Raw genomic sequence first — 70789 nt, forward strand, 5'->3', positions numbered from 1 at the left:
GCATTGAGTATACCATAATTTGGGACAACTGTCACCAGCACCCGTCTCCAGAAACTTTTCAGCTCCCCGAACTGAAACTCACCCCATTATCAGTCCCTGCCCCCCACCCCACTCCGTGGCCATCACTCTGTTATGCACTGTCTCTGTGAGCTTAGCTCCTAGATGTATCTTCCTAAAAGTGAAAGTGTCCAAATTTTTTTTTGAGATTGGTTCCTTTCACTCAGAAAGATTCCCATATTCCTTTTCTTCTTAAAGCTGGAACATGTTCATACACATTTTTATATGCATCACATTCTACAGTTTGTTCAGTAGCTCATTTGCTGTTGGCTTGAATCGCTCCCACTTCTGGCTGTTAAGATTAATGCTGCTGCGACTATGGGTGGATAAGTTCTGCTCTGGGGCATGTGCCCAGAGTGGGAAGGGCTCCCCGGCACGGTCCTTTTATATGTAACTTTTTAGATGTGCCATCCTGCTCTCCATGGTGGCTGTGTCATTTTATATCCCTGCCATTATCAAATATCCAGTCCAACTTCTCCTCATCTGTTCCAACACATTATTTTCTAGATCCTTTTCTTCCTCATAGTAATGCTTGTGGAGTGTGTGTGTGTGTGTGTGTGTGTGTGTGTGTGTGTGTGTGTTTGCATCTCTGTACTGCAGAGGCATTGGGCACTCTTTCGTACCTTCACTGACCACCTGTGTATACTCTTTGGCGAGCTGTCTGTTCAGATCCTTTGCCTGTTTGTTTGGGGATTGCTTTCTCACCATGAGACACTCTCCCCTCCACCCACACTCTGAGCAAACAGCCTCCCGGAACACCCATGACTCTGCAGTCACCATCATGAGGAGCACATGCTGGGGACCCGAGCACTCTTAGGAAACTCACCTCTGGAGAAACACCACTAATAACTGGGTATGGATGGGGATGAGTCTGGGAGTTGTCGCTGAAGATTTTAAGAAGGTGACTGTCTGCTTGTTTGTCCCATTATTATTATTTTATATATTTTCAGTATTTCTGGCATCATTCTTCCAACATGAGCATGGTGCTTGACGCAGTCACACGTGACATAGGATGCATAGGATGTTTCTATCAACAGTGAGCCACATATATTCCAGTGGTTCCCTCAGATCGTATCTCCCGTGACGTAGCCTTCTAAGTTTGTGCAAGCAACCCCTGTGTTTATACATGATGAAATCCCCTGCATTTATCACAGCATCTTGGCTGTTGAGAGATGTGCAAGTATACTTCATGTAGTCCAAATCCATCCCTTTGGTACAAGCAAAGGATGATAAAGGCGCTTGCTCACAGGCTGCCTATGCTCTTGGTTGCTGAGAACATCATCCTCAGGGACAGGGAAAGCTGAGGAGGTTCAGGGCACTCCCACCAGTTAAGCTAGCATCCTGCACTGTGGACCTTACATCTTATTTGTCTTCTAGCCCTGAGTTAATCAGGAGAGGCAGGTTGCTATTGAAGCTCATCGACCTTACGCATTGGGAGAAGATTGCTCAGAGACGGAGAGGGAGAACTTGCAGAGCTGAGATTTGAAGCCGTCGGAAGCATGAGCCCTCCTGCAACAGGGGCCCTGCTCCAGGCTGTTGGAACCACACTGAGCACAGGGTTGACATTCACAGTTATTCACTCCATCTTCCGTTCCTAGGCCCCTCCCTCTCCACCAGACATTCTCCCTTGATCTATGGGCATGTTGAATTCTCTGTCCGTAAAGACCCTCATGTGTTGTGAACACACCCTGTATGAGACTGTGATGGCAAATAGTCCCTGATGTTTGCACGTCTTCCAGACCCACAGAAATCCAGAACTGAGTGAACTCTCATGCAGATGGTGGGCTCGGCACCATGACGATGTCTCACAGTAGGGCCTTGGATGTGACCATCAGGACACCCCAATGAGGCCTGAGTTTGGATGCCCAGCACACATGCAGCAGTAGGGTTAGCAGCATGTGCTGAAATACCTGTGGTTGCTGGGGAGGCAGTGTCTTGGGAACACACTCGGGCCTTGCTGACCAGCTAGTCTATCCAGTCAGTGAGCTCCGGTTCATTCTTTAAAAAATGAGGTGAAGGGCCAGCTACATGGCTCAGCAGGTAAAGGTGTTTGCTGCCAAGCCTGACAACCTCAGTTGGATCCTGGGAACCTCGTGGTAGAATAGAAAGACTGACTCTGGAAAGTTGTCCTCTGACCTCCTTGTATGTGTCCAGACAAACGAATAACATTTAAAAATAAATAATAGGGTGAAGAGTTATTGATGAAGACGCTTGACACTGTCATCTGACCCCATGTGCATGCACACACATGTGCACGTGCACACACAAACTCGTAATACACATAAGCCACGTGCACACACCGCACCCGCTGAGCGTCCCCTCGGCCCCTGCCTCCTCTCCTGCCTACTTCTTCCCACACTGAGGTGCCGTGGCTAAGGGTCTCCCCACACCCCAAGAGCCTGACCGTTTTCTCCATCCTTCCCCAGCCCCTCCTCCCCTTTTTCCCTCATCCCTTACTGCTGCCACTCACTGTAGCCTCTTTATAAAAATTAATCGTCTTAATTTAATGTATTATAATTGTGTACATGTATGTGTGATGGGAGACATGCATATGCCAAGGTGTGTGTAGGGGCCAGAGGGTAACTTTGCAGAGTCGACTCTCTCCTTTACGTGGGAGGAGAGAGAGAGAGAGAGAGAGAGAGAGAGAGAGAGAGAGAGAGAGAGAGAGAGAGAGGTCAAACCCTAAGCATCTCTTTTTTTGCCTTTCCTTTGGTAGGAAGATGAGCACGAAGGCAGGTTGTTCAGGAGCAACCATGACTTGAGGATTAGCTGATGACATTTCCAGTGCAGCAAAACCACCATTACACATTTCATTGGAAACACCATGTGATTCAGCTTTGCCACATTGGCTTCCCTGGTGATAGTGCTCCAGCAAGCCTGCTTCAGCAGCCCACTCGCTGCTCTACACACTCCATCACGGAGCTTCACCAATTGGCTATGCAGCCTACCTACCGATGCTCCAGCCTGCCTACCGATGCTCCAGCCTGCCTACCGATGCTCCAGCCTGCCTATCAATGCTCCAGCCTGCCTACCGATGCTCCAGCCTGCCTACCGATGCTCCAGCCTGCCTACCGATGCTCCAGCCTGCCTACCGATGCTCCAGCCTGCCTACCGATGCTCCAGCCTGCCTATCAATGCTCCAGCCTGCCTACCGATGCTCCAGCCTGCCTATCAATGCTCCAGCCTGCCTACCGATGCTCCAGCCTGCCTACCGATGCTCCAGCCTGCCTACCGATGCTCCAGGCCTTCGTCATCTGCCTGAGCTGCTACTGCCATTTTTATCGTGTTTCCCCATTCCATGTCCTTTAGTGACTCACACTCCACACTGTCACCCAAGCTTCTTCCACATCGGCCTTTCTTCTCCTTGGCATCAGCGACTTCTCAGACCACGTAGCTCTGTCCGGGGGCTGTCCTATACATTGCAGGCCATTTAGCAGTATCTCTTCTCCCATGCCCCATTGCCGGACGTCCCGTGGAAGCCACCATGGCACGCTGATGTGATGGCACACCCCCTGCTGAATGCTGCTGCGTCTTGCAGGATGCACCACACTTGGTTAGACTCTTCCTGTCATGGATGGCAGCTCTGCTTTTGACATGACCCTGCTCTGGGGACTGCTATTCTGTTTCTCACACACAGGATATGTTGATCATTCACAACTCTGTGCCTTTACAAATGCCCTTGCTTCTTCTCACAATGCCCAAAAGCCTCCTCATTCTGCCAAGAGCAGTTCACGTGTCAGTTCTGTGGGAAACCCTAGTTCCATGACCCTGGAAAGCTCCATGGTTCTGTGTCTTACTCTTGATAGTTGAGGTGTTTGAGTTCTCTTAGAATGAATTCACTCCTGTGTGTTAACACCTCGTCTAAGGCCTGGCACTGTTGTTGAATGAACGCTGATGCTTAGAATGGTGAGGTGAGGTGAGGTGTGTATCCAGCGGTTCAGGAGAGACAAGGGCTTTGAATGGGTGAACCTGCTCATGGGTCCTTCACATGAAAGCAGCCTCCAGGTGAGAGCTGGCATGATGATATGCTCCATAAATGGGACAGAGCCCATGGATGGGGATTCCTGGAAGGCAGGTTTCAGCTTAATAGACAGCAGGATAGAAATACAACTTTATTTTGACAGTGTATGACAGTTGTCCTAGTTACCTGGTTGATGGCAATACAATAGTCAAGTGTATTCTAATAAAACATGAACCAACTGGACACGGTAGTGCACATCTTTAATCCTAGCTTGTTGGAAGTAGAGGCAGGTAGATCTCTGAGTTCCAGGACAGTCTAGTCTACACACTGAGTTCTGGGACAGCCAGGGCTACACAGAGAAAGCCTGTCTCAAACAAACAAAACATTGAACAACCTGCATATATGAATCTCTTTGAGAGTCACTGCTTTGGGGCTCAAACTAGACCACCCAGAATATCCAGGACCGTGCAGGGAGCTGAGAACCATAAACCACCCACGGGGCCTCAGAGGCCTTTGCTGCCTCAGAGATGGAGGAACCATGGCTGGTGGGGGGATGAGGGGACCTAGAAGGAGAGATGTGGATTGGCACTGAAGACTGTTCAAAGGGGGTACTCAGACTTAGTTCTGTCCTCTGGCTTCTGGGGGACCATGACTGACAATCAGTAAGATTGTTTCTCATAGGCTGAGGTGTATCTGAGGAACAATGTTGCTATACCATGTGGTTGTAATGTATAAAGAAACGACTGTTGCCTTGCTATAGTCATGTTGTCTAGAAATATATAGTCATGCTATAGAAAACAGCATGTAGTCATGTTGCCGAAAAGCTGAAAGAAGCAGCAGATCGATGCCTTGCAGGGTTAGCCGTGAGAGAGGTTATCACACTGTTTCCCTGGGAGGGGTCCTCCTCTGGCAATTAGGGCCTCAGTTATCCTTATCCCCAGTGTGGGGTTTCCTGGACAATTCTGATGCTTTTGGTCCCTATACACGGGTCCAAGCCCTTCCTTCTCCTTCCCAGTCTTCTGTCTTAAGGAAGTCAGACATCAGACCTCTGTTCTGAACAGTCTTGAACACAGTGGTACATTCATTGTCATTCTGTGGGAGCAAGACCACCCTGGCAAATGGCTTTACACATCTTGCCTTTTGTAATGAGCATTCTTCCCTCCAGCCTGGTCCCAGAGCTGCATCAACCCCAAATAACACACAGAGACTCTATTAGTTACAATGATGTCAGGCAATGTCCAGGGCTTCTCATTGGCTAGTTCCGTCTTAAGTATTAACCCATAACACCCCCCCCACACTTTCTATAAGGTCTTATTTTATTGAGGACACCAGCCTCATGTATCCTCTCTTCTCTCTTCCTGGGATCCCATGGCAACTCTCTACTCTTTACTACATTTCCCAGAATCCTCCTCAACTCCTAGTTCCACCTATCTTGCTTCCCTATTGGTCACCAGTGCTTTATTTATCAACCAATAAGACAAACATATACACAGAAGGCCTTCCCCCATCAGCCTCTGGTAGAACAAAGAAGGTTGTTCTGTTGCCCACAGCCTTGCCACCTGCTCTCTGTCTTCCTCACTTTGCCACTCTCCTGGGGGATTCATGGTACGATAATGCCATATGGTAGGGTGCTATGAGGGCTTTCCTCCACAGAGCAGAAGCTGAATGGCAGAGCCCCAGCTGCCCCCTCCACCCCCCCGTGTGTGTGTGTGTGTGTGTGTGTGTGTGTGTGTTTGTATGAGAGAGAGAGAGAAAGCACACTCTATAGCATACCATGGATACCGTGGCATGCATATGAAAGTCAGAGGACAACTTTTGGGAGTCAGTTCTCTCCTTCTGCCATATGGCAATTCTCCGCTAGCTGGTCTGAGAGCACCCAGGTGACTCTGCTGTCTCTAGTCCTGTCTTGAAGAAGGAGGGCTGAAACGACAGGCGTTCGTGAGGGTTTTTAAATGTGGCTTCTGTGGATCCATCTCAGGCTGTGAGGCTTGTGCGGCAGATACTTCTACCCGCTGAGCCATCTCAGCCGCCGTGCCCTTCTTAACCAAAATAGATCTACACAGGTCTGGACGAGGGGGTCAGACTTCCCTTGGGCTCTTCAGCAAACCTGGCCCTTCTGGTTCTCCCCACGGGACAGATAGAAAGAGTGCCCTGAGGCCACAGGGCCTTAGGGTGGTGAGTCAGGCTTTTCCTTTCAGAAGTAGTATGTCTCACTTGTGGGGGCTGACCGGGCGGCATGTGCTTTCTCATGCTCGAGGAAGCACAAGTGTAAGGGGATCTGTAGGGCATCCCGGGGTGGTCCTCCTGCATGCCCTGGTTAGTGTCCATCAGCCACGTGTTATCACGAGGGCCAGAAACTTGGCGCCCTCTCCCCACACCAGCATCCTACACACAGCTCTGCTTATACTTCTCTCCCTTTCCCTGGTGACTCCCCACTGCCTGCAAGGCCGTGCACTCCTCGGGGAGGCGTCCCAGGTATCCTCAACTCCATCACACATCTGGGCTTCAGACAAAGTGACATTCATTCAAGTGCCTTCCCTGCTCTGCCTTGATGGTTTCCCTCATCCACTCCACTGCGTTTCAGCACCATGTCTGCCAATGCTTCCAGTATTACCCCAAGGACTGTGCTGTCTGTCCCTCATTCCCACCCTGTCTGTCCCCAGTTCTCCCTCCACAGAGCCTGTCTAACTAGTGTGGTGTTGTTACCTGTCCAGGTCATGCCTATCTGAGTACTTTCACATGGCGAAGCCACGAATTTGGATTCTCGATCTGCCCCTTGATGTGTGTGTGACCTCTGGGAGTCAGCATGGACCTGGGACTTGTGTTGGACATAATTACATACTTTGCAGTGGAAAGCCATTGACAGGCCCGTAGTTCCCCCACCCCTCCCCATGGAAGGTGATATTTGGCAACGTCTAGGGACATGCCTTGTTGCCACCACTACACAGGTGATGCTACTGGCTCTTAGAAGGTAGAGGCCAGACTTGCAAAGCCCTGGGCAGCTCCACAGGGAACATCGCCTGGCCCTGAATGTCACTGTGGTTTGGTTGAAAAACAAGGTGTAGAGGAGGCAATATAGAAATTCAGAGCCGGTTCTTCAGGACACCCATCTTCCAGCCATGCTGCTTGGATGGCCATCCTTAAATGGACCCTTTGTTGACTACACCTCTGAGCCCAGAGCCTAGCAGTGACTGTGTGGAGGAACAGGACACACAGAATATCCTTAGTTTGGAAGGTCCATGGGCAGGAAGTTGATGCCCCTGGGTTCCAGATGTAGAGGCTCCAAGGTTGGGGGTGAGGAGGGAGGTGCTCTCCTGTGGACTAGCAGTGGGGGAGGAGGCTGAGGTTGGAGAGCTGGGGCTGGGGGTGTGGTGGCGGTGCTCTCTGCTCCGTGTTTATTAGCCGAGGTACTTTTGTTTCTGGCTGTGATTCATGGTACCATGGTGAGGCGTGATTCAGGCTGGAAGGCTTGACCACCCAGATGACTGTTTCAGTAATAACACTGCGCTTTTATATCCTCCTTTCATCGCAGGTCTCAAAGCGCCTTGCAAACATTAATTACGGCCCCTGGTGTTCCACCAGGAGCTGGGTGCAAACATCACTCTCGCCGCTTGGTGGAGAAGGTCAACAGTCTCTAGGCGGCTCCTGTTTTGTTTGAGAGCCAGTTAAGGAAAAGAAGCTGAAGTCTGGCCGCCCCCTCCCCAATTGTGACCACTCTATCTCCTTCCCAGAATCTCTTTCTCTGGGGCAATTTGAATAGAAACAGTGTCTTGGCTCCCTACTGGGGCAGGGCATCCATGGCTGTCACAGTTCAGGGCCAAGGCCATGCCCTACAAGCACCTCTGGGGCATCAGTCTAGGAGCAGAAGATGGCCCAAGAGGGACATGAAATGCTGCTTTTAGAAGAGACATGGTGGAGCCGGGCGTTGGTGGCGCATGCCTTTAATCCCAGCACTTGGGAGGCAGAGGCAGGTGGATCACTGTGAGTTCGAGGCCAGCCTGGTCTACAGAGTGAGTTCCAGGACAGCCTCCAAAGCCACAGAGAAACCCTGTCTCGAAAAACAAAAACAAACAAAAACAAAAACAAAAACAAAAACAAAAAAAGAGAGAGACATGGTGGAAGACATTATATTCTCTTCCTTGGAACTTAAAATAAAAATAAATGCCATTTCTAAAATGTTATCAATGGCTGAATTGAGCAGAGTATCTGAGTATTCCTTATATTGTTCTTGCATGTTTTCTGTAAAATAGGAGCTATCTCTATATAAAAAGTTTAAAATTAGGGGGTGGGGAGGAGGAAGAGAGGAGTGGACTCAAAGGCCACAGGAAAAAACGACTTTGACCAGCCCTGGGCTGGGGCCTGGGGCAAGTACATTCAGTCACTCAGAGTCTCACTGAAGTCGCAGAAAACCTCCCTTTTCAGAACCACGGCGGACACAGAACACCAATCGGAAGATGGGGAAGGGCGGGGTGGGGAAGGGGAGAGAAGAAACTTATTTTCAAATGCAGTCCAAGAATACCCCTTGAGCTTGAACGCAGCTCCCCATGATGCGCCCAGAGTCGGGCTGCCCCGCCCCGCTGGCCGACACTGCCCCCTGCGGTGACTCACGAGGGGGTGTTTAAATGATGGGGAGGACCCAGAAGGCTGGCACTCATGCTGCAGCCTTGAGCCTGCCGGATCCTCCTCCTCTCCTCGCCGGCTCCCTCTTGTTGACCCGGCAGCCGCGTGGAGCTGCTGGTAAGTGGGTGCCCGCCCTTCTCTCCCGGCCGCGCCCCACCTCCCGGTTGACCATAGCATCCCGGGAGAGACTCCAGAAGGGCAGGGCTGGCGCGTGCCTGGGATGATCTGAGGACCTGGACAGGTACAGGCTGCACAGGAGCTGGGCGAGCCTGCCTCCACTGCCCGGGTCCCAGGGTCTAGCTGTAAATCTTGATGCCATTTGCTTCCCTTGTCTTTATGGTCTGGGGAGTCAACTTGGGGAGATATTTGACCTGCAGGGAGTTAGTTGAAAGTTGACTGAAGCACGGGGTTTACATCCTCCAAGATGTCAGGTCCACAGACAGGAATTTTTCTTAGGTGCCAGCTGTTGGAACCTGTATAATTTCTTTTGCATCTACTGAGGTGGCCGCTTATAGGGGCCCTTGCACACGGATCTGTTCTGGATGGGTTTTCTGCCTGGGAGAAATCAGCCCTCTGTCATAGATTGACAGTGTTACCTGACAGACTCCAGCAGATGTGTTGCCCCTGTATAGGAGTGCCAATTTGGGATCCGGGTGGGCTTAGATGTCCAGGTTCTAGGTCTGTGTGTGGCTTAGATGATCCCATTCTGGTCACAGGAGTTTGGAAAGGGGTGGCTGGAGGTAGGTTTGTGATGAGAATCGGGTGCTGTGTATGTATGTAATTGTATGTATGTGTGTGTATGTATGTGTGCATGTGCATGTGTGTATGTGTATGTATGTGTGTATATGTGTGTATGTGAGTGTATGTGCGTGTATGTATGTGTATGGGTGTGTGTATGCATGTTTGTGTGTATGTATATGTATGTGTGTGTATACATGTGTATGTATGCATGTATGTATGTGTGTATATGTGTGTATGTAAGTGTATGTGTGTATGTGTGTGTATATATGTGTATGGGTGTGTGTATGCATGTTTGTATGTATGTGTATGTTTATATATGTGTGTGTGTATGTATGTATGTATGTGTGTGTGTATGTGAGTGTATGTGTGTGTATATATGTGTATGGGTGTGTGTATGCATGTTTGTATGTATGTGTATGTTTATATATGTGTGTGTGTGTATGTATGTATGTATGTATGTATGTGTGTATGTGAGTGTATGTGTGTGTATATATGTGTATGGGTGTGTGTATGCATGTTTGTATGTATGTGTATGTTTATATGTGTGTGTATGTATGTATGTATGTATGTGTGTATGTGAGTGTATGTGTGTGTATATATGTGTATGGGTGTGTGTATGCATGTTTGTATGTATGTGTATGTTTATATGTGTGTGTATGTATGCATGTATGTATGTATGTATGTATGTATGTATGTATGTATGTATGTATTTGGTGCTGAAGATCAAGCTCAGGGCCCCAAGTATGCTCAGCAAGCACTCTATGGCGTGGCTATAGCCACAGCTGACTTGGTTGGTGGGTTTTAATCCTGTCCTTACCCACATGCACAGGAATCAACTGTGGAAAAGCAGAGCCTTCTAGGCCTTCTAACCTTCTGGCCATTCTACCTTTAGGGCTGAACGCACTACCTCAAGGCAGAAAGTGACTCAAGGTGTCCAGTGTTGCCTGCCACCGCTGGCATCTCTCCTAGGGTATCTGCTGACACTGCCTATAGCAGGCAGCTCTCAGATGTGTGGGTGCCCCTGCCCTGTAACTTGGAAATCCACTAACTGGGTCTTCTTTCTTTCTGCATCGCCTGAACATCTGGAGTAAATTCAGGGCCAGACAGTCAAAGTTTCCTGTGGTCATGAGTCAGCTGTTGTTCTCATCAGTGACAGTGTCAGGGAAGGCATGTGCCAGGGTCGCGGCCAGGAAGTGCTCTGAGAACTTCCCAAGGCTGGGGGTGCTACCCAGATCAGCTGTGTAAGTGGAGGCAGGGAGGCGTGAGTGGGGGCAGATCCGCATGTGCAGAGATGAGAGCTGGGAAGGACGTTGCCCAGACTTTGTGCTGCCAGCGAACACAGGAAAACTGTCATTACAGATGACAATTTGCTTCCCCAGCTCCCGACCACAGCAGAACTGCTGAAGCTGCCCGTTCTAGTGCCTGCCTTGGCCGTGGGACACAGGACAGGCAGAAGTGGCTTCTGAGACGTTCAGAGGCTGCTTCAGATCTAAGGTCTGAGCGTCTTTGAGCTCTGTGACTTCTTATAAAAAGTGGCTACTTCCCAACTCTGGCCATTGTGCTGGCCAGTTTGTGCTCTCGAAGCTCTGGCCTGGCAAATTACAGACCTGCTCTGGCCTCTACAGGAAGCCAGGCTAGGCCAGGCCCAGGTTTGGGAGGGTCCCACAGAGGGCCTAGGAAGGAATTGCTTTTTCTTATTCATTCTCTTTTTTAAAAAACAAAACAAGGCAATGAACAATATTTTGGTTTTGAAGGGCCCTGGAGCATGAGACTGTGATTGTCTTGCTGTGGGATTCCAGGGTGCTTTGTGTCTGGCTAGAGTATTCCTAAATCATGGGTTGTGTGTGCTGAGATTACCAGACTCAATCTTCTGGTGCCCCCTTCCGAACCTTCTCTCCCCTCTTCCAGGTTACTCCGTTAACCCTTAACAACGCACCATCAGTGTAGCCTTAGAGCAGAAAGTCACTTGCAGAATGAGTTGGGAGAGGACTTGGGCTTGACTAATAATACTGAACAGTGGAGAGTGACTGTGCATAGGCCAATTAGGTTAGGGGGAGGGGCAAGGCGTCTCCTCCCTCTCCCCCAGCTCACAGAGGTGGGAGCCGACACAGACAAGGCCCTGTAGGAGCCTCATGATGAGGTCCAGAGGCTCACCGGGCTCTATATTGAGTCTTCAGTTGCCCGTGTGACCTTGGGTGAGTCCCTTGCTCTCTATGGACCTGTCAATTTCTCATCTACAAAACAGCCAAATGGTCTGACCAGATGACTTCAAAATGCTCTTGTGCCGGTGGTGTCCTGGTTCTCACAAACTATATCTGGAAGCAGCTTTGAGCCTCAATTAATATAAGCTTCAGATTCTAGGTTGGGGAGGAAAACCAGAAGGTGTGCCTAGATAGTAAAACATCCTTCAGTCTCTCCTATTCCCATTCTTTCTCTTCTTGGCAGTTAAATAGCACAGGCTGTGAGCATGGGTTCCCAGGTAGTCTAGACCACATTGTAGGTACTTCTGAGTGTGATCTGTGTGCACTGGAGTGGGAGTTCTTGTGTGTGTGTGACTCTAGGACTCAGCCCGGTCTAGAAGTTAGGAACACTGCGGGTGGAGTCCCCAGAAATCTGATTTTGCTCAACAACAACTAACAATAACTGCCCTTCACTTTTAAGGGGAACCCACTTTGTTCCCAGAAGCATTCCTAGTGTCTTGCACACATTAGGTCACTTCACAGTCACAGTAGTGATGGTAGGAGATCAGATCTAGCCAACAAGATTCTCAGGCCACTCTGTGTGTGTGTGTGTGTGTGAGAGAGAGAGAGACAGAGACAGAGACACACAGAGAGACAGACAGACAGAGAGAGAGACCCCAGGTGTGAATTCTATTCAGTTCCAGCCTCTCTGACTTCACATCTCTTAGACTGCGCCAAAGAGTGGCCAGACTGAAGACAGGGACCCTGGATGGGGATGCGGAGTGCAGGGCCAAACCTGGCTTCTCTCTTGCATTGTCTACGGTCCATCTCACTCCAAAAGAGGCCTTGATTAGGAAGCCATCTTTAAGGAGTGTCACAGGCATGAAGAGAGATCCTCTTTGTGGGCATCAATTGCCTTGGGTGCACTGGGAAGTGTGGGAGAGGCCCGTAAGGGTCTTCTCAGGTCTCAGGCTGTGTGAAGATACAGTGATTAACTTGTGGGGTGGCCCTGCTGGGGGAACTTTTGAAGCAAGCAGCTTGAGAGAGTAAGGCTTTTCAAGCCTTGGTGTATGAGTGGGCGTAGCCAGGCGGCTTTTCATGGGGAAGAGGGGATGGGAGAACGGTAAGTCTTCATTCCAGATTCCCTTTTGCCTTCAGCAGAAGCAACACTAGAGCTGTAAGGACTTGTGAAGCTTTTACAGAAGGGGAAACCGAGGCCTGCAGTATTTACCTAAACTCAGGTTGTTACTGTCAAGACTACTGTAGAAATAGGGGTCTCCCTGGCCCCCTTCAAAAGTCTCACTTTGTGGCATTGAAATAAGGAGTCTCTTTCCAGGGAACACTGTGTTTAGTGAACATGAACGATGTTACCAATCCAAGAAAGCCCAGCTCCCAACCAGCAAAGCCCAGGGCTTCAAGGCTAATTATGTATTCACTCGCTCATGAGTCACAGGGTGTTTCTGCAAACAGACCCGCAGCCGGCACCCTGTTCAATCGTTTCCACTCCTGGGGAGGGGCCGCGTCCATGTCCAGGTGAGCCATCTGTCCTTCTATCTATCTGCCCAGTCCTCTGACTACATGGATCTGACTGACGCCACACGGACCCCCTCCCCAGGGGCTGGCCGAAATGATTGAGGACGCGCTCGATGCCTGGAGGAGGAAGCTGTAATTAGGGTAGCTTTGAGGGCCTTTAACTGCCATTGTCATGGCTGCCAAGCAGTCCTGGGTAGCGTGGGCTATTAGTTGAAGCCAAGGGCCATTGCCTGCAGCACTGCCAACAGTTCAAGGTCTAGCTCCAGGCCGGTTTTGAGTGCTGCCTCTGTGCAGGGCACCTTTGTGGTGCTCTCTGCTGCTGGTCAGGAGCAGGCAGGTGGGGGGAGGGAAGGCACCAGCTGTCTGAACCACTGGAAAACTGGAAACAGCTGCACGAAGTACTGGGTGGGCTCCGCAGACAGAGAGGATTTATAAAAAGACATTGGGAATTCTTACAATACTTGTTGTGCTGAGTGTGGTCCATTTTAAACAACAGTGTCTGTTCCCACAGGGAATTATCTCTTTGGTTTTCCTCCCAGGCTACAAAGGGTCTCCCTCCCGCCTCCCCACGGGGATCTCAGAGTCTTCACAGGGCTGGCCTGATACCCCCACCTAGCTGGGGAGATGGTCCTCAAGGGAGATGCTTCCTACAGCTTGCAGAGCTTCCAGGTGATGGGCACATAATCCCTCTCCATTACTTGGGCTACGACATCACCCTTGGAGCTGGGCAAATGGATATTTATGAAAAATAAGTAGTTCAGACAGCACCAGGAGCAACTGGGCCTCAGCCAGGGGTGAGTCTCACACACATCTATCGGGGGAAGAACAGACACAAGCTCCGACTGCCCAGCCTCCTGGGAGATGTGGGTTTCTCACTTCCACTCTCCGGGACTCAACCTTTGAACCTGGAATCTTAGCCATGGGCTGGACAGCTGCTGTCTCCTCCACTGACCGCTTGCTCAGGGTAGGATTCTTCTCTCCATCTCAATCGGAAAGTTCTCAGCTATGCTTGAACGCGAAGGTCGCTGCCTCTGTGAGACTGTGCGCACTAAGTGTGGGCTCAACTCTGCTGTGCCACGCCCCTGGTGTTGGTCTCTGGAGTTGCATCGCATCTCTTTATGCCACGGCAGCTTTTCACACTCTGGGAAGGCTCGTGGATTCTCTGTCTACTTCCAGCTATTTATCCGCAGCGCCTTTGACGGATGCTCAGGTGGTCTAGTTCCTATGTCCTGTTACCATCCTCTAGACCATTCGTTCTCAACCTGTGGGCTGTGACCTCTTTGTGGGGCTCACATCCTGAATATCAGATATTGACATTGCCATTCATAATGGCAGCAAGGTTACAGTTATGAAGTAGCAACGACAATGATCTTATGGTTGGGGCTCACCACAACATGAGGAACTGTATTAAACAGTGGAGCATTAGGAAGGTTGAGAATCACTGCTCTAGGAGCTCTTTAAGAAACCAGTTTGTCATTGGCCTTGAAGTTCAGAGTGGAACTGAGCCGGCGTAATAGCAAGGTGCCTGTTCCGGGGGGCGTAGAGTAAGACCATCACCTCCTCCCTGCCGTGCTCCGTACTTCTCTAGAGACTGTCTAAGATCACGTTAGCTTTTTTTTTTTTAATTCCTCATGATGGGCAGTGTTTTTTTTTTAAGATTTATTTATTTATTACATATACAGTGCTCTGCCTACATGCCAGAAGAGGGCACCAGATTGAATTGTAGATGGTTGTGAGCCACCATGTGGTTGCTGGGAATTGAATTCAGGACACCTGGAAGAGCAGCCAGTGCTCTTAACCTCTGAGCCATCTCTCACGTTAGCTTTTGTACCAGCGTTGTTTCCTTGTTATTGCCAATATGATACCTCAGGTTTTGCAGACATGGAGCCATTTTTTCTGTGCTGTCTCCGTGTGCTTTGGTTTGTTGGGAGGCGGGTGCACTTGTGCCTTCAGGTACACACGTGGAGGCCAGAGGTCAACGTCACATGCCTTCCTCGATTGCATGCCAGAGATAAAGTCTTCCACTAAACCTGGAGCCTCTCCTTCCTGCTAGCTTGGCTGTCTAGCTGGCGAACTCCCAGGATCCATGTGTCTCCACCTACCCAGCTCTGGGTTGACAGAACTCTCTGTGCCCAGGCTTTTAAATTGTTTTTCTTGTTGCCTTACAAGCATGAGCCATCCAATGAGCATGAGTCACTATGCCTGGCTCTGGGTGTCCCCTGTTTAAGCAGTTTCCCTCTCTCTTTCTGAACCTGACTTGCTGTTGAAATGTGGTCCGCAGCCTTACCTTCCTCCTCGTCTTTTGCCACTGGACTCCAGTGGCCATGTTGTTCCTGTTCCTTCCCAGTAGCTACACACACTTTGGCAAGTCTTTCACGAAAGTAAAGCAGCCCAGTGCTAGAAAGGGCTGTGAATAAACGAAAAGTTGAAGTCTATGTAGGCGGGTCATACATAGGGTGTTTCTCAGCTGCTTTTTTTTTTTTGGCAGGGGGGAATAGAGGAGGGGTGTAGGAAGCCCAGGCCAGGGTGGGGAGCTAGCCTTAGGACCCCATCATCTCAGGCACCAAGAGAAGCTGCCAAGTGTCCCCCTTGCCCAGTGTGTGGCTTGACTGACATCCTGCCTTTACTCATCAGCTTCACCCCTTAGGGGAGGCACTTCATGCCACTCAAGTCCTCACCGGGAGCCTGGAGACTGGAGCCTTGGTTTCCCTGCTTCCTGCCTCCTCATAAAATCGTGAGAAGTGGCAACTCCTTAACCCTCAGGAGTTACAGGTTCCTTTCAACTGTGGACAGACATCCTGGGCACTCATGTCTACACACACAACTCCTTAGTCCCTTGACAAAGAATGCCAGACTATAGACACTCTGAGGGCTTCCTGCCTTTGGGGGCTGTGAGCGTATACTATAGGCAGCTGAGAACAAGGGTGAGCATTAGTCACAGCCATCCATAGGATGCCCTTTGAGTCTGTTCTCCCATCTAACCCACACAACAGCCCCAAGAGAAACTTAGCAGACGAGGAAGCTGAATTTCGAGGCCTGAGAACTCTCGTTCAAGGCCAAGCAGGACCTTAAATATCCACATAGGGAACCGTGCCCACTGCTCTGTGTTTAGCATTGTCATAGGTGACTTCAAGCCCCAAGCCTTCCATGTATTTGGCTCCTGTGCCTAAGGAGACATCTGGACCCACTTAGAGCCCCCAGATTTAAGTGTGTCTGTGTTTTCAGGGACTTACTGCAGGCCACCCAGTGTTTTTCTGTGGGAAGCAGGGCTCACACCAGAAGCCACACCCTAGGCATCAGCTGAGGCCCAGCCACCTCTTCCAGACAGGCAGCATGTGGTGTAGACAGTGGCTTCTTATCGGAAGAAGATGGCTTGGATTAAATCTAAATAAAGCACATGTGGACAGATTGCCAAAGGGCGAGGGTGGTGTTGGTGGTGATGGGCTGGTAGGGAGGGGCAGCAGAGAGGGCAGAAGGAACTAACTGAAGTTAGTGTTGCCTCCCTCTGCTGGCTCCCACTACCCATCCCTGTGACTCCAACATCCCAGACTCAGACCCTACTGATACAATGACTTATTTTCATTTCCTTTCTGGGCCTTCCAACAAGGCTGGGTCCTGCCAGCCTGTTCATGTGCTGAGAGCTACAGAAGTTATATGACACAGTCCTTCAGGGAACCTCACTGAGGAGGGGGCAGGGAGACTGTGAGAGCCACAGCTAGGGAAGAACCTGTTAGAGAGTCACCACAGCTGTGGCCGTCGGTCTAAGACCTGCACAAAATCAATCCAGTCCACACACCAGCATGGGATCGGGGAGGGAACGTAGGAGCCCCCACTCTTAGCTTGGGAGCTATTGAAACCTGATGGCTGCTGAGGGAACCATAGATGGTCAGTTCTGTTTAAGAGTGTGGCCCCTGGTAGGTAGACTATGTTCTAGTGGTCGGCCCCACACCCATGTGTATATGGGCAGCACAGATTGGAGTCAGTGGGTTATTTAAAAAAAAAAAAGGACATGAATTGGGATGAGGTGGGTAGAGGGATGGGAGTGGACCCAGGAGGAACTTAGAGGAGGAGTGGGGGGGGGTTGAATATAATTGAAATGCAATGTATGTATTTAGAGATACAGTTTCTATCTTAGCAACCTGAAGGACTGTAAGATAGCACCCTTAAAAAGCTTGTTAACTAGGGGAAGAGACAATTAAGCGCCACCTAAGCTTAGCTGGCTATGATAAGGCAGTAGAAGAGGGCTGCAGGGTTATTACCTGCACAAGGGGGTGACTAATTCCCACTGATGAGATCTAGAAAACTCTTAGTGATGGCTGGACTTGAACTTGAACAGAAGTGTAGGGAAGACTCCAGTGAGGCCCTTGCCCGGGCAAGGGTGCCGATGTAGGAAGCCCAGGGGCTCTCTGGCCGAAGCAGAGACTTTGAGTTCGGTGGGTGATGGTGGGGCTGGACGTCACTATGGAAACTGAAGACTGGTGGTTAGTGAGGTGACCGTGACTCACACAGCTTCTCTCTCCCCACACAGGCCATGCCACTGAAATACTATCTCCTTCTGCTGGTGGGCTGCCAGGCCTGGGCTGCAGGCTTGGCCTACTATGGCTGCCCTAGTGAGTGTACCTGTTCCCGGGCCTCCCAGGTAGAGTGCACAGGGGCACGAATTGTGGCAGTGCCCACTCCTCTGCCCTGGAACGCTATGAGCTTGCAGATCCTCAACACACACATCACTGAGATCACGGAGGCCCCGTTCCTCAACATCTCAGCACTCATCGCCCTGAGGATGGAGAAGAACGAACTGTCGAACATCATGCCGGGTGCCTTCCGAAACCTGGGGTCACTGCGCTATCTCAGCCTTGCCAACAACAAAATCCAGAGGCTGTCTCCTGGCCTCTTTCAGGGTCTAGACAATCTGGAATCCCTCCTTCTGTCCAATAACCAACTGGCTCAGATCCAGCCAGCCCAGTTCTCCCAGTTTAGTAATCTCAAGGAACTCCAGTTGCATGGCAACAATCTGGAATACATCCCTGAAGGTGCTTTTGACCACCTGGTAGGACTCACCAAGCTCAACCTGGGCAAGAACGGCTTCACCCGCCTGTCACCTAAGGTCTTCCAGCATCTCGGCAACCTCCAAGTGCTCCGTCTATATGAGAACAGGCTTTCGGACATCCCCATGGGCACTTTTGATGCTCTGGGCAACCTCCAGGAGCTGGCCCTCCAGGAGAACCAGATTGGCGCACTGTCCCCTGGCCTGTTCCACAATAACCGCAACCTCCAGAGGCTGTATCTGTCCAACAACCACATCTCGCAGCTGCCCCCTGGCATCTTCATGCAGCTGCCACAGCTTAACAGGCTCACACTCTTCGGCAATTCCCTGAAGGAGCTCTCCCCGGGGATCTTTGGGCCTATGCCCAACCTGCGGGAACTTTGGCTCTACAACAACCACATCACATCCATCCCTGACAACACCTTCATCAACCTGCCCCAGCTGCAGGTTCTGATTCTCAGTCACAACCAGCTCAACTCCATCGCCCCGGGAGCTTTCAACGGCTTGACGAATCTGCGAGAGCTGTCCCTCCATACCAATGCTCTACAGGACCTGGATGGAAATGTCTTCCGAGCGCTGGCCAACCTGCAGAACATCTCCCTCCAAAATAACCGCCTCCGACAGCTCCCCGGCAGCATCTTCGCCAATGTCAACGGCCTCACCACCATCCAGCTACAGAACAACAATCTGGAGAACTTGCCCTTGGGCATCTTTGATCACTTGGGGAACCTGTGTGAACTCCGTCTCTACGACAACCCCTGGAGGTGTGACTCAGGTATCCTCCCACTCCATAACTGGCTCGTTCTCAACAGAGCCAGGTTGGGGACAGACACTCTTCCAGTGTGTTCCAGCCCAGCCAACGTCCGAGGCCAGTCTCTTGTCATCATCAATATCAATCTCCCTGTGCCCAGTGGCCAGGCTCCTGAAGTATCTAGCTACCCGGAAGTGCCACGCTATGTAGACCCTGATCTAGCAGGGTCATCCAGCTATCCTGACACCACATCCGTTTCCTCTACTACAGAGATCACCACTGCCCTAGAAGACTACACCGATCTGACCACCATTGAAGCCACTGATGACCGCAATACATGGGGCATGACTGATGCCCAGACTGGACTGGCCATTGCTGCCATTGTGATCGGCATCATTGCTTTGGCCTGTTCCCTGGCTGCTTGCATCTGCTGCTGCTGCTGCAAGAAGAGGAGCCAGGCAGTCCTGATGCAGATGAAGGCTCCCAATGAGTGTTAGGGAAGCAGGCTCGAGCAGGGCTGGGGAAACACGAAACCAGAGGACCAGACAGAGTATGTGATCATTCAGCTTCCAAACCTGGGTCCACACAGCCAAGCTCTGATGGCCCAGGGGAAAACGCCCCCATCTTGTCCTGAGCCCCCAGGTCTTCTGTAGAGAAGCAGGCATTTCAGGACCTTCTGTGCCCAGAGAAATCTAATTGGTGATTAAACAAACAAACAAGCAAGCAACTCCAGAAGGTTCTAGGTCAGTGCCTAGGCATCCTTCAGAGGGGCCCTCTGCCAAATCCTCACTACTTCCAAGTACAAGCTCCCTTGCACTCAGCCCCTCCCAGCCTCTGTAGACTTCATGATGACAAGGCCTGCTCACATTATGAGATAGTTCTCTGCCGGGACAGCCCGTGCCTAGAAGTATTATATAAGTTGATTGCTTTTTTTTTTTTTTGCTTCTCTTTTTGTGCCAAGCTTGACTCTGTCCCCTCAAGTAAGAGGTCTCCCTTTGTTTTTCTGCTGCCAAAGTCAGACTTAGGTTCTCTCCGTGAGAAGGTTGGCAGCTCTTAGCTCACTGTGCTGGCTTGGAGGGTGCTGTGCAAGACAGAAAGACACCTATGCTGTCTGCTCCCCAGGCAGAGTTGTCATCAGTCTGTATCGCAACAAGTTCAGCCTTTGCGAGAAGAATGTTTAAAGTCACAAGATTTCCTTTGAAGATCTTAGCCCTTTATGGTATAAAATCATGCAAAACACGGAGATCAGCTCACTGATAATGACTGAAGGAAGAAACCTGCTGCCTCAGCCCTACACTTTCCCTTTCTGGTTTCCTATCGAAGGATGACATACATACAGAAAGTGGGAGTGTGATGGTGTATGGCCTAGTGAATTCTCACAATCTGAATAGATACCTGTGTGATCAGCATGACAGCAAGAAATGATACCACAGTGTCTCCATTCCACTTGCTCTGGAGGACTTCTGGGGATGCTGGGGACTTTCTAGCTTTCCATGGTCTTGGGAGGGAGCCCCCCTACCCCTCCATCGGCAGCCTTTGCAAAGGCCCGGCTGTGGGGAGTAAAAGAGACAGTCGGGACAAGAGGCAACCAAGCTGGCCAGACCAGAAGCATGCGAACAACAGTAGCCTGTGTAAGCATGCATCTTCCCTGCCAACAAGCCCCATGCTGCTCATCAGACTCCCTCTACCCATCCTCTTATGGGTATTATATGCCCAAATCTGTTTCTAATTTTTGTTCTTCATTTGGGGGAAGCAAAATAGCTCAGAGATGAGATCTTCCAATTGAATAACCAAGTGTAATGGAAACCAGGAATCCTTCTGCACTGTGGTCAAATTCTTCATTCACATTAGTTAGTCAGCTGGTAGCTAGACTGCAGGGTGTTCACAGGCAGCATATAGCAGGGCATGCTGGAAGGTCACACGAGGGCGTGGGTTCGCTCCAGAAAACCTTCTGTCTGGGTTCTGATCATGAGCTGAATCAGTTAGTTTAGAGTTTTCTCTTTGAGTGACAGTCGCAAAACATCTGCCTTGACTGCATTTCCTGCTACAATGCATCTATTTCCACACTTTAAACAGTTATGATCAAGGTGACATAGCTCTCTCCGGACAGCTGATACACCTGCACCGAAACAAAAGCAAATAAACGACCAAGCAGTGGTGCACACTCTGAATCCCAGCACTGCGGGGCAGAGACAGGCAGATCTCTGAGTTCAAGGCCAGCCTGGTCTACAGAGTGAGTTCCAGGACAGTCAGGGCTATGTAGAAAGAGCCTCCCTCAAAAACAAAACAGTGAAACAGAGAATGTCAGGTTTTTCTGTTAACAAGAGAAGGACTCCAGATGACCACAGGGATCAGGAAATGTATCTCTAACCTACAGTGGTTCTTATGGGGCAAATGAGAAACCCCTCCGAGTCTTGGCAACAGAGAGCTTACAGGAGTTCCAGACCTCCCCTCCAGTTCCCTGGCAGAATAATCCAGAAAGAATACTTGTGAGAACCGACACACTCTGCCCCAGGGAACCTGATGTCAGTCAAAAGGTATCATCTCCCCAAGGCATACCCTGGTACACATGGACCAAAGCTGTCCCCAACCCCAGAGTGAGTGTGATCGTGGTTCTGCCGACTGGGGCCTGCTGGTGGGTGAGGCAGGGCTGGGCCTGCTTTATTGCAGATGGAAGCTTGGCGTAGTACTGTGTTCCCAGAACCATTTGAAGCCCCCCCCCCCCCGTGAGCTATGTCCAGCCTCAATGGGCTAGGGACGGAGGAAAGTGGAGTCCACACTATCCGGTGTCCCCTGCCAGTTATAACCTGGAACTGCTGGCCACTTCTGACATTGGCAGTGACAGTCATTTGCCTTGCTGGCCCAAAGGCTGGCTTGGGGGCAGCTGTCTTCTCAAGGCCTGCCTAGGAGCTCACAGGCAGAGAGTTAAGTGCGCAGGTGCAGGTGACATGGCAGCCTTTCCCTTCCTCCCCACTACAGTGTCCAGATGGAACTGCTCCTTATTAATGGGGCTTTTGGTTTCTCCACGTTTTCTAGCCCTAGATGCAGGGAACACTGCATGGAGGGTCCTTTCCAACAAGATAATGCATTTTGCTCAATTCTTGGGGCTGGAATAAACTCTGTGGCCCCTAGAAACTTGTGACACAGTGTGGAGTTCAGCTCACTTTCCCTCTCTGTCACTGCTTCCTGGACACCATCTCCAGCGTTTGTGTGGAGGGGGGGGCTGATGCTGAAAGAGAGCTAAGAAGGCCACCTAGAGTCACCACACTAACGGATTTGTGCCTGGGTGCCCTTCAAGGCTCCACATGTATTCTCCTTCTAACCCTCTTGACTCCTTGTGAAATTAGTCCCACTAGCATCCTCTTGTGTTAGGGCCTTTTCTGCAGTGCCCAACAGACAATCTCTGTACAAAGCCTTCTGGGCTCCCTAGGGCTTTTATCACTAAGGAAACAGGCTGCCCACAAGCAGCTGGGATCTTGGGGCTTCTCACTGGCACCACACAGTTCCCACGGCCATCGTGATGGCAGAATGGAACTCTGGAATCCACTTCCAGTCTTGGGAAGGACATGGCAAGCAGGTTGATAACCCCAGTCAGGAGGAAAGCCTTGTGTGTATCCCAGACTTAGCCAGCCATAAGCTACTCCAAGGTTCAGCCCCAGGCCCCATGGTCAGAATCAGATCTGGCCATTGAATGACGATGATCTCAGGAAGGAAGCCACTAGTGTGGCCAAACAGAGAGCAGCAGGAAGTTTCTGGGTGAAGCACCACCCGGTCCCAGGACCCTTCCCCTAAGGAGAGAGGGTTATTGCCTCCCATTGCCTTTGCTCTGCTAGAACGCTTGCCTTACTAGGTGATCTTTGCAAATTGCCCCAGTTGCTAGCATAGCATTTAGAGATTTCTAGGCCCCTGGTGTTTTGTCTAATGTGAGCCCTGGTGGGCAGGGTTGGGGGGATCTGTCTTTTGCTAGATGCTACTTATGATAGATTTGGTGCACAGAATCAACAATAAACGTATATGTGGGACGAGTGTGTTTTCTGTGGACGTCTTGTGAGAGGTCTCAAACCTGTGGGCGCTGCCCTTGCTGCCTGGATGGGATGGATGGCTCCTCACAAAAACTTGATCCTGGGTGGAGAACAGGGCTTAGGGGCAAAATGCAGGAGCTGAGTAACAATCGCAAACAATATCCACTGTGGCTGGGGGAGCTTTAAGAATAGGCTTGGCCTGTTTGACAGATGAAGAAAGTAAATTCAATACAATGAATTTCCCAGGATCACCTTGTGGACTAGTGGCTGGCTGTCCTCCCCTAATCACCCAGAGTCCACTGGGACAGGCTTCTGGAATTCCAAATAATGGGGAGAGGGGGCCAAAGCTGTATGCTAACTTCCTGCAGGATCTCTGAAGCTCTTGATGCAAATATGCCTCCGTACCGCATATGCATATGTGCACATGTCTGCAGGCTGGACACATGAACACACATGGACAGACACACAGACACACACACAGACAGACAGACAGACAGACACACACATCCCGAGATGAAATCCCGTCATTGAAAAGCCAGACTTCAAACTCTGTTCTGACACCAGGTTCCTCTTGTTTGCTCTGACATGCTGACAAGTGAGACAGAGTGTGTTTCTAGAGGAGCCAAGGCCCCAAGAGCACAGGATAGGACAGCTGTCTCCCAGCCTGGGTGTGAGTCTCCCAAGACAAGCCAGTCCCATGCCCTGCCATTCCTCATAGCAAAGACCCTGCCTCCACCAGGCCGGATGCCACCCAGGGCAGACCTGGGTGCACCAGATTCTCTGGTTGTCTGCCTCTTAGAGACTCCTGTCAGTTGGGTATGGTGGTGCACACCTTTAATCCCAGTACTTGGGAGGCAGGGGCAGGTGAATCTGTGACTTCGAGGCCAGCCTGGTCTACAAAATGAGTTCCAGGACAGCCAGGGCTACACAGAGAAACCTTGTCTCGAAAAAACAAAGACACTTGTTTTCTTCTGTACTGAAAGAAAATGCTTCCTACTGGTTGGTCAGAACTTTGCACACACACACACACACACTCACACACACATACACCTTAACTCACACTCTCACCGGCTCAGTTCATACACTCACACACACATACACACACTCACACACACTCACATACACTCACACACTTACTCACACTCACTCACACATACACACTCGCACACACTCACACACTCACACACTCACACACACTCACACACACTCACTCACATACTCACACTAACACACACTCACACACACTCACACACTCACACACACTCACACACTCACACACACTCACTCACACGCTCACACTCACACACTCACTCACACACACTCATACACACACGCACACACTCACTCTCTCCCATGCTCACTTCACACCCACACACTCCTCCACTCACACAGTCACATACTTACTTCACACTACACACGCACTATGTATATTCTGTCTACCAGACTGTCATCTATCTAGACTGTGTGTGTGTGTGCGTGTGTGTGTGTGTGTGTGCGTGTGTGTGTGTGTGTGTGTGTGTGAAGAGACTGGTACACTCTAGGTTTTCTCTTAGTGGCAGTACTGAGTGCTGAGCAGGTCGTCTCTTAGCCCACGCCTCTCTTCAAAAGTGAATGAATGGCCCTCATCTCGTGCAGTGCAGCCTGGAGTCACTGGCTTTTGGTTTTGTTTTTGCTTTTTTGGAGACAGGGTTTCTTGTGTATCTCTGGTTGTCTTGGAACTTGCTTTATAGACCAGGTTGGCCTCAAACTCATAATCCACCTGCCTCTGCCTCTGAGTGCTGGGATTAAAGATGTGCTCCACTACCGTCCTGCTACTGGAGGCATGTTTAAGATGTGGTAGATATTTAGGGTCATAGAGAAGCCAAGACTGTAGTCTCAGTGGGATTTTAGCCCTATCAGGCATCTGGGTATGGGAACCATTCAGGGTCATTTTGTAATCTTCAGAGGTCTTGCCCAAGTGACCTTGGTGTCATTCCGGGAACAGTCAATCAATGAGGGGAGGAACCCTTCCTGGGACTTTGGTCAGCATCAAGATTGGATTCAGCTGAACACAGAGCATATGAAAAACTCCTGTGCTTCTGAGAAAAAAACAGGGCTTCTGGCCCCAGCTGCCCAGCCCCTCACGGTAGGCCTCCTGCTTCACTCCTGGGTCTGTGGGGTTGTGGGGACATCTGGCTTAGGGTCCTGGCTGGGACACTGAGAAGGGACTTTCTGCTCTTCCCCCAGAATGCCCCAGTAGCTGAGTCCCCTTCCCTGAAGGAGAAGCCCCCAGAGTGGATAAGCTAGCCTTGGCTGGGAAGGGGCATGGGAGGCATGCCAGGGAGATTCTAATAAGGGTGAGGAAGGCCTGTCCTGGCTCTCGGGAGACTGGCTGTGAGCCGGGGCAGGCAGCGTGGTCTCAGGTTCATGGTCCACCCTGGTTGGTGTCTGTTGTCTGGCATGATTAATGCTGTCCCCTTTTCATCCCCAGTGTCAGGCTTAGATGATGACGTTCACACTCGCTCTAGAACTAACCTGAATGTCTGCCATTTGCCAGGCACCATGCGGCGCTTTAAATGTACTGTCCAATCGAGGGGCTAATTTTAACCTGAAGGGTTAGGATTCTAATTAGGATGAGGAAATTAAGGCTTTGGTAAATGGGGAGGGGACCCTTTTGAGCCCACACAGCTGGTAAGTATAGTGTCTGAGTTTGAACACAGATCTGGCTAGGCTGAGAGCACCCAAGTGCTTCTCCACGCCATTAAGCAGATGAGGAGTGGTCCCGGAGAGCCACAAACGTTTCCATTCCTTCAGCCTGGTACTATTTCTGTGTCCAGCCCACTCAGGTGCCGGGATGCAGAGCTGGGAGTGAAAATACTCCAGGAGCCTGACCCCTGGGGGTTGAGTTGGAATACACATTTGCTAGAACACAGAGCAGAAGGACCCAGCACTTGGCAAAGGACACCGGTGACCTGCCAGGGGAAGGAGGAGCAGTCTGCGAAGGCTTGCTGGGAACTCTTGGCCTGGAAGGTTGGGTAGGACAGGAACAGGCAGTGATAGATAATGGTAGGCATTGACAATTTGCGAATCACCCAGGGGCTGGAAGTGTGGCAGAATGGGAAATCGACATACCCAGTCCATGCCTTCTTATGTCAAAGTGCAGCTCTCCCACAAAACCAACACAGCAAAGAGCCAAGCTTCCATGATCCTTTGCAATGCCAGCTCTGAGGGCTAGAGACCAGCAAGCCCCACTGTAGGGTACTGGCGCTGGCGTTTGTGTCTGGGGCCAAACCTGACACCTCCCAGGGGATGCTGGGGTCTGTGCCTAGTGCTTTACACAGTTACCCCCATTTTATAGAGTAGCCTTCCCGTCCCTCACTTTAAATCTGAGGCGTGTTTATTGTTTTTAAAATATTTAGAAATATGTTCCTATTTTTTAAGCAGAGCCAATGTAGATTTATTAAGGAAAAGTAAGAGAGAATTTCCAAGAGTGAGAGAAGATCCCAGGAAGATTCCCTAGAACATTTTTAATAGAAAATCTTTTATTTATTTTTTCTTTGTCAATTTCACACATGTAAACAATGCATCTTGATCATATCCACATCTAAGTCCCCTCACTCCCCCCAGGTATCCCTACACATCCACCACCCACCTTCATGTCCTTGACCTTGTTTTAAATAACCCACCGAGTCCCGTCAATATGCCTGCTGGAACACTGACAGCCTATTGGCTTGATCTGGTGCCAGTCTTGTGATGGTAACCGTAGTTGTAGTGGGTTCATGAGGGTCACATCCATGTCACGGCCAGAAGCCAGCGTTTCTTAGCACTTCTCCCCCTCCTTTGGCTCTTAAGTTCTTCCCACCCCCTCTTCGGCCTCTCGGGGGAGGGGTATCGATAGAGATGTCATGGGGGAAGGGTATCGATAGAGATGTTTGGGGGAGGGGTATCGATAGAGATGCCCCATGTCTGACTGAGCACTCAACAGTCATGCATTCTCAGCAGCTATGAGTCTCTGCTTCAGCTGTTGACCACTGCAAAGAGAAGCTTTTTCTGGCCAAGGCTAAGGGCAGCACTAAATGTGTGTGCGTGTGCTCTCCTTGATACTTTCTTTAAAGTAACTAAGACCATACTTCATAGAGTAGTATAAAAACCCTCATTTAATGCTGGGTGTGGTAGCACGAACCTTTAATCCCAGCACTTGGGAGGCAGAGGCAGGTGGATCTCTGTGAGTTCGAGGACAGCCTGGACTATAGTGCAAGTTCCAGGCTAGCCAGGGCTACACAGAGAAACCCTGTCTCAAAAAACAGCAATACAAATTCCTCATTTCTTGATATTCCATTAATCTTTTCCATGCTGCAGACCTTGTTTGGTCTTTACTGCCTGTCACTCATCTAACGAGTTAGCAACAGACATGGGAACTGGTCCTGAATCTATTCCTATGGCATCCTCGCCCAGTTACAGGGTCTTACTGTACAGTCCTTGCTGGGGGACACATATTTTTTAAGCAAAAGAAACTCACACTTCTATTTTTCACTTATAACTACTGAAAGTGTTTTCTATAATCTGTTGCTGTTTATATGCACATATGTGTATTAAAAGTTGAAGCATAGCCAGGCCTGGCCATACAGGTTGATAATCTCATTTACTCTGGGGCTAAAGCAGAGGATCTGGAGTTCAAGGCCTGGCTGGGTAACAGAGTGAATGCAACTTAGTAACACTGTGTCACAAAATAAAAATACAAACAGGTTTGGGGTGCAGCTGAGCAGTAGAGTGACTCACACTGTAAGGCCCTGGGTTTAATCCTCAGTACAGGGGAATAGCAATGTATTCTTTGGAGCTAGAGAGATTTCATTGACTCTGCAAACATTATGTCAATAAATGTGTCCCATCACTCTAAAGGTAGTATCACACAGCACCACCCACATTCCTTCACAATGGGCATTTAGACCTTTTAATTTTATAAACTTTATTATAAAAAGCCTTGCAAATAAATTAAAAATATCAAATACCAAAATTGACTAGACCATGGAGCAGAGCAACCCTTCTCACAGCCCTATTCCTAAGACTGTCCTTCTCATTGACAAGAAAGGCAGACTCTTAGAGCCTTGGCTTGGGTCCCCTTCCTAGCCCTCTCTCAAGAGAACACATCACTGGGCACTCCCACCTCCAGAGACAGTGGAGGTCTGCACCACAGGTCACAGCTGTGAAAGATGCCGGCTTTGCATCTTGGAAGACCAGTGATGGCCACAACTGTGCCCCATACTCCATACTCCAACAAATCGAGGAAGGGCATCTGGCCTTTCCTCCATTCTGAAATGTGGGTTATTCATCTGACTGTTTTGGATGACTGGGTGCAAACAGGTTTCATCTTCTCACACTGCTCTCGTGTTTGTATGTTCCTGTGTGCACCAAGCCAATCGATCTGTTGGCCACTACACAGCCAAGCCTCCCTCCCTCCTGGGCTAGGAAGGGGACCCAAGCCAAGGCTCTGAGAGCCTTCCTTTCTAGTCAGTGAGAAGGACAGACTTAGGAATAGGGCTGTGGGAGGGGTCGCTCTGCTTCTTGGTGAAGCAATCCCATGAGCCTATCAGGTTTTCCACAGCAATCCTCTGGTGACATCTGACCAGAGCTGAGCCTTGCTGAGCTCGGGAGAACCATGGCCACTCTCCGGCCGGATCACTCACAACAAACGCACTCTGGACTTGGGATTTCCTATATATTTTCTCATTTTATCTTTATGAGAAGCCCACATAAGAAATGGTATCACTGCTTTAATGATGAAGAAAGCGGGGCACAGAGAGGTTGCATGACCTAGCCAAAGTACACAAAGTACACAGTGAATAAGGGTTGGAGCCCTGACTGTCTGACTAGAGTCCTAACCCTTGGTCACTCTGAAGCAGGGCCAAGTCTAGGGCTGGGAATGGGTCATTTCCTCTCTGCCTTTCCCTCCCTGTAGACTGAGACAAGGAGGGTCTTGTCCTAAGCCCGAGAGGGCACTGTTCTGGCCACTGTCCTAAGGATACTCCCAAAGACTGAGAAGATGACAAAGCCCCTAAGAGCACATGCCCACATGTATAGCTGTCTTAAGCCATGCCTCGGGTACCGGGACCTGAGCTGGTATGGAGAGCTTCCTAGAGCCCTCTTTCCTAGACTGCCTCTGCCACAGAAGTACGTGTAGGCCCTTTGTCTGTGGAACACCTAAGGTAGCTGTGGGTAGCAGGTCTGCTCAGCCCTACAGGCTTCAAGTGGAAAGAGACGTGGACAGATAGAGGGTGGGATAGCTCTGGGCCTGTGACAATGAGGAGTGAGCCTTCCAGTCCCTGCCTTTTCTCTGTCTGATACAAAAACTGTGTGGGCTCAGTAAAGACCCTTAGAGACAGACGTGTCCTAATCTGACGCTGTAGTGTCTGAGTCACACACTATGGTAGTCCTGATTCCCCTGTACTGGGCTTGTCTAGGCTTCCCCAAGGAGCAGCTTGCATGGATGAGAACTCTGGGAGCTCTGAAATGTGGGTTATTCATCTGACTGAGGGAAACAGCCCCTCAGTCCCACCCCTGGCCCCATGTCCCCACAGCCCCACAGAGGCCAGACACTTCTCCAACACCTGAGTGGATCTGCTACACCAGCAATTCTATGACACCAGGCTGGGGGGGGGGTCTTAGTTTTCTTCAATGTCTGGATTATTTTTCCCCCTGGTTTATCAAGACAGGTTTTCTCTGTAGCTTTGGAGCCTGTCCTGGAACTCATTCTGTAGACCAGACTGGCCTCAAACTCACAGAGATATGTCTGACTCTGCCTCCCAAGTGCTGGGATTAAAGGTGTGTGCCACTGCCTAGCTAATGTCTGAGTTCTTGACAGTTGCCTTTCTCAGAATCTTTCAAGCCTCTGTTTTCTAATGACAGTGTATGGAGGAGGCCCCAGGCTAAAGGGGTGAGAGGAGCACTGAGCCAGCCTTGGTGGCTCAATGGGTGACACTTGTCCTCAGGAGGCTTTGGCTGTCCTTTTGTGGTTCTTCCAACCATGACTCCAGGTTTCCTCACGGCAATGCCAGGAGGCCTGTGGGCTGCTGAGGGACTCCTGTGGTCTGTGTGTCACTGTCTTAATTACTATTCTATTGTTGGGAAGAGACATAATAATCAAGGCAACTTCTAGACGGAAATACGTAGTTGGGGACTTGCTTACAGTTTCAGCGGGTGAGTCCTTGATCCCCACAGCAGAGAGCATGGCAGCAGAGGTATGCATGGTGCTGGAGCAGTAGCTGAGAGCACACATCTGTTCCACAAGCAGCAGACAGACAGAGAAACTGGGCTTGCTGTGGGCACCAGGGACACACCTCCTCCAACAAGGCCACACCTCCCAATCCTTCCTAAACAGTTCCATCAGTGGGAAACAGTCAAACATATGAGCCTTTGGCAGGGTGGGGGCATTCTCATTCAAACCTCCACAGTCACTGTCCCTGCAAAAAAGCCTTCAGGGCCCTCACATCCCAAGTTGTACAATTTTTTATTCTGAGGGACCTCTTTCTGGAAACTTCCTTTGAGTACCAGTGGCCAATGGTTTGGTCAGGGACGGTGATGGGCAACTGGATCCCCTTTGGCATGTTAACAATAGAGCTGGGTGTCTCATGAGATCTCTAGGCCATGCTTCTGGCCCACTGATAGCCAGGGTCTGGATGAATTCTGTCCAGGGAAGGGTAGCTGGCAGCCTCACGCCCTGTGGTGTTCCACTCAATAAACCCGATGGCATCTGCAGGAGCCAATCCTGGCTGCCAGCAGAGGGCAGCAGAGAAACAGCTGGAGGTTTTTCTCAATTTTTTAAAAAAATATTTATTTATTTATTATGAATGCAACACCCTGCCTCCATGTATGCCTGCACGCCAGAAGAGGGCACCAGATCTCATTATGGATGGCTGTGAGCACCATGTGGTTGTTGGGAATTGAACTTGGGGCCTCTGGAAGAGCAGTTGGGGCTTTTAACCTCTGAGCCATCTCTCCAGCCCCCTCAATTTTTTTTTGTAAAGTCAAATGTATTACAGCTACAAGATATTTTCTTATGACTATTTTTTTTTGCTCAGATATTTTTGTAATGATGGTGCCTTGCAACCTAACAGTTAGCATAGTTTCCTAATTACTCGCTCTTTCTGTGTCGCTGATCTAAACATGCTCATTCAGGGTTCACAATGACCATGATCTTGTCAGTACTGTCATTATCCCCATCCTGCATATAAGGAAGTCCAGGCATAGATAACAACACACCCAAGGTCACTCGACTAGAAAGTCATGAACCTGGGATTTGAACTCACAGGGCTTGAACCTGCGCAAGTTGTGTAAACAGGTGAGAAGACACCACTGTGGTTTGCAGAGTGCATGTCTCCCGATGGGCAGGGGATGCTGAGCCCCAGTGGTCTTGCCAGGTGGAAAGGTGAACCTACTGTTTCTAGATAATTCTGGACTCCCAGCTTCTATGCGTAACCTACAAGCCCACCAAGGGTTAAGCAAGATGCACCTGGAGGCTGCACCACTCATCTGTTAGTGAGCGCCGATGAGCTTCTTTGATAGTTTGTTTTCAGCCAGGCCCTCTCAGTGTAGCTCAAGTCGGCTGTGGACGTACTAGGCAGCCCAGGCCAGCCTAAAACCTCCAACTTAAAACTAAAACCCTTGTCCTAACTCTACCCCAGCCTCCAGAGTGATGTGATTGGTGCGCAACACTGGTGTGGACCACTGTTCTAGACTTTTTTGTTGTTGTTTCTTGATGAATACTTAGTAAATGAAGCTTGATTTCCCTGGGTTTCCTGTAAAACCTTTGTGTTTGGACCCTAAAACGTTCCTTGGTCCTGGGATGATGGGGAACAGTTAGGGCAGGGAGGGCAGCATTTGGTACAGTTCTGAGGAGCCCAGTCCCTGCACTGTGTCAACCTTAGCAGACCCAACTAAGAGGAGGGCGCAGGAACTCCTCTTTGCCATGCCCTAATGTATGCCAAGATCTGGAAATCAAGAAGGATTATGGGTTAGAAATTTCCAGCCTAGGGCTAATCTTGCCTATATTTTTCATATTATTCCACACCACTTATGCCCCTCTCCCTCACTTTTTTGACTGTTTCCATAATACTCTCCAATCTGGAAAGAACAAGGACCCTCCAGAAGACCCAGGTCTTGGTCCTGCCATGGCCACCAACTTGCAGGGTATCTAGATAAGCAATGTAGCTGCACCTTTGCTTCCAGGAAATAAGAACGAGGCCCTACCCTCTGCAAGGCTGCTGGGAGGTGGTACAAACAAGCTACTAACATCCCAAGCTGGGGCTGGGCCTCAGTGGTAAAGCTTTCTTAGCTTGTACGACCCTAGTGTCGTTCCTAGAAATGCATCACACAAGTAATTGCTGCCAAAGCCAAGGCCTCCTTGCTCACAGTCTGGTCTTGCCTTGAGGGTGGGGGAGGTCACTTTCCAGTGTTCTGGGCACGGCAGAGTGATGCCCTTATTAAAGGCACTCCTTTTGTTTTGTTTCCTGTCCTCCTTGGATTCAGACGATGTTCCCAGGAGTCTGGTTGTGCTGGGCCTCACTCCTGCTCCTGGCCAGACTCACTCAGCCTTGCCCTGTGGGTTGCGACTGCTTTGACAGGGAGATATTCTGCTCAGATCAACAGCTGGCCACCATCCCACTGGACATCCCCTCACACGCCACAGATGTTGTCTTTGTGGAGACTGCCTTCACCACAGTGGAGACCAGGGCTTTCAGTAGTAACAGCAACCTGACCAAGGTGGTCTTCCTCAACACTCTGGTCCGTCACCTGGAGCCTGATGCCTTTGGGGGACTGCCCAGGCTGGAGGACCTGGAGCTGACAGGTGGCTCCTTCTCCAACCTCACTGCTGACATCTTTTCTAACCTGAGCTCACTGGGGAAGCTCACCTTGGACTTTGACAGGCTGGTGGCTCTGCCTGAGGACCTCTTTCACCACATGAACAACCTGGAGTTCCTCCAGCTTCAGGGGAACCAACTTCAGACCCTGCCCGGGAGACTCTTCCAGTCTCTGAGGTACCTGAGAACCCTCAACCTGGGCCAGAACCTTCTGAACGAGCTCCCCGAGGGGCTGTTCCAGTCACTCGACAGTCTGCAGATACTAAGGCTGAGTAACAACATGCTTACCAGCCTCCCTGAGGGCTTGCTGGCCGATCTGGTCAGCCTGCAGGAGCTCTTTCTGGACAACAACGCCATCACGGAGCTGTCCCCAAGAGTGTTCTCACAGCTTCTCAGCCTGGAGAAGCTGTGGCTGCAGCACAACGCCATTAGCCACCTGCCCGGCTCTGTCTTCGCCTCCTTGCGCAACCTGACCTTTCTAAACCTGCAGGACAACGCTCTGTGGACTCTGCCTGCCCATCTCTTCACCTACAACCCGGGGCTGCTTTACCTGTCCCTGTCCTACAACCAGCTGGAGACCGTCACCGAGGGCACTTTTGCCAACCTGTCCCGCCTCGTTTCCCTGACACTCTCCCACAATGCCATCACCCGTCTTCCTGAGGACGTCTTCAGGGACCTCAAGCAATTGGTCAAGCTCTTTCTGAACAGCAACAACTTGACAGCCTTACACCCAGCCCTCTTTCAGAACCTGTCCAGGCTTGAGCTGCTCAACTTGTCTAAGAACCAGCTGACCATGCTCCCTGAGGGCATCTTTGACACCAACTACAACCTCTTCAACCTGGCCTTGTTCGGCAACCCCTGGCAGTGTGACTGCCACCTGGCCTACCTGGCCAGCTGGCTTCGCCTCTACAGCGACGGACTCTTCAACACCCATACCTACTGTGCAGGCCCAGCCTACCTCAAAGGCCAGTTGGTGCCCAGCCTGAAGCAGGAGCAGCTAGTGTGCCCTGTCACCCCGGGCCATTTGGGCCTCCCAGCCCTGGGGCTGAGTGACAGGGAGCCAGTGGGCGGTTGGGATCTGGCAGTGGAAGGAAGAGCGGCCCACAGCCCGTGCACATACAGCAACCCCGAGGGCACTGTGGTGCTGTCCTGCCAGGAGGCCCAATGTCGCTGGCTGAGCATCCAACTGTCTTCCAGGCAAGGCTCAGACTCCCCAGCCATGGCCTACAATTCCAGTCAGGAGTGGGAGCTGAGGTCAAGCTGTGGCTCCATGAGGGTCATTGTGTCCATTGAGGCCCACGTTGCTGGGCCCTAGGTGCAGCAGACAGATTCAGAAGTCTGGCCAGGTGACTTCTTGGGGCAGAGGGAGCTGAACGTGTGACGCTAATGTGAGGGGCATGGCCACATCTCCAGGGTAGGGAGGAGTGAGGCCTGCTTCCCCTAGTGTCTCCACATCTTTCCTCATCATGCCCTCTTGGAACCCATTGGCCTAACAGGGACACCCTCAAACCCTGAAAACCACACCAAGGCCTAGATCAGTGGTTCTCAACCCTCCTAACGCTGCGACCCTCTAATACAGTTCCACACGTTGTGGCGACCCCCCAACCCTAAAATTATTTTAGTTGCTACTTCATAACTGTAATTTTGTTACTGTTATGAATCATAAATGTAAATATATTTTGGAGACAGAGGTTTGTCAAAGGGGTCATGACCCACAGGTTGAGAACAGCTGCTCTAGAGTCACGGTGTTTTCCTATTATTTAACCCCAACCCGCTCCCTGCTCTGAGTTCTAGCTTTGAGGCGCGTTCACCACTACTGTAGTACACAAAGTAGAGGCCTTATGTCTTTGACAGATCTAAAGCCAACGTTTGTCTGTTCTCACTTCTCACCCCAATTTTGTTTTCAGTGGATAGAGTAAGGAGAGGGATACGAGAGGAGCCGAGGTGCCCAGACAAGGGTAGGGCAGGGATGTGTGGGGAAATGGTATTGTCCCGGCCACCTCTCGAGCTACATCCAGGAGAAATCAAGGCAAGGCGGCGCCTTTGCAAGCAAAGGCCGGCTGCGCAGCTCTCAGGCAGGCCGTGAGGCTTTGCCTGTTCCCTGAGAAGTGAATGGGTCAGGACAGGGAGGAGGGGAGCTGGTGGGCTGGGGCAGCTGCTTTGTACCTGGCTTTCAGGGCATCTGACTCTGAGCTGCTGAGTCACTGAAAGGCTCTCCTCTGGTTTTTAAGATGTCCCCGCTGTCCTATCTAGTGGCGTTCCTCAGTCGCCACTCACAGGACAGGCTCCTCAGCACCGACGGCCTTGCATCTCCATCTCAGGCTCGGCACTCCTCAGCTGCATGCCAACCTCTCTATGATTAGCCACGGCACATCTCAACTGTGCCCCCCCCAACTCCCCATCCAGCAGAGTGGCAGGCCCAGAACGCACCTCCCGAGCCCCATCCTGGGACCAGTGGATGTCCTCTTCCCTTTCTTCTTGCTCACCCCCACCCCCCAGGCCATTGCACAACCTCCTACTTGGTTATAGGACTGCAGAGTGGACAGGCTGATAAGATATAAGATACACTGTGCCCCCGACCCCACCAGCTCACAGCCCAGGGGAGAAATTAGACAGGAGCTTGGAAAGTAAACTCCAAACACAAAGAGGTCAGTGGGTGAAAGTACCAAGGTCTTGGCATTGAGGGAATGTTCTAGTTATGTTTCTGTTGAGAGAAAACATTGACCAAACTAACCCAACCTGGGGGAGGAAGGGGTTTCATTTGGCTTATGAGTTCATATCATAGGGCATCATTGAGCGAAGCCAGGGCAGGAACACGAGGCAGGAACTGAACTGGAACTGTAGAGAGACAAGGCTTACCGCTTGCTTTCAGGCTGTGCTCAGGTACCTTTCTTACATTCCACGGGGCCACCTGCCTGGGGGTGGCGCTGTCCACAGTGGCTGGGCCCTTCCCACATCCATCATTAGTCAAGAAAAAGCCTCACTGCTGGGCGTGGTGGCACACGCCTTTAATCCAAACATCCAGGAGGCAGAGGCAGGTGGATCTCTGTGAGTTCAAAGCCAGCCTGGTCTACCTAAAGATCTAGTTCCAGACCAGTCAGAGTTACACAGTAGGACTCTGACCAATAATAGCAAATAAATGTAAACGTGATGATGATGATGATGATGATGATGATAAGGCCCCAAAGACCAATCTATAAGTCTTGTCTATAGACCAATCTGATAGAGGCCTTTTCTCAACTGAGGCTTCCTCTCTAGATGACCCTAGCTTGTCCACGTTAACAAAACTAACCAGCATAGGAGGCCTGTGGATCCCTGGTCTTGAGTGAGTCGCAGACCGAGCAGAGTGGGAGCTGAGCACTGGAGACATGCGGGGAGGGGCAGGCACTGGATGGGGGAGGGGGTGATACAGACCAAGACTCGGAGCCCAGAGGAGGCTGTGCATGAGGTGCAGGGGTGAGGACTCTGGGAACAGACCTTAGAGCCTCTTCGAAGGCTGGCGCACTCAGCTGTGGGGCGTCTGTGTTTATTAAGGGTTCTGCAGGCAGTTCCCACAGGGGCAGGACACGCTCCTGCCTGTGCCTCAAGCAGTTAGAAAACAGTTTAAGCCGGTGCCTGGCGAGAGATGAGAACAGAAAGGACATGGGATGCTGTGGAAATAGAAGTGGATTTCAGTGACTTGGAGCACGTACACAGAAAAGTCCCGGTGTGAGATACGAGAAACGCAGGTGAAGCCTTCCGCGGTACTACTTTACCTCTATTCCACAGGAACCGTACGGCTGAACAGCCCAAATGTAGCGATGTGACAGGGCCCCAGACCTTAGCCCAACTGACTCCATGACGGAAGTGCCATTCAGGCTGTAAAACTCAACACCTAGACAGTGCCACCTGCCAATGAAACAAAGACCTAATCTATCAACGTCCACCGTTCTAAGAAAGTCTCTTAATGTACTAACCTTACTTTTTTGTTTGTTTCTGTAGTTCTACTTCCGCCTAACTGCTCTTGTTATATGAAGTATGTCAACCCAGAACATGGTTTCTGTGCTTAAAAGCTTACCCTGGCCAGGTAGTGGTGGAGCATGCCTTTAATCCCAGCACTCAGGAGGCAGAGGCAGGGGGATCTCTATGAGTTCGAGGCCAGCCTGGTCTACAGAGATAGTTCCAGGACATCTAAGAGAAACTCTGTCTCAAAAAACAAGCAAACAAGCTCACCCTGAGAAAGTCTCGGGCTGCACCGGGATCCCAAACACACAGTGTAGTCACGGTCTGCCTAATAAAGACTTCTATTGGCTAAACCCATGTCCGAGCAGTCTTCTCTGGTGAGGACCCACAACAGGGAACAGAGGTCCAGGGGAACCGCAGTGCTGCTGGTGAACATAACCTGTCACTTGGGGAGGGGCCAGGTGGGTGGGTGTGGCGGGAGATGCAGAGGAAAGGCCTGGTCTCAGGGGATTCTCTTTTGAAGACAATGAGGTTGTGAACAAGGGCAAATGGAGGGCAAGGTGCCTGCACTACACCAAGAAGCAAAGCTTCCTTCTCCATCTAGATGCTCAGATGGATGAATTTTAAAATGATAGGAATCTGCTGACTAGTAGATTCGCCAAAGCAACAGATTCCCAGATCCGCTTGGTTCCATGTCTAAAATCATTTTGTTTAAGAGTAATTCAGGCTGGGTAATGGTGGTGCACGCCTTTATTCCCAACATTCAGAAGGCAGAAGCAGGTGGATCTTTGTGAGTTCATTGCCAGACCACATCTTGCAAGGGTGGACAGTTGGGCCCAGAAGCTATGTTGGACGGCTGACTCCCATCAGGTGGGACCTCTACCACTGGGGACACAATGACACAGAGCACATTAGAGCAGATTTAGGGTTGTCCATCCAAGGAATGCCTGAGTTCCAGGATGACCCAAGAAGTACAACTCTGGGGCGCTAGGACAGGCAGGTCAGCACTTAGAAGACTTGGATTTGATCCCAGATCACAAGGTAGAAGGAGAGAACTGGCTTCTACAAACATACCATAGTCGGTGCATACCTGCACACATCTGTATCCATGTGCACACACACACACACACACACACACACACACACACACACACACGCCACTCGTGTGCATGCCCCCACAGAGTAATGATACAGGTTTTTTGTTCTTTTTTCTTTTTTGATGATACAGTTTTTTAATTTTAAAAGCATAGCTCTGGATTACATTAGAATGTAATAGTCTTGAGCTAAATGATGCTCAAGGAAGGAACGCTGGTCAACAACCAGCCTGCATCAAGACAAGCTGTGTGACAAGTGAGCTAATGGCTTTCCACGTGCTGCCTGGCCTCCAGGGTCCTCATGCCATGTCTCCTTGTGGGATGACCCGGCCTGATCTAGCAGTTGAGGTTTTTTTCTTAAAGATTTATATTAGTTTTAATTATGCATATGCATGTATATCTGTATGGGAGTATGCATGTAGGTGCCCCCGGAGGGCAGACAAAGAGGGTTGACTCTCCTGGAACTGGAGTTTCAGGCAATTGTGAGTCCCTTGGCATGGTCCTAGGAGCAAAACCAGAGTCATGTCCACAGACACCCAAATTGAGTTTTTTGTTTTTGTTTTTAATTCTGGAGAGAAGTTGGTGTATCTTTGATCCCAGAACATTTGACATTTAGTAAATTATGCCCTCTTGCTAGGTCTGTTTCTGCATCTATTCATCAAAAAGGTTGACTGAACCTCAGAACCATCTAGGGGTCTTTAGAAACAGACAAACACCAGAAGCTGGTGCTGTGGCTTGGTGGTATTTTGCTGGACATGGTGTTGTATACCAATAGTCCTAACTACTCAGGGGGCTGAGACAGGAGGATCATCTGGACCCAGGAATGGAAGTTTCACTTGAGCTATATAGGCAGAATCCATCTCAAAAATAAAATAACAAAAGTCTAGTAAAAACCCAAGCCAAGGTATCTTGGCCTCATCTTCTGAGATTCTGACTAAAATTACAATGGGAGGTGGCAGGGAATTTGATGTCAGCTTTGATAGATGATAGACAGGTAGATAGATAGATAGATAGATAGATAGATAGATAGATAACATCTTATTCACTTCTCATGATTCTAACCCACAGCCAGGGTTGGAAACAAGGCTCAGCTTGTATAGATAGATGATAGATAGATAGGTAGATAGATAGATAGATAGATAGATAGACAGATAGGTAGATAGATAGATGGCATCGTATTCCCTTCTCATGATTCTAAACCACAGCCAGGGTTGAAAACAAGACTCAGCTTGTATAGGTACCACCCAACAGTGGTACCACTTGTATCCTAAGCCACAGTTGTGGTGTGAATGCTGGCCTCATTGGACCTACCTGGTGTAACATTTGAATGAATATGTTTGAATAAATTGAGCCACAAATACCATAGAAAAACACACCTTGTATATTCTCCCTTTCCCCCCTTGTCATTGTATAGCGCCTCCTTCTGGCACAAAGGACTCTTCCAAGTGGCTTTCAACCCTGCAGGTCAGAGATTTCCTGCCACCTGCTAGCCATAGATAGACCACGAAGCTCTGCGCTCCAGTTTCCTTACCTAGAGTTCAATGCCTCACAGTGCACCAAGATAGTGCTTGGAAGATAAGTTTCAAAGAGTGGCCCCCGTATTAGTGTTATTACTGTTATTGTTCAGTCTTTTGGCATGATGTTTTGGTCAGCGATGGACCACGACACAGGCTGTCTCATAAGATAATAACAGCTGAAAATTTCTTATCTTCCAGTGGCATGGTAACTGTTCAAACATCAGAGGACATTGCTCACCTGTTTGTGGTGATCTACTATAAACAAACCTACTCTGTTAGCCGTCATAAAAGTATAGCATGTGCAATTACAGACAGCATGCTAACCCTGACAATGACAATAGATGACAAATCTGCTGGCTGGCATGCTTACTGTGCGGCACTGTCATTGTTTCAGAGTGCATTCCTGCACTATGAAAAATCGTTTACTGAAGCTGGAGATGCAGCCTGCCTGTCTATGTGTGTGAGGCCCCGGATGACGTCCCTGAGACCCTAAAACAAACAAACAAACAAGCAAACAGAAAAACCAAATGTTTACTGTGTGGCAGCTTGCTGTTAGATTTTGGCATCCAAATCCATCTCTGTTGCCCTCTGTCTCGATTGCTTCATGGAGTGGTGACCTGTACACTCGAGTTTGCGTCAGTGAGACCGATACCCTGACAGAACCTCTTATCAGAGTGTGTTCCCTGTGTGAGGAGACATGACTGTACTTCTAGAGAAGCAGGTGTGGGTGGGGATGGGTTTGGACAAACGCTGGCAAACCCAGCACAATGCAAGTCCCCCTGTGACTTGTGAATTTCAGCTTTCTTCTGTGGACACATCTGGCCAGGACCCTGCAGATGTTAGGATCCCGGTCTCGGCACGCCCTCTTGTGGTCGGTTGGAAGAACGGCTTTCCATGATGCCTTTCTCCTGACTTCAGGGCCGGGGCGGTCCACCTGGTGTCAGTGAGGCAGGCCTGGCACAAGCTGACTTGTTGCATCCCTCCCACGGTGTCCAAAGATGCTGCCCGACACCATTGGGGTTCAGTCCCGTCAACAGTCAGCACTGCCTGCATCTACTACTGGAATCTCTGCATGGACGTCTGCCTTCAGGGTTCCTGGATGGCCAGGGCATGCTGGAAGAATCGGGTTTGTCTCGTTAGAATTATATTGGTTGTTCACCATTTTGGAAAATCATTTTCCCTTGGTAATATATAGCCTGTATTTTTGAAATATTAATTTGAGTAAAGCAGATATCCATTTCTTTTACATTTCCCTTTATGTAGCATGAACAGGCACACCTGTCCTTTACCAGGCCCATGGTGAGTGAAGTCTTATTCACAGTATTACAGTATACACGTAGTTCCAATTCATGCTAGCGTATTTCTCTCTTTCTCAGACCTATGTGCTGGACTACCTGTGTCCAAGCCTGTAGGGGTTAGCTTATGCCAACAGCAGCCATTCACAGCTCTCTGTGTCAAGATTACTTCTGAGCTACAGGGTCAGCCTTCACGGCAGGCACTGCTCGGGCGGGGCATCCCTGGAGGGAGAGCAATGATGCTCCTTCAGGGCTGTGAGTGCTAGTGTAGCATTTGCTCAAGGTATCTGGCACAGGAGCACTGCTCACCTGGAAACCTACTGTGGGGGAGATTTTCTAGAGCCTTCCCGATATGTGTGGTAGCTTCTGTTAGTCAGGGCTCTGACAAACTTGCCAGCTGCCGAAATAAAACAGTCTGCAGAGTGGCAGAATGGGCCAGGGGCTTCTGTTTAATGGCTTCGTGAGTAGAACTTGTCTTGACTGATACAGATGTTTCTGTCTTGCCCAAGGGACCAGGGTTCCACATGGTGTTTGTGCACCTGTCTACCCCTAGGAAGACTTTCAGCAGGAAAAAGTATCTAGGTTTGATCCTCAGAACCCATGAAGACGCCAGATGGTGACATGCACGTGTAGTCCCAATACTCCTACAGTGAGCTAGACAGCAGCATTATATCTATTCAGAATCTGCGGAGAGCAGAAACACGAGGGACCCTGCTTCAACAGGCAGGAGGTGGGAAATGATTCCTGAAACTTGTCCCCTAGCCGCCATATTCATGCCATGGCAAGCATGTATGTGCACATGAAAGAAATTTAAAATGCCTCTAAAACAGACAAACGGACAGACAGACAGACAGACAGACAGACAGAAAGCAAGAAATGCCTTTCAGAGCTTTTCCTAAATGGAAAACATCCCCTCCAGGAGAGCTCAGCATGCTATAGCTCCCTAGGATTCTAAGGAACCTCTTGTGCCTGGTTGAATGGAGCATCTAGGGCAATAGGACCATAGTCTGTTCCCCTCCCCATACCCCCCCAACCAGAAACTTCTTGAGGGGTAAATGATCATTTTTGGAAGCAGACTTTCTGGGAATCTCCATCCTATGTCTTCTTTGGAACCATCAAGTGTACTATAGAGACACTCCTGGGTCAGTTCCGCAAGACACCCTCTGAGAGCAGGCGTCTGGAGGGGGCGGGCACCCAGTGGGAAGGCTCTGTAGTCTTCCATCATGAAAATGATTATTTCTCATAACCAGGTCTCAGCTCTGCCTTAGAGAATAGTGGTTACCACAGGTCTGGGATCCTCCTGGATCCCTGCCTAGAGGCTAGTTAAAGCATCCGTGTGCAGGATGGGGGTCCCTCCTGCTCCTGCAGAACCTGAGAATTTCCCTCAGGATGCACCAAGGGGCTAAGTGTTCTCATGGTCTGTGACCTCCCCATCCAGGCTCTCAGCTCTGGTCTCTTGTCTGGGGGCCTCCAAGGACTCCTATGTGGATGTAGATGTCAACATCCCATTGCCCCCTTCTGTGCCGCCACAACTCAGTGATTTTGGCCGTAGCCTTGCTTACCAATAACTTCCCTGAGCAGTAACCTTCAAGAAAACCAAGAGGGTGGCCAGATCACAGGCCATAACCAAGCTCTCATCGCGATCCTCTTCGCTGGCTGCAGCCTTCCAAGCACACACCAGCGACCAAGCCCTGCACTGCAACCATGACCTCAAACCCCAGCTCTCTTCTCATTTGTCGCCCAGGAAGACCTTGGGATCTTCGTGACCTTGACATTGGAATGGAGTCCCGGAGCTACAGTGGAATGTGCCACCCTTTGGCTGGACTCCCGGTTCCTCTCCAGCAGGACCTCGTAGCTGCTATGTATAGTTCTAGCCATGCATCAGGGAGTTCCCGCTCGTGTCCTGGGGAGGTCTTCAAAGTCAACCTCTCCCTCTGACCCATGTAAAATTTCCACAATAAATCTCCCGTATGCCACCGCATAATGAACCCTTGGGAGACAGCTTGACTGGCTGGCCGTCCTTTCCTCCCTCACTCCCTGGCTCCGGTATAGGTGACAAAGAATATGCCCGCTGGCATATGTTCTTGAACCTGGATAGGGAACACACATCGTTTTTGTTTTTTATCTTCACCAGCTGTGTCCACCAGCTGTGGCATGCGGAGGCCTGCTCCTTACACCTTGAGGTTCACATTGTTTCAGAGGAAGGAATGAAGCCCCAGGACTTCCCCTCATACAAGAACAACACACAACTTCTTTGTTAGGGTTTGAATCTGAAGCATTCCCGACAGACCCGTGTCCTGATGCTTGGTCCCCAGCTTGTGGTTTTGAGGGTGCAAGCAGGGCCTGGATGGATGGCTCAGCCATCAAGAGCTCTGGCTGCTCTTCCGAAGGTCCTGAGTTCAAGTCCCAGTAATCACATGTAGGCTGTAATGAGATCTGGTGCCCTCTTCTGGCCGGCAGGCGTACATGCAGGCAGAACACTATATATACATAATAAATAAAAGAAACAGGGCCTGGCTGGGAGTTGGTGGGGCACACCTTTAATCCCAGAACTCAGGAGGCAGAGGCTGGTGGATCTCCGTGAGTCTGAGACCAGCCTGGTCTACAAGAGTGAGTTCCAGGGTGTTACACAGATAAAACATGTCTTGAAAACAAACAAACAGATAAAAACAACAACAAAAGTGGGGCCTGGCCTCCAGGACTGAGCCTTTGAAAGCTATGCCTGTTTTTGGTTGTGACCTCCAGTCTCTGTCCCTCAGCCTGCCACCGTGTGAACAAGAAGCTGCTACAGATTAGGTTCCTCTACTCTGCCTTCCCCACCATGACGGACTTGACTCTGACTGCTGGAAACCCCCGGCCATCACAAATCTTTCTTCCTACATTACTTTGTCACAGTGATGAGAAAAGCAGATACACACCCAAAGCCAGCGTGTCACATGCCTCCTCTCACCTACAAGAGGAAACAGGGGTCTTTCCCAGGGATTGAGCACTTCTGGGTTAGACTCAGAAACTGAAGGGAGGGATTTGTGTTGGTCGTTGAAATACTTTTATTTTTTGATCTGAAATCACTATTTCCCGACATGTGACATTGCTTTGACATCTGTGAAACCAGGAAACTTGTGAAGTCTCCTGGCGTCTTAAAAGTTGGATCTATGAAATTTATTAGGATAAATGGCAAGCCAAAGGTCTCAAGGGCATGTGCCTGTCATTAGAAATCCCAAACTTGCCCAGGGATAAAGCTGGTATTCAACTTGAATTTGAGCAGACAAAATCCCACTATCGGACCCTTCCATTCACCAAAGCAGAACTTCCTAAACTGTTAATCAAGACTGCTCCTCGGCAGCCAAAATATGGGACCCAGCACCTAACTTAAAATTTCTGCATGTGCTCAGGGGACATTTCTAGCACTATAGAATTCAATGGCTGTTTTGTTAGACACAGGCTAACAGGTTTGCGTGCATGATTTCTAGGATATGTAGATTAAAAGCAAAACAAAAACCAAAAACAAACAAATAAAAAAACCCAAAACAACCTAAAACACAAAAAACAAAAAAAGAAACATAAAACAAAACCAAAAAATGACAAGCTGGAGGACATGTGGGAATCTTGCTGAGGAAGATTTGCTGAAGACATAGAAAGTGATGGGAAAATGACAAAATCAGCCACAGAACGCATAAGCAGGGCAGCTTGCCCCATCACGTGGAGAGAGTTCCCACTGTGAGCACAGTGCATCTCCTAGAATACTGCCTGGGGTGGCATTCCCCGGGAATCAGAGCTCCAAACAATTGCTTAAATACCATTTAATTGGGAGCTGAAGCAGGACCATGAGAAACCCAGCAGAAGATGTATCCTAAAGGCTGCCATGCATCCTAAAAAGCATGGAGAACACTTCCAGAGCTTCCTTCTCTAGGGGGTCGGGTTGAGCATCCACCTACCAGCACCGACCTGCAGCTCCTAATGCCCACACTTCCACATGGGAATCAGACCGAGTGTGCAGGACGGGCCCTCCGGTGGCTGTCGGGGAGGGGTGGGCTGACAGCATGTGTGGCAAACTGTACCCACACTAAAAAGTAAGTGTTGGGTCACGTCGGGGGCCAGACCCGACATTCCAGAGTGCCTGCTCTTCAACAGAGATCCTTGGCAGTGAAGAACAAAGGCAGACTGCGGAGATATGCTTTGGAACCACTGACAGAAGCTGTATGAGAGGAGGCAGTTGGAGACTAGGGACTCCCGGCTTCAGCTTCCAGGACCTGAAGCACAGAGTTTCCAGCCCCTCCTACTTGGTCCAGGGCTGTTCATCCAGGGCGTTTTCACTCTCCTCTTTCTGCTATGTTACGGTTCTAAGAGCTGCTCACTATTTCACAAACTGTTGGTGCCTTAGGTCAGGCTCTGCAGAGTCTAACGTCTAAGGGTTGATGCAGGTGAAGCTAGGCACAGGGGCACAGGCCTGTCGTCCCAGCTACTGAGGAGAAAGGTCAGATCAGAGGTTCAAGGCCAGCTTGGGCTACAGAGTGAGTTCAAAACCAGCTTGGTCAACCTTGTGAGACGTTGCCTCAAAATAAAAAAGTAAAAGGGAGCCGGGATTTCTGTTCGGTGGTGGGGTGCTCACCTGGCACGCAGAGGCCCTCAGTACAGCAAAACAAAGAAATCTAAAGAGGTGATCTCAGAAAAATTTGAAATAGAGTAGGGAACACAGGACAGAGTGTAGCTCGGGGAGGTCTCTATGGTGATCAGGGAACCTCTGAAATGCAAATTATTGTCATTGTTTGTTTCAATTTAGGTAAAGGAGCTGAGTTCTCAGTCAGTGGCTAGAGGATGTCCCCTTCTGGTTACAAGAGGCCAGTGCGTCATAGAAACCAGGAGGGAGCTAGGCTTCAGATGGAGCAGGGAGGGTGTCTAACACAGTGGCCCTCAGTGTCGGGCACGAGGATTAGAACATTACGTCACTGTGTGACCTCCAGGTGACCTCTACCCACTTGGAGAAGGATTGATTTTAGAGAACAAGTGTTCTGGTTTGGGTACCCTGGGTTTCCCATCTGACCATGACTTTAGGGAAGCCGCTGCCTCTCTGGGAGGCTTTGTGGGACCCCACTTTCCTGTCCCCTTGTGACTCCAGTCAACACTATCCGGATGCAGCTACCCAGCGAGCACCCCGACTGGCAGTAAGCTGGGCATCTCTCACCCTTAACCTGGGGACATATGATTGAAACTCTTTCACAGCGCTGTTGATGCGTGTGTAAGTCAGCTCTTCATGGTCAGCCAGGCAGTGGTGGCGCACGCCTTTAATCCCAGCACTCGGGAGGCGGAGGCAGGCCGGTATCTGTGAGTTCCAGACCAGCCTGGTCTACAGAGCGAGTTCCAGGACAGCCTCCAAAGCCACAGAGAAACCCTGTCTGGAAAAACCACCTCTCCCCCGCAAACAAAGACAGCACTTCCTGTCTGTGGCAAACACATGAGCAGTGTAGACGAAGGCAGGTTCAGGTTCACTGTTTCTGAGGTTTCCGTACATCAGCCTTGGCTCCATGTTTCTGGCCTGAGGCGAGGGAAAGCATCCTGATGGAAGCTGCTCCCATCATGGCCTTCGAGGCCACCGAGCGAGAATTGGGTATGGCCTGACATGAGCCATAGCCCTCAAAGCCGTGCCTCTGACCGCCCACTTCTTCCAGACAGGCCCACTTCCCAATAAAGCCATGGCATGATGAATCCATCAGTGGGTTAATCCGTTGATTGTTAGAGCCTTCAAGATCCAATCGCCTGGGCTGGAGAGATGGCTCAGTGGTTAGGAGCACAGGTTGCTCTTCCAGAGATCCTGAGTTCAATTCCCACCAATAACATGGTGGCTCACAACCATCTATAGTGCCCTCTTCTGGCCTGCAGGTGTATATGCAGATAGCGCACTCATATACATAAAATAAATAAGTAAATCTTTAAAACAAACCCATTCACTTGTCGACAATAGCATCACCAGCAGAGGGCCAAACCTGTCACATGCGTATCTGGAGGTAGGTTTCAGAGTCTGCACAGACCCAGACATACAAACACAATTAAAAGCAATGTTTAAGATATATTTTGATGTGAGTTCGAGGCCGGGCTGGACCGATAGCCTCCGAAACAATACAGAGAAACCCTGTCTAGAAAAAAAAAAAGATATATTTTGAAAAAGTAGTTGCCCTACCTGAGTCCAGAACAAGTGTGTGAACGGAACGGTTGGGTTTTCGTACTTTCCCTTACGCCCTCCCACCCTGCAAAGACCACAAAGAGTAACTTTCCCACGTCGGCCAGGGAAGCAGCTGCTGTGTAGGACCAGTGTGACTCAGCGCCCACCCTGGCCAGTCCAGTAGAGTGAAGATAGCTCTGCTCTGAGGTGCCTGGTGTGGGAGGGATGATGTCTGGGTTGATGAAAAATGTCCCACTTGTCTCTGTCATTCAGGAAGTGTGCCAGTAAGGCACCAAGGAGTGTGTTCTCAGCTTACCTGTTGTGGGCCTGCGAGGGGATGCTGGCCCTGGAGAATGCTTGGGGCCTGCTGGGAGCCAGGTCAGGCGGAAGACTGAGTGCTAGGACATCATTTGGAGAGATTGATGGAGGGGGCATGTGTCCCGGGGGAGGCTGAAGCCTGCTGTGGTTCCATTGCTCTTATTTACAGCCTACCCCTGGGCATCCATCACCCACAGACAGCTCAGCATAAACTGAAGTCTGGTAACTGCGCAGCCCACGGCCTCCTGCCCAGCCCTTGGCTGGAATGATGCTCTCCTCAGACACAGACAAGACAGAGACATGTAGAAGGAGGTTGTAGAGAATGTCCTGACCCTTGTGAGCTCATCATCCAGAGATAAGGTGTATGCACACGTTTGCACCCCTAAGTGTTTAAATAGCCCATGTTTGTGAGATAGACATAGCATAGATCGCTTGATTCCTAGTTTAGTACAGAAGAAACACATTTACCCTAAGTGCTAAGTAACACAAGCAGTTGTCTGAAACTAGCTAGGGAGATGGCATCAAAGAGTCTTTGCCACCTTGGTTAGTCAACTGGCTTTTACTGTGTGTGTAAGAGTATGTGTGTATTTGTCTGGGCAGTGGTGCACGCCTTTAATCCCAGCACTTGGGAGGCAGAGGCAGGTGAACCTTTGTGAGTTCGAGGCCAGCCTTGTCTACAGAGTGAGTTCCAGGAATAGAGCTACATAGTGAAACCCTGTCTTAAAAAACCAAAAAAACTAAAATCCAAACCAAAACAGAAGAGTATACATGTATGAGTCTATGTGTGTAAGAGTGTGTATGTCTGTGCAAGAGAATGCATGTGTGTGTACATGTGTGGTGTATGTGTGTCTGTGGATTTATGTGTATATGTGAGCATGTGTATATGTGTTCTGTGCATATATATATATCTGCGAGTGTGTATATTCATGTGTGCATGTGTATATGTGAGTGTGTGTCTGTGTATGTGTGGGAGAGAGTATGTATTTGTGTGTTTCTTTGGACAGCAGGTACACTAGTGCATTGGTTCTCAACATGTGGGTGGTGACCTCTTTGGGGTTGTCACATATCAGCTACCCAGTGTTGGGGAAGTCTTATGTGAATAAAGCACTGTTTGGCCAATAGGAATCTAGATAGGTGGGACTAGGAGTCCAGGAGAAGTCTGGGAAGGAGAAACACAGGGGAGTCGAGATGTAACCGCCATGGGGTAGGAAGCCCGGCTGTTCTCTGGTAAGAGAAATACTTAGATTAACAATTATGGGGTAATTACTTAAGTCAGAGCTAGCCAGTAAGAAACAAGCAAGGCCAACAGCTTCATAATTAATACAGCCTCCTGTGTGTTTATTTGGGGACTACAAAGCGGCAGAGCCTAGGCAACTGGCAGGGGATATACCAAAGCGGCTAGCAAGAAAAAGCTTCTCTTAACAACCCAGTATATCAAATATTTGCTTTAAGGCTGATAACAGTAGCAAAATTACAATTGTGAAGTAGCAACAAAATAATGTTATGGTTGGGGGTCACCACAACATAAAGGACTGTTTTAAAGTGTCTCAGTGCCAGGGAGGTTGAGAACCACTGTGCTGGTGAAATCCAGCGCAATATGGCTCCATGTATATTTCCTGGGGATGTTCGATATTCCAGGTGCTAAGAGATAGGGAATGCCTACATGGTCAGTCAGTTCCAAGCATGTCCCAACAGAACCCATGGCCAGTAGCAGCAACTGTGGTCGGAGTGTGTGAGGGCCAGAATTTGGAGTCAGAAATCCAGGTGAGGGTGTCCAGTTAAGACACTTCCTTTATATTATTAATTAATTATTATTATTATTGTCATGTTTTTTGGAGACAGGGTTTCTCTGTGGAATGTGACTTGTCAGGGAAGGCAGCTGACACAATGACCCCAGTCCCTAAGTGACTGAAATGGAGCAGAAGAGACAGCCACTGTCACCACATGGTGAGAAAAATGCTTGGATGAGCAGGAGGTAAAGATCCCAAGAGAAGTGTCTCTGTCCATCGCTGAGTGACAAATGCCTTCAAACGCCGTGGTTTAAAATAGTAGTGCTCACTGAGGCATTACTGTGGGTGCAGAGATGGCCCTGGGACAGTCTGCCTCTCTGTGACCAGGACTCCCCGCTGTGTCCCCATGGTGAGAGGCAGAGAGAAGTGTCGTCCTCTGAACTCAGCTCCAGAAGTCACCGGCAGGGCTTCCACTGTTACAATTATGGTGTGAAGGTGGGACCTTTAGGGGGCCCCACTGTGGGTGAGGGGCAAATGGTGGGTGGGATACAGAGACCCACAGACAGAACTTCTGTGGAAAGTTTATTGGGGGAAGGAAGGGAGGAAGGGAAGGGAAGAGAGAAAGAGACAGAGACAGAGAGACACACAGAGAGACAGCTGCCTCCTCAAAGAAATGACAAAAAGAGAAAGTGGGTGGAGTTTGCCTCTTAAAGAGACCTCTGAACCTGCGTATAAAGCCATGGTACTGCTTGCCATGCGCGGAGGCACGGTGCCAGGTTTCCAGTGGGTGGGGCCAGGTCTGCCTGAATTATTACAGCCGTCACCTGTCAGGACATGACAATCCCATTCAGAGCCCACGGAAGGGACACAGACTCCACCTCTGCATCAAGAACATCCTGCAGGCTGGGTCAAGCACAGGGGAGGGGACGATTTGGAATATATAGCCCACTCTGCTAGCAGAAGGAGGTGGGGGCACCCAGAGAGACTTTCTAGGGGTGGGGATGCTTGGCCACATCATGAGGACTGGAAAAATGAGATATGATGGGGGGGGAGGAAGGAAGGGAGATTCTGGAAGGCAGAGCAGCATCTACACAGACCAGGCTGCTGAAGAAGCAAGGGGAGCAGGCACAGGAAGTTTCCCGAGGTGGGGACCGTGAGTGCAGGGGGGGGGGTGCGGCTGCTGGATCCGGAAGCTTAACCTGGAAATGTTCCCGGCCGGCTGGCGGCCAGCACCTCTGAGAACTAAAGGAAATACACTCTTAGATTTTTCACACTTTGGGGGGACCTGGGTTAAAGTCCTCTGTTAAAGTGATCTAAAGGGTCTCTTCCTGCCTGTGGAACCAGAATGGGCTGGACTACGTTCCCCAGGAGGCTCATGTGTTAAGGCAGTGGCTTGGGGGGGGGGGGAATGGTCAGATCCTGAGGACTCAGACCTAAGCCCTTGGTTCTTGGAGATGGAAAAAAGCAGGAGGTAGGGACTAGGTAGGACGAGGACCTTAGAGTTGAGCCCTGGAATGATGTACCTTGTCCTTGGCCCCTTCCTCCTTCCCTGTACATCATAGCCACGGGTAGTTTCGTTCTGCCAAACGCTCTCACTGGCCACAGCAAGCAGAGAAGCTGATGTCTTTGTTAGGGTTCTATTGCTGTGATGAAACACCATGACCAAAAGCAAGTTGGACAGGGAAGGGTTTATCTGGCTTATAGTTTCCTATCACTGCTCATCCCTGAAGAAAGTCAGGACAGGAACTGAAACAGGGCAGGAAGTTGGAGGCAGGAGCTGATGCAGAGGCCATGGATGGATGCTGCTTACTGACTTGATCCCCATGGCTTGCTCAGTCTGCATTCTTATAGAACCCAGGGCAACCAGCCCAGGATGGTATCATGCACAATGGGCCAGCCCCTCCCCCATCAATCACTAATTAAGAAAATGCCCTACAGGCTTTCGGATAACCCAATCTTATGGAGGCATTTTCTTGAGGTTCCCTCCTCTCAGATGGCTCTAGTCTGTGTCAAATTGACATGAAACTATCCAGCACACTGACCGTGGGTTGAAAACTTCAAAACCCTGAGCCAAAATAAATAAATCTTTCATCCCAGGACCAGCGAGATGGCTCCGTAGGTACAAAAAGTGCTTGCTGTGCAAGTCCAGTGCTGAATTTGATCCCTGGAAGCCACATAAAGGTGGAAGAGAGAACCAACTCCACAAAGCTCTCCTCTGACCTCCACACATGAGCGGTGGCACAAACCCTCCCATACATACATGTCACACACGGCACATGCGGCATCTGAGTGGGGTCCAGAACCCAGGCTTCCATGTTCCTACAGGCATTCACCCTCAGGTCTGTCGCTTCCCTGGTGTCTGTGACGAGGCCGCAGCCCATGCTGCAGAAAGACGAGACAGCATATATGGCTCCCATCGGTGTCCCATGTGTTGCTCTGCCTTCTGAGTCCGCTCAAATGTAAGTGCTTGGTCTTGGAGGGACCAACCTGCTAAAACTCACCAGAAGCCAACCTTCCAGCACAGCAGTCAGCAGCAAAACTGTGGTGCCACTTCTGTGGGTGTCTATAATGCCAAGAGGCCTGCCAGCCTCAAATGAGTTCTCAGCCCAAGTGACTCACCCGGACAGTAGCATTGCCAAGCCTTGCCTACACCTGGCACCTGTGTGGTGACTTGTATTCCCAGCCTCATAAAGCGCTCACGAGGTACTCTTACATGATTTTGATTCTGGAAACAGGGGAGGTGTGATCTCCTGCTTATGGGTGGGAACTGAGGTCCAGAGAGCACGGTTCACTTGCTTAAAGTCACACGGATTTGTTGTCAGTACTGGCAAGGTGTCCCAGAGGAGACAGCATCGCTAGGCCAGGCCTGTTTCCACCATATTACCCTTGTCATTGGAGTTGTTAGGGCCAGAGCCTGGGCCCTCGGAGCCCCAGCAAGCTGATAGGCGCTCTGTCCTCAATCTGCCAATTCAAGAGATGCCTAACAGTGAAACACTGAAACTTTTTCAGTGCGGGTCACTCTGTGGAGAGGAACACACAGGAAGGTACAGTAAGTCCAAGTCCAAGTCCATCTCTGAGGTATACACCCGTGGCCTGGGTTTCAATAGAAAATAAGAGGTCTGCATAGCTAAGCAGATCTGGCCAAGGTGTGGTCCCATGTACTGCTGTTTCAGTTCCAATCTTTCCCCAAGATGATCTGAAAAGTTGTCAGAACTGGGTGAGATCTCTTCCCGGAGCATGACTCTCCTGAGGTAATCCCAGCTCCTGGGGATCCATTGTCTCAACAGCCGAATAGACCAAGGGTGGGGCACGTCTCTTCATTCCTACCAGGACAGTTCCATCCTCTCTCTCAGTCCTGAGACCTGGCATGTCACCGAGCGGCCTGATACCACTTTGTGTTGTCTCCCCAGGACACTCAGTTCTAGGGCTGGGTGACTCCAGTGTGAGTCACCTTTGTCCCAGCTAGGGAAGCACACTCACACCTGACCTCCCCAGCCTCCACTGGTCAGGGTAAACTGTGGAATGGGTGCCCCTCCCCTTCTGGGACCCCCCCCCTTTCCATGCTCGCCTTGGTATTTGGACCCTTCTGTGTACTCTGGGTCCTCTTATGTCTGTTTTCTATCTCAAGACACATGTCCCCAGGGTCTCTGGTTCTCTGGGCTCCCAAATAGGTTTGGCCAAAAGCAGGTAGTAGTGCAGAGCAGGAGGGCAGAGTAGAAGCTAGCTTGAGGGAGAAGCATGGCCTGGTGACCTGAGCTCAGACCCTTCCAGAACTGCTCTGATTTCTGTTTCAGTCTTTTGCTGCCATTTCCTACCGCTTCTTCTACGATGATGTTGGTGATGCTGGAGCCTTCCACCTGCTGCCTCAACATTTTGTTCAGCCCCTCTGGCTCCTGCTGGGTCATGGCTGATAATAATGATTTCTGGGGGACAGCACCAAGTCATCTTCTACACCAAGTGTGTCTGATCCCTTGGCACTCCAGTTACAGACAGTTGTGAGCTGCTGCGTGGGTCCTGGGAACTAACCTAGTTCCTCTACAAGAGCAACAAGTGCTCTTCGCTGGGAACCCCGGAATCAGTTCAAGCACCCCAAGACCAAGTTCTCAGAACAAAGGAGATTTATTTGCCCAGAGGGGCAGAGTGCAGAGAATAAGAGACAAAGACAGGAGACAGAGGAAGAGGGAGATGGTGGAGGCTTATTTGTCCCACATGGACAAAGAACTCTGGATAGAGAGGAGAAAGATTGGTCCATAGGCAAATGGCAGTTTATAAAGGTAAAGCAGGAAACCCCATGTTAGGAAGAACAGCCAAAGGGAGGTTTTGATTGATGTATTCCTGTGATGCCTTTTTTGGTTGTCAACTTGACTGCATCTGGAATCAACTAAAACCCCAAAATGATTGAGCACACCTGTGAGGGATTTTTTATTTTCTCTTCACCCCCTTTTCTTCTTTGAGACCAGGTTTCTCTGTGTAGCCCTGGCTTTCCTGGAATTGGCTCTTGTAGATCAGGGTGGCCTCTAACTCAGAGATCAGCCTGCTTCTGCCTCCCAAGTCCTGGGATTAAAGGCATGGGCCACTACCTCCTGGTTTGCTTAATCACTGGAAGGAGAAAGACTCAGTTCTAACCTGGGTATTTGAGGCCCTTTAATCTGGGCCACACTTCATACTGGAAGCCTATGTAAAGGACACGGGAGAAGGAGCATTGCTCTCTTTGCCTGTTGGTTTTCACTGGCAAGGCTTTTCCTTCACTGGCATTAGCGCCTACGTCTTCAGGACTCCAGCAAGTACATCCGGCCTCATGGACTGAACACCTACTGGATTCTTGGACCTTCTGTTGACAGACAGCCATTGTTGGACTAGCTCAGTAGTTTTCAACCTTCCTAATGCTGCAACCCTCCAATATAGTTCTTCATGTTGTGGTGATCCGCTGCCATAAAATTATTTTCATCGCTACTTCATGACTGTAATTTTGCTACTGTCACGAATCGCAATGTAATTATCTGATATGCAGATGGTCTTAGGTTGTTGGATCCCCAAAGTCATGACTTAGAGGTTGAGAACCGCTGGACAAGTTGGGTCAGAGCCTGAAAGTCATTCTAATAAATCTCCTTTACAGCTATGAGGTGGGGGAGGGGAGGGAGAGAATTCATTCTATGAATTGTTACTCTCGAGAACCCTGACTGATACAGGTCCCAAGCTGCCCTCCAGTCCGACACCGATGACCAAACTCCCTGCTGGCCCTGTGCGCCCCAACTCCTGTCACCACATTGGCCGTCTACCAAGCACTCTGTACTGTCCTCTGCACCTTTGTTCATGCTGTCCCCTTTGCCTAGGCCTCTGCTGTTGCTGCCATCCCCCCTCCTGCCTCCTGAGAGACGCTCTTGTGTATCATTGGGGTTGCCCTGCCTGGACCCTTCTGTGCCCTGGTGTGGCTAGCCCCACACAGGAATTCAGTAAATATTTATTGACTGCAGTGGAAAGTATTTCTTGGAATCGGTTGGCCCCCAGTTCCTTGGAGATGTGGCCTGCCACAGAGTTTCTTCCTGTTTGAACAATCAACCGGGGTTAGGGGCTCTGCTCCCTGCGCCGGGGCTGAGCAGTCTGCTGCATTCTCAGTCATTCTGGCTAATGTTTAACTCCAGCGTCTTTGTTTTCTGCAAAGCAGATAACAGGGCAATGTAGCCGGGAATGCAAAAGAGTGAGGCCCACAAGAGAACAAATAGCCACTCCATTTTGACTTTAACATGAGAAATCGATCATTTCCGAGCTGGTGAGAGGACTTAGCAGTTAACAGCACTTGCTGCTCTTGCAGAGGACCTGGGTTCAGTTTTTGGCTCAGAACTGCCTGTAACTTGAGTTTCAGTGGATCTGATGCTTTCCAGCTTCTGCAGGTACTAAGTATGCGTGTGATATAACTACACACATATAGGGAAAACACATATATACCTAAAAATAATTAAACATGAAAAAGCTGATTCTTTGCTCAGAGCTTTTTTGGTAGAAAAATGGAAATGAATATACAAACTATAGGATGCTATAACTGGGCAAAGACCATGAGGGAGACTTCAATCACAGATCTTACATGTGGGCTCCCAAAAAAAAAAAAAACTCAGGACATATGGCCAACTGTGGTGCCTATTAGCATACCAAAGTGAGTGCTGGCCCCAGGCTTGCTCAGTACCTGTGGCTCCTCTCTGCTCTTCTCACCCATCCCACCCTAAACATCTCCAGCCCAGAGACTTGGCTTCTCCTCCCCCGGCTTCCCTGCCCCAGCTTCCCTGCCCCAGCTTCCCTGCCATCCGGCCACAGCCTCTCTTGCTTCTCTCTTTGTGCTTTCTCTCTGTGCCCTGTCTGCTCTCCTCTCTCTCTCTCCCCCTCCTTCCCTCCCTCGATCCCTCTCTCTCTCCCCCTTTCCTTCTCTCCATCCCTCTCCCTCTCTCCCCCTTCCCTCCCTTTCTTTCTCTCCCTCCCTCTGTTTCTCTGTTTCTCCTCTCCTCTTCCTCAGCCTCCTCCCCACCCCTGACCCCTCTCATGTCATGGCCCATTCCAGTCTGCTGGCCTTGTTCAATGTCCAACTTTCTCTCCCTGCTCTGGGCCCTTCCAGATGCCTCTGGCTGCGCGCTCCCTCATGCCTACAATAAAAACCTTCTCCCCAACCACACCTTGGAGCGGTGTGTCCTCATCCCATTTCCTACAGTCATAGCCTGGTAATACGCTGGCCTCCAGAAAGACATCCATCACCTTCACAACCAAAACTGCAGTGTAGGTGGCTTTCTGTCAGATCCTGGAGCTTGTGTGCATCAACTTCAAATTCAAGGCTGTCTCTCCAGACCCCTCCTCTCTCTTCAGCCTCCGCCATCTTGGTATGAGCTCTCCTTCCAGGCAGACATCCTCTTTACAGCTGTTAAACAGTTTGATGTGAGGTTCACTCACTCCTGGCTCTTTGCAGACAGGGGAGGGGAGTGACTAGGGCTGTGTTGTGGTTTAAATGAGAATGGTCCCCATAGGCTCATATATTTAGTCACTAGAGTGTGGAACTCTTTGGGAAGGATTAGGAGGCATGGACTTGGAGTGGGTGTGGACTTGTTGGAGTAGGTGTGTCACTGGCTCTGAGGTTTCAAAAGCCCACACCAGGCCCATTCTCCTTCTCCCTCTGCCTGCTGTCTGTGGGTCAGGATGTAAAGCTCTCAGCTACTGCTCCAGAGGCATGTCTGTCTGCTTCCCACCATGATAATCATAGATTAAACCTCTAAAACTCTAAGCAAACCTCTGATTTGCCTTGGTCATGGAATAAAACTATAATGTAAAGTAGCATAACAGTGAAATAACGGAGTAACAGAAATGTCATTCTCATCTGACATCTACTCTGCCCCTCCTGTAATAGCCACCATATCTCCAGGAAGCCTATCCTGATGTTCCCGGGCCATACATGTGTATCTCAAATACTCACCTGCTCCTTTGTGGACACTGAACTCTCCAGACATGAAGTTATTTGTGTATATTCATGTGTTTATTTAGCTTCTTACACAGACTCTAAACTGTGATAAAAAAGACCCATTCTATGCCTCTGTGTACCCCTGAGACTACCCACAAGAATAATGGCTGCCAGAAGTTTTTACCATTGACTCTTCCAGCCTATACTTGCGGTCAACACAGTCCTGTTGCTGGGGTTTCTTTCCCATCTGGTTCCGCCACTGCTTTAGCCCCAAATAACCACACAGAGATGAATATTAATTTTTAAACTGATGGCCAATGGATAGGGATTCTTATTGGCTAGCTCAGTCTTAATTACTAGTCCATTTCTATGAATCTATGTATTTCCACATGGTCTTGGCTTACCAGAGTAGGGTCCAGACCTGTTACTCCTTCCTCTGCTACATGACATCTCTTGAAGTGCCTCTCTGCCTTTCTCCTCGTCTCCTAGCCCCGCCTATCTTCATATCCGCCTATCTTCATCAACCAATAAGAGAAATACATATACAGAAGGACATCCCCTATCATGGTCCAGAGACCTCAACTGTATGGCCAATCAACACTTGGCCAAATAACTGGAGACAACTACAAAAACGATGGAAACCCACCATATGCTGCAGCTGGCGCTGGCCACTCAGCTGCCTTTGGGGACAGGATGTTCAGTGCTACAGACTTGCTTCTGTTTACCCATCCCTGGGAATTCAGAAGAACAATTATGAGCAGGTGACCACAGCTGTGAGTCTAGGCAGGGAGGGTCAGAAGCTGGGAGACCCTCCAAAGTGCCGCCCTGAGTCATCTTGCACACCTGCCTACCTACCTCTCACTCTCCGCTGCCATTTTTCAGTGTCTTGACTTGCTTTCTCAGCTCCCCCTATGAAGCAGAGCAGAGACAAGGCAGCAGCAGCCCTTGCCAATTTGCTACCTGACCGCTGGAGACAGATCAGAGACCACAGGGACAATAAGTCACCCTGAAACCCAGGCTCTGGGGCATGCATCCTTTGGGTCTCAGTTTCTTCCGTCCAACGTGCAAGATAATTGGATCCGAGAATCTGGAAAGTCCTATCTGGCCGGGCATCTGATCCCGCACTCTTGGGGTGAGTGGGAAGCACTTCTGTCATCTTGGTGTGTGAGCTCTGACCAAACACTGCTTAGAATAGCGCTCTCAGCCGCGATATCAGAGGACTCACTTGTGTGTGTCAAAACGTCGTTATTAAGCGGGTGGAAGGTGGCCTCTAAGCCTGAATTTCTAGCCATCTCCCAGCCAGTGCTCAATTTCTGCCAGCCCCGCTTATGTCCTGGGGAGTGAAAAGCTGGCTCACAAGACCCAACCACAGACCTATGGCATCAGAAACTCCAGGGTGTCGCCTGGCAGTCAGTGCCTTATGCTGTCTGTCCCTCAGCTTGTTCCAATGCAGCTCAAGTTCAGAACTACCACTCCAGGACAGCTGCTTTTGAACTTGGCTATGGACTGGAATCTCCTACAGAGAGAGTTTTTGAAACCCTGGTATCTGAGTCCAACTCCCATATACAAATTTAGTAAACATGGAAAGCGATGGGGCGTCAGGATTTTAAAACATGCTTTAGGTGATCAGAATGCGCATGGGATGTACTAAAGGCGCAGGCATCCAGGCTCCTGGTGGCGATTCTGAGGTTCTCCGCAGGTGCTCGGCCTGAGACGGCCGTGAGGGGGCACTGTGGTGCCGCGGGCAAGCTCCGGGCTCCCGGCAGCTGCTGGTCGCCACTGCAGAGGCGGTGGCTGCGCCTGTGGCGCGCGCCTCCGGGAGCGGCTCCTGGCCGAGGCTTGCCCTGCGCCTGCATCTGTACCTAATTAATGCTGGCGGCTGCTTAGGCGCGCTTGACGTTAGTGATGGGCTGGGGGAACGCCTGCAGCCTCCCGGCACAGGTTGCTTCACTCCACCAGCTTTGCTCTCTGCCTCCTCCAGGACTCGGGCTCCCCTCTGGAGCTGCGCCCTGACACTTGGTGCCGTTCCAACTTCTCTTCGTTAGGTTCCTTGTCCCTTTCTGAGGCTCCCACCCAGCAAGTTCCACAAGCCGAGGGACCTGCTGGTCAGCTGTAGAAACCAGCTCCCGCCTTTTCCTCTCATGGTTTCTCTCTCTTCCTTCAGCCCTTAGCTGAGCTGTGTGGGTCTAAATAATAAAGGTTTTCATACACCGGGGTTGCCTCTGGTTTTGTGACATATAAAGCAGGGTCCTTTGTAAGGACCTTCGAAGTCTATGGGGGTGGGAGCCGAGGGTTGCTTCCTGGGTTTTGATTTTTTTTTAAGGACTCTATTTTTAGGAATGGGGCTTTATCCTGAAAAGGATGGTCCCTGTTTGGCTTCTTAGCGGGCTGGAGACATCACCCCCACGAGGGGAGGGGGTCCCAGCAGGCTGCTAGAGTGACCTTTATCATAAATATCCCACCCACCTCCCCATCTGTTTGATATTCTTCCTTCCCTGGTGTGAGGCCTCATCTGAAGACAAGCTGTGTGGGGGAAAGAAGCTTGCCCACCCCTGGTCTGGAGACTGCCTGCTGCCCTGCTCTGCCGGTTTCCTCAGAGCCTACTTCTCAGGGGACAGAAGAGGAGTAGCAACTGAAGGGGCTGCATGCCTCCTTCCTAGGCCCTGCCCTCGTTTCCGGGGCCTGGTTTCCTCCTATGAAGGCCACCCCACTTGCTGGGAGCCAGGTCCTCATTCCAGACAGCTGGTGGAGCCCGTCCAGCCCAGGGAAACTGAGGCCAAAGAGATTAAAAGGAACTCCTCAGAGTCACACAGCTGATTCCTGGCAGATTCTGTTTCTACTGAATTGTTCAAAGCTCTCCCCAGGGCCAGTGGACACTTCCTAGCAGTGAGACAGGGAATGGTGGCGGAGGTGGGGGTGGGGGTGGGGTCCAGAGGGAACTGGTTTAATTTGAAGAGCGGCCATCCTTCCTAGAATCCAAATGAGCCATGTCATCTCAGAGCTCTGCCTGACCCCAGGGTGTCAGAGACTGGGCCTGGGCTATGGGCTCAGAGGGGTGGTTTGTCAGGCACCGTGTGTGTGTGTGTGTGTGTGTGTGTGTGTGTGTGTGTGTGTGTGTGAGAGAGAGAGAGAGGGGGGGTGGAATGGGGTGAGGGGGTGACTACAGGACCAGGGGACAGGGAATAGATATGGTATATCAGAATGAGTCCTGCTTCCTCTAATGTGGACTCCGAAATGAAGGCTCTCAGGTGGGGGGCTAGGGGACAACCAGGAAAACTCGGGCAGCTACCAGTTGGGACAAGTTTCCCGCTGACTTGGCCATGTGTTTGGCCAAAGCCCAGCTGGAAACAATGGCCATGATACAACAGCTCAGGAGGAGGGAACTCTGTGCCCGGTTTTGTTGGAAACTAAGGAGACATTAGGAGAGGCGCTGGCCAAGGGCACGGGACAAGAGGGCGCACAGTTGGACCTTGGGTGCAGGCTCTGGACACAGAACCAGGTGTCCCCACTAATGTCCTTCCCTGTGGATGGACCCCTGGGCCCGCCCTTGTGTTTGTCAGAGTGTACCATGTCTTGCTGAGACTGCGTAGACATGTCTTTCTGCTCCCAAAGCTTTCTTTTCTTTTCCCCCTTAAAGCTCAGAGAAAGGAGACCCTGTAACCCCAGGCACCTATTCCAGGAACCCTGCCAGGAAACACGGCTCCATTACGGTGAAATCCCCCACAATCTATGTCCCTCCTGGTGGAGGTGGCGCAAGACCATGGGCCCCACTCTCAGATGCTGGTGGAGCCCGTCCAGCCCAGGGAGGGGTCTCAGCAGGCAACCCTGTCGGGGCACCTCGGGTCTAAACAGTAGTCCTCAGCCATGCCTGCATGTCTTTGCCTGATGCTGTGGAGGGAGAGGGACTGGCTCTGGGTAGGTGATGCTCACCCGTTCACTCGGAGAAACAGCCCCGAGCGCAGCACACACTCAGACTCTTGGCTAACTGGTGCCTAAGCTCGTGCACTTCCTTGACCAGAGTTTCTGGCAGTGCGGGTCTGTCTCTCTGGCCACCTGCAATAGCGTCACTTCCTCCTGCAGTCAGTTGTCTGAAACAAGTAGTTGGCAGGGCGGGCCCTGCTTCAGGCTTGTGGGGTTTAGCAGGAACCAAGGCAATGCATCCCTTCCCTCATGGACTGTCTATTTAGATTGGGGGAACCAATAACCAGTGTGGAAAATATGTTAATTGCATAGCATAGCAGAGAGCAACAGTAATTTGAAAATTAAAGAACATTTGGTATGAGGCTAATGAGGAAGAATATTGGTTGTAAATGTATGTATTTACGCATGGTGTATTAATTTTTTTGAGACAGAGTGTATGTAGTGCCTTAACCTCCGGGTCCTCCTGCCTCACTCTCTCCAGTGCAGGGCTTACAGGTGTGTGCCACCATGCCTGGCTTTTTGTCATTTTAAATGTAGCAGATAGGAGGGTTCTTACTGTACAAATGACATTTGAACCAAGACTTCAAAGAGATAAGCCCTTGGCTATTGAAACTGGTTCCTGTGCCTGTTCCAACCTGTTCATGAGAACCTGGGGGGAGACGGCCCAGGAACCTGCACCTGCAAAGTCCTTTACACGGGGCAGTTGACAATCCTTGATGCTTACCTTGATTCTCATCCATGCAAAGAACTTTCCTCTCACAGCTCAGGAAGTATGTGCCAGGCGTGACTTGAGGGGTCCCGTCTTGGAGGAAGCTGAACTCTGGGGTGGCAATGGTGTGTCTGTCTCACTGTGACACAATAATTAGCTGTTGAGCAGTAACTCAGACAGGTATAAGGTTCTCATGACTGGAGCAAGTCTGGAAAGGTCCACGTGGGAACACGGGAGGATGCGGCTGCAAGTGACGGCCTGATCAGGTTATCAGAGCAACAAACTGCTACCGCAGACAGCAAGACTTAGATGTGGGCTCCAGGGCAGGACCGTGGCGAACTCGGCAAGCCATTTGTTAGAAGGGTTCTCACCTTCAAACTGCCACGCTCTTCCCCTCTTCACCTCGTGGTGCTATGCCATGAGCCAGTCCGTGTGTCTACCCACCCCCCCCATCCACCGTTGCCGCCACCCCCCACCCATCCACCGTTGCCCCCCCCCCACCCATCCACCGTTGCCGCCACCACCCGGCCTCATTGCGTTGGCACCAGTTCCTTTTGAGTGCTCCGTGCCAGGATCAACAGAATTCCAACCCAATAAAATAATTTGGATCAAGGCTGGGACCTTATGGTAAAGCAACCCAACATGAAAAAACACTGAAGAAATATGGCATGGGGAGTAATGAACTGAAAAACAGAAATCTTGAGTCTTGGAACCCGTGTTCCGCCAGGTCCAAGGGGCTGTGTCACTTGCATTTCTGGGAGAGTCAGACAAGTGTCTTGTAACTCAGTTGCGGTGAAAGCCGCTATGAACAGCAGCCCAGATTTTTCCCCCAGTGGCAGGGAGCCCTGCTTCAGTGCCCAGCCCTATTAACTGTTGGCTTCCCAGTTGCTGGCTTGAGCCAAAAACATGCTCTGCTATTTGAAGTGCTTATTGGAAAAGCAGATCTCATCTTGGCTACAGCTCTGAGCCGTTCCTTGTGTGGGGTGCTCCCCAGGGCTGCAATGAACACGAGAAAGCACGCCCTGCTTTTGGCATTCTTGCTTTTATCTCCAAGTCACATATGTGTGTGTGTGTGTGTGTGTGTGTGTGTGTGTGTGTATGTATGTATGTATAAAATTTTATTTTATTTTTTAAAGAAAGGGAAAGGGGCCAACACAGCTCAGGCAGTCTCTCGTACCAGAGTACCCATCACAGCGGTTCCAGAGTCGACAAGGCTTCGGAGGATTAGGGGGGATTAGAACCACACCGTGTAGTGGGCCATGGGCCAGGCTTCCATGAGCTTTGCAGTTGGAGCTTTGCAGCCCAACCTGGAGCGTCTGGGAAGACTGCATGGCAGTGGCATCTGGGCCTCACATGACAAGAGTTTTCAGGGCTCCGGTGGACCATTCCTCCACTCCGATGGGTGTGGATTTTCTCAAGGCCTCAGAGGACACGGGAGTCCAAAGCTTTCTTGGCTGCTTAGCTTAGGGTCTGCCTCGAACCACCACATGGGGTCACTGGTGAACCTACTGCCCCAGGCTTGTTCTCTACATTGATGACCATGAGTGGGGAATATGGAAAAGACTTTAATTTTCCTTCTCCTGCTCTTCTACAGGATTCTGGAAAGAGTAGGGTCTAATGTTTGTTAGCATTCTCCCACCTTCTAGATGCTGAGGCCAAAAAGAAGCTGAATGAAACCAGCTATGTTTTTGTTTGTTTTCCAGGGCTAGGAGTCAAGCTCAGGCCTTCAGGCTAAGTGGGCACTCTGCCACTGACCTCCTGCCTCTGGAAGACTGAATTAAAATAGCATCGCAGTGGGTGCCTTTAATCCCAGCACTGGGAGGCAGAAACAGGAGGATAGATCTCTGTGGGTTCAAGGCTGACTTAGCCTACATAGTGAGTTCCAGGACAACCAGGGCTATGTAGAAAGATCCTGCCGAAAACATAATAATAAATTATAAATAAATGAAAGTATCCCTCCACAAAATAAAACCAAAAACTCCCACTATCCCCCGCAGTCAAATACACCCAAGCCCCACCGTCTTTGGCTCTGCTGCCGGTGCATAGGTTATTGTGGTATCACAGCTGGGGCCCCCGCTCTGGTCCATTGCTCTTTTCCAGGAATGCTGGGTTACGGGATGCTCTCAGTGTTTCTGCACTTGACTTCTCAGGGTGCAGCCCCCTGCATTTGTCTCTGTTTTATGCAGAACTTATTAATAATCTGTGTTCTGAAAAAGAGAACTTGCCTGGGAATATAGCTCAGTGGTGGAGTGTTTGCCTAGTGAACCTCTGGGTTCAATCCCCAGCACCCACAAACCCGGAGTGGCAGATGCAGGGGATCAGGAATTCAAGGTCATTATCCTCAGCTACTGAATGAGTTCAAGGCCAGTCTGAGCTATGTGAGACCTGATCTACTAAAAAGAGGCAGCTGGAGAAAACATTGAGTGACTGCTGCTCAGACAAATGATGCTGAGGTTATTAAAATAGTTATCTTGTCGGGCGTTGGTGGCGCACGCCTTTAATCCCAGCACTCGGGAGGCAGAGGCAGGTGGATCACTGTGTGTTCGAGACCAGCCTGGTCTACCGAGCGAGTTCCAGGACAGCCTCCAAAGCCACAGAGAAACCCTGTCTCGAAAAACCAAAAAAAAAAAAAAATAGTTATCTTATTCTCAGACTCATGGGAAAGTGGAAGGAAGTAATTATGCAAAACTTAAATTTTTAAAACTATTTTATTGCCCTGGCAGTAGTGCCTCACGTCTTTAATCCCAGCACTCAGGAGGCAGAGGCAGGTGGATCTCTGTGCCTTCCAGGCGAGCCTGGTCTACAGAGTGAGTTCCAGGGAGCCAGGCTACACAGAGAAACCCTGAGTAGATATATATTATACATCAACATATTATATTATAACAATTAGTAATATATTAATATTATATATTATTTATTGTATTACATACAGTGTTATTATATATAATAATATATTATTGCATTTATTTGTTTATTGGTGCATGTGTGTGCACATGCCATGGGGTGCTTGAAGAGGTCAGAGGGCAACTATGTGAGTAGGTTCTCTCTTTTCACCTTTGGGTCCTGAGGATTAGTCAGCCAGGCTTGGCAGCAAGCACCTTTTCCTACTGCGCCATCTCAACAGCCCCAAGCCTGACACCTTTACTAAACTTAACTCGGAGGCCTTTAGTGGCTGGAGATGGGAAGAGAATTATATGGATTCTAGGAGAGATAAAACTTACACAGTTTTTGAGTTCTGGAAGAAACTTGAGAGGGATTCCTGTAGAATGTGCAATGGACACACCCGTTGGCAATGCCTGTAAGCAAGACACAGACATGTTTTTCATGATGACTTTCCTGGGATGACCCAGAGCCACCATATAGGGAATTACTCTAGTGACCAGTTTGGTATGCAACAGTAACCTTAGGGCAAATAGGATATAGGAAATTCCAACGTGACTGATCCAATCTCTGGGGCTGCACAAGTGCATTCCAGGCTTCAGGGCACTTTGAGTTGAATCAGGGGTAAAACAGAAGACAGGCAAGCTGCAGAACTTCAGACACACAGCCGGGGTGTACCAGGAGGGGCTAACTGCATTGCAGACCTATATCCATCCCCAGCACAGTGTGGCTCAGCTTGCTCCATCAGCTGATGTTCAAGAGTTTGTGACGCAAACCCTCCCCACTTCCTCCAGTTCCAATCCCGACTCACACCCCAACACTGAGCCCAAAGGCCTCAGTAGTCTCAAATCAGTTCTGGTTGATTTTGAGAACCAGTCAAAAATACAAGAGTTTTTCAAAGTCCAAAGACGATCACCTGTTTGGAAGCAGGGGACAGTTTTTGAATGTTTGGGGTACAGGTGTAGACGCTGCTACCTACTCAGGAATAGAGTCAGGCAAGTGGACAGAATCCAGCAGTGCCTTCCCAGTTAGGTGGCTCTGTACGTTGAGTCTGTATATTCCTAGGTGGCTCTGTACGTTGAGTCTGTATATTCCTAGGTGGCTCTGTACGTTGAGTCTGTATATTCCTAGCGTGAGTGCCCTGAGCTGAGCTCTTCAGGCCCTTGTGATACCGTCCTTCATGGTACTCCCTTCTTACTCTCTCTTTGGGAGGCTTTGGCTTTAGAATTCAATTGAACAGATTTGTCAAGGTCCTGGGAGGTCTTGAGAGAGCAGATGATCAGGCTCTCTGTCTGAGCAAGTGGGAGAACCCACACCCTTCTCCATCACATGTGTAACTGCCAATGTAATCTCCGCGTAATGGGAACATTCTAGAAAATGAAAGTAACTTCTGGAGTTCTGCCTCTCCCACAGGGGTATTTTCTCTGCGTACCGTGATCGCCACCATTGCTGACATTTGAAGTGTAGCTTGACTTGTGTAAATGGTATACACATTTGATTGCCACAAAGTCCCTGAGAATGGGACCTTCGCCCCTGAGTGGAAAGCTTCTTCCATAGCTGGGAGGGCTAAGCCACTGGAGTCAAAGGTGTCTTGCCCCTGCATTTACCTCTTGCCTTCGTGTGAACCACATTTCCTGAGAGAGCTGCGGTACCCTCTGCTCACTTCCAAATCCTCATTAATAGAGAACAGAGGGGCAGTTCACAGCACGTTTCCCCAGCTGTCACAAGGAGAGGGACTTTAGAGCTGCGAACGCCAGTGGCAGTGCAGGCGAGGCCTTGGTCTGCAGCATAGAGTCTCAGCCACTTCCCTAACTCTTCAGCACCTGGAAGAAGGGCCGTCAAGAAGCTGGTCCATAGTAAAAGACCCGAACTGTTCCAAGCCAGCTGGTTTCCTTTGTTTGCGTGTTTGTTTTATTATTTCTTACACCAGACTCTTCAGGCTTGTTCCTGGACCAGCAAGCATCACCTAGGACTGGCTAGACGCCCACAGAAGCCTGGGTGGCCTGTGTGGTCTATTTGACTGAGTCCCTTGCTATCTGTGGTGCTCACTGTGGTTTGGAGCCACTGAGGACAAAGACTGACTTTGGCAGTATTCTTGGCTGGAGAGCCCCTGCTCTAGAAGGGGTGGGGATGGAGGTTCACAGTTTGAGAAAACATGTGGAATGATTCTGCTCTCTTCCTGCTGCCTGCTCTATCCAAGTCATGGGTCTGGAACCAGCCTTTTCATCAGAGAATAACCACCTGTACACTCTGTGTATTTTGATGACTTTTTTTTTTAAAGCTTTGGAAATTTTATTTCAATGTTGGAGTAGCTTGTGTTTGGCCCGGAACTCTCCCTCATGGCTGCTACACAAAAGCTTCCTTCCTTCCTTCCTTCCTTCCTTCCTTCCTTCCTTCCTTCCTTCCTTCCTTCCTCCCTCCCTCCCTCCCTCTCTCTCTTCCTTCCTTTCTTTCCTTCTTTCTCTTTTAATGGAGAGGGTGCTTGAGTTAGGAGACCCTCGCTGTCAGGTCTGGTGTACGGCTTTGTCAGCCACCAGCAAGCGTGTGCTGCAGTGTTCTACTTGAGGTACTCTTTAACAGATGTCAGGGGTCTCTTCCAGCCTCCAACAAGGAAAAGCTGTATATACCTGAAGTGTTTGGGGACACTGGTCACAGCGGGCGGGCGTTTCAGCTGGGAGGCCCCCGAGGCCTGAGGAGGTGGTTTGTAAATGTAAGGGCCTCCCCACGCCCTCCCATCTCCACTCTGGGCAGGTGTTAGCTCCACATCTTCCTTCCCAACCCCACGGGAAGGAGACAGGTTTCTTAGAAAATCTGCTTTCCTGTCATGGTGGGCAGGGCTTATCTCAGCTTCTCCAAGCCACAGGCTCTACCTCTTCCAAGGCTGGTGTTTGCTCTGTGGCCACCGAGGCAGGAAGCAGGTGGCAGGGAGTCGGCCTCGTGGCCCATCCCTGAGCGGGTGGGTGGGTATGCCACCAACGGTGGCTGGGGTGATGTGGCTGAGGCAGCTGAGAGACAGGAGCAGCCGATGCGCTCTGACGGGCAGATCACGGTCAGAGATCAGGGTGGGGGGCGTTGGGGCTGTCGCCTGGGAAGTGAAGGCTGGGAGGATCCGACGCTGCCACCCACACAGAGACAATGAACCTGGCTGGGGGAGGGGAAGGTGAGTTGTTTAGAACAGTGTCTGGCATAGAGTAGGTAGTAAGTAGGTTTGCCATCATCCTTTCCCCCTCAGGCTCTCCTGAGCCTGACAAGGAAGGACATAAAAGCCTGTTCCAACTGGACGAGACAGTGTCTACCTGTAAGTCTAGCACTTGGGAGACTGAGGCAAGAGGATGTCCAGTTCCAGGCCAGTCTGGACTACACAAAAAACCAATCAACAAGTGACAAGCAACACTCCACACACAATTAACTGATGAGTAAAAAACAAAAAAATAAAAACCTGGGGATTGGAGAGATGGCTCAGTGGTTAAGAGCAATGGCTGTTCTTTTTTTTTGTTTGTTTAATTTATTTATTTATTACATACACAGTGTTCTGTCAGAAGAGGGCACCAGATTGAATTGTAGATGGCTGTGAGCCACCATGTGGTTGCTGGGAATTGAACTCAGGTCCTCTGGAAGAGCAATCAGTGCTCTTAACCTCTGAGCCACCTCTCCAGCCCAATGGCTGTTCTTCTAGAGATCCTGAGTTCAGTTCCCAGCAACCACATGGCATCTAAAATGGGATCTGATGCCCTCTTCAGGAATAAAGGTATACATGCAGATAAAGCACTCACATACACAAAATAAATAAATAAATAAATAGTAAAAATAAAGACTTACACCTGGCCATGGTGTTCTCCTGCTTTTCTGGTACCAGAAGAGTTGGGGTGCATGTGTGCACACACAGGGGATGGGAGATGGGGGGTTTCCCATTCTACGGACCCAGATAACATTTAAGCAACCGCTTCTGTCTCTGTTATATTTGCTTATGTGAGTGTGTGTATGGAGGTTTGCATATGTGAGTGTGTATATGGTGTGAGTGTGTGTATGGAGGTTTGCATATGTGAGTGTGTGTATGGAGGTTTGCATATGTGAGTGTGTGTATGGAGGTTTGCATATGTGAGTGTGTATATGGTGTGAGTGTGTGTATGGTGTGAGTGTGTGTATGGTGTGAGTGTGTGTATGGTGTGAGTGTGTGTATGGAGGTTTGCATACGTGAGTGTGTGTATGGAGGTTTGCATTTGTGAGTGTGTGTATGGTGTGAGTGTGTGTATGGTGTGAGTATGTGTATGGTGTGAGTGTGTGTATGGTGTGAGTGTGTATGGAGGCCAGGGGTCGGCTTTGGGCTTCTCCCTTGTTCACATCCCACACTGTTGTTATTATGTCTGGAGATTCAAGGTCCGATCATTTCCTTGTTCCTCTTAAAGATTCAGTTTTGACTGGATTCAGACCCAGAAGTAGAAGCCCTCAGTGAGAGCAGCCTGTCTCCTGGCAGTCTGTTCCTGGCATTTTCTTCGGCGTCCTTCATTCTCTTGGCCAAAAGTTTAGCATGTTCTGCAGCCCACTCTTTGTTTTCCTTAGTGTGTGGCTTCTTCACAGCCATGTGTGTGAGGTTATGTTTCAGGACAGGTGGAGTAATAGGAGGCTGAATCTTGGGTGCTTTCCTCCTAAGCTTCCTACCTTCTTTGTTTAAGGGCTTTCTGGTAACATATTGGCAGACATCATCTTCTTCAGAGAGATCGGAGAAAAAGCTTTTGGATCCTGCTAGCTCTTTGGCCCCAACTGCCCAGTCTAGGGATATGCTTCTCCTTTTATTTTTTCAATAACCAAGAAGAGGACACCCAGATTAATGTGGTCCTCATGCTTACTTAGCACACTTTGCTGACTGAGCTACCCTACCCTCTCTGGCACCTTCCTTTTAACCGGGCAGTTCATTCATAAGTGAGGGTCACCCATCAGGGCTATAGGAAGGCATGGTGTTAGTGGGGACTAGACTAACAGACTGTGGGGCCATGATTGCTACCTATTGCAAACTGGCAGGGAGCTGGCTTCCTACCTTTGGGATACAGGCTACATGTCCTTGGATAAAGGCCTTTTGGAGGACCCTTACCTCCATAGGTCTGCTTTGGACTAGAAGATTCCGGATGGTTCAAATTGATAGTCATATGCGTGGGGTATTAGCGCTATGGTAAAATGGTATTCCCTGGGCCTTGACTCAGCGATGGAATTATAATAGCTTCCATAAAAAATAAGTGTTTTTCCAAGTTTAATCTCTCCCTAGAAACGGTGACAGTGATCATGAGGTCTCCTCCTTGGTGGGGTCAGCAATAATTACGGCAGCATGTGAGTGACCGGGAACTTGGAAGCATGCAGATGTGACATGCCTCATTGAGCTTGAATCAGACACAGCTGGACACTTGACAAGAGGGTCTAAGCTCACCGCTCCTAAGCTAAGCTCATAGGACGGTGGGGGAGAGAATGACTGGGGGCCCAGGGAAGCCCTAGCTGGGTTGCCTGTGTGTCTACATGGGTTAGAATAGTGCTGGGTTCGATCGGGGGACTATTTAGGACACTAGTTATTGTCAGGTCCCTTGACAGTTTGCCCATTCATCACCTAGCAAGTATCCTTTGAATGCCTAATGCCTGGCCAACCCCAGAGGACAAAGCTCTTGCTGTCATGATTTTATAGTCCGACCAGACCAACAGTAGTTGTCCTGTCCTTCTTTGGAGACGTGTTTTGTATTCTTCTGTGGAGAGACGGTCATGAAACATCATGCCCACCTTTCTGTGTGCTGGTACCTTGCCTTTGCCTCTCCTGCCACCGTGGGCCAGCTCTCCACGCTGTCTAAGGATAGCCCTCTACTGCGCCTCCGTTCTGTGTCCCCTGCTTGCCGAAGGACGACTCTGTCCATCTATCCCCTTCCCTCTCTGGCACACTGCCACACCACTGTCCCCCACCCACTGACTTCCCTCTCCTTGCTGCTGCTGTCCTCTTCAAACAGCTCGGTGCCCATCACCTCTGAAGCCAGTCAGACTGTCTGCAATTGTCTGCATCAGTGCGCATTTCTTGGTTTCCACCCTGCTTACCTCCTTAACACTCCAGAGGTCCAACGCCATCCACAATCTCGATGAGCTCTGAAGAACAGATCAGGAAACAGCCAGCTGACTCATCCACAGCTGGCAGAGGTGTGGTTTACCTTCGGGTCCAGAACAGAAACTTCAGAGGCTTTAAAAATAAGTGAACTGTATTTATCCCTAGTGTACTACGAATGGACATTGGGAACCCATTCCCCATAGAGGGATACTCTCTCAGCCTAGATGTGGCAGACTTCGATGATCCCCCATGGAAGGCCTCACCTTTTCTATGGAACAGAAGAGGGATGGGATGGGGAGTCAGTGGGGGGAATTGGATGGTGGAAGGGTGAGGGAACTAGGATTGACATATAAAATAAGATTGTTTCTAATTAAAAAAATAAGTGAACTGAAATGAGATTTTTTGACTAGTTCAGATCAGAGTTCAAAAATAGGTCAGTTAATATTTATGTTAGGATAGATGGCTGAACAAAATTAATTTTGAAACTTTAACCATTTTAAGAAATCAAAACTTAAAAAAACCCAAAGACTTAAAACCAACCGTTTAATTATGTGCAATGTGCTAAAGTATTAAATGGATATTATTCCTTCCCAGACTTTTACAAACCACTGCCAATGAATACATATTTTCTCCCCCTCTCATGCGTTTCTCCTGTACATGTGACTACTACTTATTTTGAGACCTGTGGCTCCAGATTGCCCATGAGCACCTTTTGGGGGCAGCCCCTGGGATTCCCTTCCCCCAGAGCAGGGGTTCTGGCCCTTAGGGAATTTCAGCGCCCGTGTGATGGGGCTGTGAAGCTCAGGGACATTTGGGGATTCTTGCTATGGAGTACTCTATCTGCTTCTCAGCCAGCCCTCCGGAAGAGGCCAGGACAGACTGCATCATCCATCCTGGCCTAATCCTACCTGTCTAAAGCTTAAGTGCTTCCAGAGCCTTCCAACAGCCCAGCTGTCATTCAGGCCACCATCCAGAA

The 70789-nt window shown here is 50.0% G+C and overlaps 2 protein-coding genes and 1 long non-coding RNA gene across 7 annotated transcripts; all 3 read left to right on the forward strand.

Annotated features, from left to right (window-relative positions):
- Positions 1-8681: 8681 nt before the first annotated feature.
- On the forward strand, positions 8682-22909 carry Lrrc15 (leucine rich repeat containing 15). 3 transcript variants are annotated; one of them, XM_040750991.1, is made up of 3 exons: positions 13038-13092; positions 13632-13886; positions 17621-22909. In XM_040750991.1, the coding sequence occupies exon 3, from the start codon at positions 17624-17626 to the stop codon at positions 19382-19384; it is 1761 nt and encodes a 586-aa protein (XP_040606925.1). In that variant the 5' UTR covers positions 13038-13092; positions 13632-13886; positions 17621-17623; the 3' UTR covers positions 19385-22909. The 3 variants fall into 3 exon arrangements, with proteins under 3 accessions (XP_040606926.1, XP_040606924.1, XP_040606925.1); XM_040750992.1 differs by lacking the exons at positions 13038-13092; positions 13632-13886 and adding an exon at positions 8682-8755; XM_040750990.1 differs by lacking the exon at positions 13632-13886 and having other exon boundaries at positions 13017-13092.
- A 9504-nt stretch (positions 22910-32413) lies between these two features.
- Positions 32414-34330, forward strand: Cpn2 (carboxypeptidase N subunit 2). The gene has a single exon (XM_005087940.4). It carries the CDS (start codon positions 32414-32416, stop codon positions 34055-34057), a length of 1644 nt encoding a protein of 547 aa, XP_005087997.3. The 3' UTR covers positions 34058-34330.
- A 13906-nt stretch (positions 34331-48236) lies between these two features.
- LOC121141972 lies at positions 48237-53709 on the forward strand. Of its 3 annotated transcripts, XR_005878963.1 has the most exons (4): positions 48237-48292; positions 48904-49040; positions 51121-51254; positions 52590-53709. It is a non-coding gene; the product is annotated as an uncharacterized LOC121141972 (long non-coding RNA). The 3 variants fall into 3 exon arrangements; XR_005878961.1 differs by having other exon boundaries at positions 51121-53709; XR_005878962.1 differs by having other exon boundaries at positions 48250-48292; positions 48908-49040; positions 51121-53709.
- The last annotated feature ends 17080 nt before the right edge of the window (positions 53710-70789 follow it).

The sequence above is a fragment of the Mesocricetus auratus genome, unplaced genomic scaffold (assembly GCF_017639785.1).
Source record: "Mesocricetus auratus isolate SY011 unplaced genomic scaffold, BCM_Maur_2.0 Super-Scaffold_100008, whole genome shotgun sequence".
Classification (NCBI taxonomy): domain Eukaryota; kingdom Metazoa; phylum Chordata; class Mammalia; order Rodentia; family Cricetidae; genus Mesocricetus; species Mesocricetus auratus.

Bases quoted from the DNA above. Each gene is read 5' to 3' on its own strand.
- Cpn2 (XM_005087940.4), top strand. From the start codon at position 32,414: ATGTTCCCAGGAGTCTGGTTGTGCTGGGCCTCACTCCTGCTCCTGGCC.
- Lrrc15 (XM_040750992.1), top strand. From the start codon at position 17,624: ATGCCACTGAAATACTATCTCCTTCTGCTGGTGGGCTGCCAGGCCTGG.